Source organism: Trichoplax adhaerens, genomic scaffold (assembly GCF_000150275.1).
Source record: "Trichoplax adhaerens TRIADscaffold_31 genomic scaffold, whole genome shotgun sequence".
NCBI classification, from domain to species: Eukaryota; Metazoa; Placozoa; class Uniplacotomia; order Trichoplacea; family Trichoplacidae; genus Trichoplax; species Trichoplax adhaerens.
The window spans coordinates 188,157-248,235 of NW_002060971.1; the positions used below are offsets into that span (position 1 = coordinate 188,157).

General features: G+C 32.4%; 6 protein-coding genes across 6 annotated transcripts in view; 3 read left to right on the forward strand and 3 right to left on the reverse strand.

Moving 5' to 3' along the window:
* The window catches only part of TRIADDRAFT_36767 (signal recognition particle 54), a gene marked incomplete at both ends in the record, with an annotated part of 4,036 nt that extends 1,731 nt beyond the window's left edge, over positions 1 to 2,305 (forward strand). Inside the window, 13 exons of the mRNA XM_002117827.1 lie at positions 1 to 61; positions 134 to 191; positions 385 to 474; positions 590 to 650; positions 735 to 794; positions 877 to 965; positions 1,046 to 1,146; positions 1,223 to 1,309; positions 1,447 to 1,520; positions 1,605 to 1,713; positions 1,797 to 1,967; positions 2,049 to 2,144; positions 2,214 to 2,305. The exon at positions 1 to 61 is cut by the window's left edge and continues 6 nt beyond it. Coding sequence (XP_002117863.1) covers positions 1 to 61; positions 134 to 191; positions 385 to 474; positions 590 to 650; positions 735 to 794; positions 877 to 965; positions 1,046 to 1,146; positions 1,223 to 1,309; positions 1,447 to 1,520; positions 1,605 to 1,713; positions 1,797 to 1,967; positions 2,049 to 2,144; positions 2,214 to 2,305 — 1,149 coding nt within the window. The remainder of the gene's footprint in view (positions 62 to 133; positions 192 to 384; positions 475 to 589; positions 651 to 734; positions 795 to 876; positions 966 to 1,045; positions 1,147 to 1,222; positions 1,310 to 1,446; positions 1,521 to 1,604; positions 1,714 to 1,796; positions 1,968 to 2,048; positions 2,145 to 2,213) is intronic.
* Positions 2,306 to 11,464: 9,159 nt separating this feature from the next.
* On the forward strand, positions 11,465 to 17,823 carry TRIADDRAFT_51134 (uncharacterized protein; the record flags this gene model as incomplete). Its single annotated transcript, XM_002117828.1, has 16 exons — positions 11,465 to 11,501; positions 14,590 to 14,712; positions 14,918 to 14,969; positions 15,129 to 15,188; positions 15,346 to 15,454; positions 15,498 to 15,540; positions 15,594 to 15,679; positions 15,786 to 15,863; positions 15,998 to 16,063; positions 16,139 to 16,207; positions 16,327 to 16,449; positions 16,544 to 16,672; positions 16,828 to 16,959; positions 17,068 to 17,238; positions 17,535 to 17,637; positions 17,735 to 17,823. The coding sequence occupies 16 exons, from the start codon at positions 11,465 to 11,467 to the stop codon at positions 17,821 to 17,823; spliced, it is 1,470 nt and encodes a 489-aa protein (XP_002117864.1).
* A 1,797-nt stretch (positions 17,824 to 19,620) lies between these two features.
* TRIADDRAFT_64391 (uncharacterized protein) lies at positions 19,621 to 29,748 on the reverse strand (the record flags this gene model as incomplete). The annotated part of the gene is made up of 24 exons (XM_002117846.1): positions 19,621 to 19,734; positions 20,201 to 20,364; positions 20,523 to 20,724; positions 20,886 to 20,957; positions 21,935 to 21,961; positions 22,220 to 22,411; positions 22,504 to 22,638; positions 22,772 to 22,907; positions 22,991 to 23,017; positions 23,163 to 23,312; positions 23,398 to 23,733; positions 23,924 to 24,108; positions 24,230 to 24,479; positions 24,605 to 24,685; positions 24,862 to 25,206; positions 25,462 to 25,601; positions 25,751 to 25,796; positions 26,172 to 26,228; positions 26,442 to 26,587; positions 26,676 to 27,010; positions 27,189 to 27,326; positions 27,773 to 28,302; positions 28,512 to 28,705; positions 29,662 to 29,748. 24 exons carry the CDS (start codon positions 29,746 to 29,748, stop codon positions 19,621 to 19,623), a joined length of 4,089 nt encoding a protein of 1,362 aa, XP_002117882.1.
* Positions 29,749 to 34,311: 4,563 nt separating this feature from the next.
* Positions 34,312 to 35,672, reverse strand: TRIADDRAFT_61901 (uncharacterized protein; the record flags this gene model as incomplete). The annotated part of the gene is made up of 4 exons (XM_002117847.1): positions 34,312 to 34,410; positions 34,803 to 34,912; positions 35,497 to 35,569; positions 35,646 to 35,672. 4 exons carry the CDS (start codon positions 35,670 to 35,672, stop codon positions 34,312 to 34,314), a joined length of 309 nt encoding a protein of 102 aa, XP_002117883.1.
* A 1,748-nt stretch (positions 35,673 to 37,420) lies between these two features.
* TRIADDRAFT_61902 (uncharacterized protein) lies at positions 37,421 to 43,850 on the forward strand (the record flags this gene model as incomplete). Its single annotated transcript, XM_002117829.1, has 27 exons — positions 37,421 to 37,502; positions 37,792 to 37,857; positions 38,056 to 38,123; positions 38,310 to 38,352; positions 38,494 to 38,588; positions 38,705 to 38,720; positions 38,874 to 38,917; positions 39,022 to 39,153; positions 39,271 to 39,451; positions 39,552 to 39,588; positions 39,668 to 39,751; positions 39,853 to 39,967; positions 40,066 to 40,195; positions 40,288 to 40,488; positions 40,594 to 40,655; positions 40,745 to 40,886; positions 41,050 to 41,136; positions 41,257 to 41,330; positions 41,475 to 41,576; positions 41,717 to 41,822; positions 42,092 to 42,194; positions 42,300 to 42,345; positions 42,431 to 42,577; positions 42,643 to 42,777; positions 42,868 to 42,959; positions 43,072 to 43,132; positions 43,746 to 43,850. The coding sequence occupies 27 exons, from the start codon at positions 37,421 to 37,423 to the stop codon at positions 43,848 to 43,850; spliced, it is 2,556 nt and encodes an 851-aa protein (XP_002117865.1).
* Positions 43,851 to 44,991: 1,141 nt separating this feature from the next.
* Positions 44,992 to 49,340, reverse strand: TRIADDRAFT_33189 (uncharacterized protein; the record flags this gene model as incomplete). Its single annotated transcript, XM_002117848.1, has 6 exons — positions 44,992 to 45,310; positions 45,639 to 45,814; positions 46,446 to 46,602; positions 47,479 to 47,654; positions 47,885 to 48,291; positions 48,593 to 49,340. 6 exons carry the CDS (start codon positions 49,338 to 49,340, stop codon positions 44,992 to 44,994), a joined length of 1,983 nt encoding a protein of 660 aa, XP_002117884.1.
* Between the last annotated feature and the right edge of the window lie 10,739 nt (positions 49,341 to 60,079).

Sequence of the window (60,079 nt, forward strand, 5' to 3'; positions counted from 1 at the left end):
CATTATTATCAAAGGAAAGGGTGGAAAACTTGCCTTATATGCGCTGATACATTTCGAGCAGGTAATCGCCTTATGAAAACCCTGTAATTTTAACTCCAATCCAGATTAATCATTGTACTGATTGTCCATTTAGGTGCATTTGATCAGTTAAAACAAAATTCCACCAAAGCAAGGATTCCGTTTTATGGAAGGTACTCGCATATCCTAAGATCCTGAATTGCATAAGAATTGATGATCATTAAAGTGAATTTTCCTGTTATAATATCGATATCTTCCTTATAAATAATAATAATACCGTAATACAATGCAGTGCCAATACATATCTATGAATGAGTATAGTGCTTTATAACTGTGTAATAAGTTACGTCTTGTATATTTTAATAGCTATACCGAAATGGACCCAGTGGTAATTGCGCATGATGGTGTCGAAAAATTTAAGAAGGAAAATTTCGAAATAATCATCGTCGATACGAGGTATTGCACACATTTTATTTGTTAGCCTAAAGTCCTAGTATTCCTAATACAATAATTACATGTTCATCATGTGAAAAGTGACCTATTAAATATATCCTGATTAATTTCTTAACAGCGGCCGACATAAACAAGAAGATTCCCTATTTGAAGAAATGTTACAGCTTTCCAATACTATTGTAAATAACGTTCCTTGCATACTACAGTTGTTTTGTTTTAGCTACGCAAAGGTGTAGTTTCTAATTATTTTATGAAACCGATAGACACCTGATAACATTATATTCGTAATGGACGCTACTATTGGACAAGCTTGTGAAGCACAAGTTAGTATATCTTTACGTTGTCAGGTTATTATAACACAACGTGTAGTGTGTCATCAAATAACCATAGACTTATTCCTAATAGGCAAGAGCATTTAAGGAGAAAGTCGATGTTGCTTCTGTTATCATTACTAAGCTAGATGGACATGCTAAAGGTGGTGGATCTCTTAGCGCGTAAGTTGGCATCAACAAGTTATTGAAATTAAGAACAAATTTTAAGGATTCAAGCTTATACCACCATTAAACTTTTTCAGTGTAGCTGCAACGAGAAGTCCCATCATTTTTATTGGTACCGGAGAACATATTGAAGACTTTGAGCAGTTTAAAACAAGGCCATTTATCAGTAAACTCTTAGGTATACATCTCTTTATGTGATTTCTAAACTTAAAATAAATGATTTACTAAGTAAAATTTGAATTTATTACTTAAAGGTATGGGCGACATTGAAGGACTGATAGACAAAGTCACTGAATTGAAGCTAGATGAAAATGAAGAATTAATTGAAAAATTAAAACATGGTTAGTATTTATCTATCCTTATTTTCGAAAGAGTCATCTTTTTCTACTTATTGTAAATATATCACGGATGTAAAGCCTTAATTTAGCCACAAGTCCTAACTTAATAGCCATACCTTTATTATCATAATATTCTCCAGGTCAATTCACTCTTCGTGACATGTACGAACAATTTCAAAATATTATGAAAATGGGTCCATTTAATCAAATTATTGTAAGTGAACATGTGCTCTTATCACAAGGGTTGATCAATGATCCAATAATTAAGTTAAACTTAATTAACTGCACTCCCTTTTAGGGTATGATTCCTGGATTTGGTCCTGAATTCATGAGTAAAGGAAATGAACAAGATTCCATGAAGAGACTAAAACGACTGATGACAATTATGGATAGCATGAACGATGAAGGTATAAGATTCTTAAACAGCCAACTTATGCAACTTTCTACTATTGCTAGCATTTTTAATATATTGAATATTTCGTCTCTATAGAGCTGGATAATCGCGACGGCGCAAAATTTTTCTCTCGCACACCTGGAAGAACTCAGCGGGTAGCACGAGGTGCTGGTGTATCCATTCGAGAAGTACATGAATTGCTGTCACAACATACTAAATTCGCTCAGGTAGTGAAAAAAATGGGCGGCATCAAAGGCTTGTTTAAAGGTATTCATTGCATACATATAACAAGTGGCTACTGTATGACCATACATTTGATTTATAACACTTATTATTGCGTTTGCTTAGGTGGTGATATGAATAAAAACGTTAACCCATCCCAAATGGCTAAACTTAATCAGCAAATGTCCCGAATGATTGATCCACGAGTTCTACAACAAATGGGTATGTAATTAACTTAAGCTATTTTTTATGTGCCAAATCAAAGCTTACGATGTTATTAAAAATCCCTAGGTGGAATGCCAGGTATACAAAATATGATGAGACAATTTCAAAGCAGTGGAGGCATGGGTGGACTTGGCGGTAATTTAGCTAATCTAATGGGAGGAAAACGTTAGTATTGTTATCGGACGTTGTGAAGGCAATTAACTACTTTTGACCGTAACATAGAAAGCAACATCTTAAGAATGTAAATCGCTATTAAGCATTCGAATGAAGAAATACCACATGATGAAATTATTCAACCTTACGAAGGTTAAAGTAAATGACTAATCTTTTTGAAGTATTCTCTGGTATAATAAGCAGACGTTACGTTTACGTTATACATGTTGACAATATACTGTATCATATATTCGGTAACGATCACAACTGATATCAAGTCGTGTTATCGTTAAAAATATTAATTTGAGGTGGATAATCTGTAATGAAATTAAAAAGAGTTGTAACTATTTTCTATGTTCACACGAAATACTTTATGTATTGCTTGTGCAGTATATGGTATTTATATAGTGTTGTGCATAATGACAAACATTTGATGGTACTGTCTCACTTTACTACTATTGATACGTCACTATGCTTTGTAACATTTGCTATTCTTGCATTTATAACAACACAAATTTTAAAGGTATTGGATGATAATGCATATAATTTTAGGTCAAGTGCATACAAATTATTAAACTCATTCCCTCAATTTGAGTTGGGCTTGATCTATTTAATTACTACTGATAATCTCAGACATTCAATATTGTAACACAGACGCAGAAGATTGTTAAATAATATAGAGCATGACATGTTCGGCCTTATTGTACTGAAAAAAGAACGTACCATAATAATTAGTTTTTTATCTATAAATGTATTCGTTATATATTATAATCCTGTTAAGTGGCTATAGTATATTAGACTGCAAGTTTTTACATCATGACAAGGGTACCTTCAATAATATCTACGTATATCAGCATTCCATTCTTTCGACAGGCTTATTTCTTTTTAAAGACTACCCCATTCAAGGTAACTTTCATAACTCTCCAATGCAATAGATATACTCTACGGAGAAAAGACTGCTAAAATACTGCCAAAAGAAGTTATTCTTCGCTGCCAAACTTTTAGGAATTACCGTAAGAGAGTTGATTTGATGAAATAAGAAGAGTTGTCGCATGAAATGTCAACTATGTTTGTATTCACCTACTATTAAAATACTACTGGTACGCTACATTTGCATAAAAGAGTGCAGAGCTCTTTGGAGTGTACAGTACTGTAGATGCAGGTGTAGTCCTTATGCCCTTATATCTTGCTAGGGAACTGCGCTTCCTGTCAATCGTATAAGGGTCCTTGTAACAATTTTTTTTTTGCAGTTTAGAAATGCAGTTCAGTAATTTAAAGCATTGAGAGCATTAAAGATCAGAGTAATAAATATAAAACACGATAAGTGCGCCACCACTAATAGCTGTAACGTTATAGCCAAATGCTTTTCGTACAGTATAACAGACCTTCTCTTCGAGGAACTTAATTAATACTCAAATAGCATCAGAAAATCATTCTGGTACAATACAATAAAAGTATGCCATATTACACCCTAGCCAGCCCAAAATCTTGCTCGTGAGTGTCCGATATTAGGCGTTAAATCAAACTATATCTATCAACATGTATAATTTCCATACTCAATATTTTCGATGAAGGTACGCAATCAATCATCTAAAAAACGATTCAAATAATATTGATGTAGATGGTATAGTAGCTTTAATGAATGGATATGCAAACCGAAAAGTAAGGCAATTATTACATATCTACTTAAAAGTTAAAGCTACTTATTAGTTATTGTACCATATGAGTGATTTTATAACTCTGAACTTTGTCGCCGATGCACATTCAAGTAGTATTATAATATCATTTGTATCTTCATAGCTATAAAATTTTTGCATAATAAAAGATTCAAATATATATTCGTATCAGTCCCGCATTCGAATCTTGCATATATACTACTACACAGTATTATGATTAAAAAACGTAAATTGATATTGGATGATTAGTTATAGCTGAAGACACAATATTAAATCATCGATATTTACGAATTAAGAAAATAAAGTAATCAATAAAATCGTCTCTTTCATTCGAATTGAAATCTTAATAAATTATGAATTTGTTTATAGCAAAGTTACTGTAATACATATTCTTTAGATGGTTGATTCCAATGCAGTATTGTAGTTTTAGAAGCTGATGTTGCATTCGAAATCATGTATACCTAGTATGGTGTTATGTCAATAAAATAGATTAGAAATTTGATGATAAAATCTCGGAATATCTCGATCTGATTCGTCTACATTGTAATATGTTCACTACTATAAGATAACTAAGACATACTGATACTCTACACGAATGATTACATTTCCTGGCGCTTCATGTATATCTAGTAATGTCAATACACATAATTTATGCTAATGGCAGAAATATTGCTAGAAATTACGCTCTATTCAACCACAGTTTCCTAATTTTTGCTGTCTACGGATGAATACGGTTATTTACAATATACGACAATTAATAAAATCAGTAGTATGAATACATAGCAAGAATAAAATCTTGCTAAAATACAACTCTTAATAGTTAGTTATTTCAGAACTATAATTAGGGATGCCTATGAAAGCTATCCAAAATTATCCCATTAAATCATAATCAGATTGATGGCATCGGTAAAATCGAATCTTATTCTATATTTAATTTCCTTCATTTTAGCTATCACAACTTCACTAGAAGGTGTCTATTATAATTATTTATTACGGCAGACAATATCCAATTATAAGCTGATATGCTAATGATAACTTTATCTTGAAGGCCCTTGTTACGTTATATCATTTATATTAAGTACAATAAACCTATTACGAAGTTTCTATTTCGTAGGACTAATCAAAAATCCCTAGTTCACGTATATCGTACAAAGATCAATAAACAGAATTAGTAGATGACAGTTTTCACATTCAGTGAAGCACAAATTATATGCTAATTCACGGTTAATAACCCCATTCAAAGGATTTTCATTTATATTATGTTCTTGTATCACTTTACTAATCTTATCGCCTTTACTAGAATTAGTTTTTATCGCTTTAAAGAATGATAGCGTACATGCTTTTGTTACTGTAAGATAATTTTTCTTGTTACTGACATTAATTTTGTTCCGATAGATATGATTACTTACATATACGCAGTAGATACAAGATATCACATCATAATTTAGCGAACTATAATATCTTTTACTGTCTAGGAATATCTTCTGAAGTTAATGATATAATTTCAATTTAAATACCTATGATAATAATAATCATCATCATATGTATTTAAGCGGAACTTGAAATGCGTTTGGGTCAAAGCCCTTTTAAATATATGACGCCAGTCGCCCGACGTCTAAAATATAAAATAAAATTTTATATTTTGGGCGACCAGTATCGAGTTTAGGAAAGGATTTAGCCAAATATGTCTAGTTCTTGATTCGACGCAATGTAAATGTAGCTCTACTGTAAGCCAGTAAAAAGCGAAGTATCACGAGCGAGGAAATGCACTACGGTAATGCAAGTTTTATGCTCAAATTAAGCCATAGGTCAAAGGCTCACGGTTACAACTTCGTGTGATCTATAAAATTAGGTACAGCTAGATGCAAAGCTGGTAGCTAGCTTTTTATGTTTTTTTTATTAATATGAAACTTGAATAGGCGTTGCTGGCTTTACAATTTCCGGTTGCACAATTAGATACAACTTCGTATGATTTATAAGTTGCGTATAGCTGATACTGTAGTTAGGTTCTATAATTTAATTCTGGCACGGAAGTTAAAACAGATAATGCAGGCTTAATCATACTACTTACTAGTTGTATCATTAGATATCAGTATAGAATAAGCTTAAACCACATTGATAGAAATTTTTAATTTAAATATACGAATGGGTGCGTATAGTGCATTTCTTCAAAAATGTTATCCTTGGGCCTCTATGCATAAAATGTCTTATAGCGTACAATCCATTATGAAACCCTTAATTCTATTAAAGCGACATGATATTTGCTATCCATACGCGTAAAATATGACATATATTTGTCTTCTATAACAGTCCTCTACGTTAGTTTAAATCTTTGGAGAGAATCAGGTATATGCTTTGTTGTTATGCAGAAAAGAACCATTCTTTATTGAGATGCTGAGATCTTTTACAGCCCTAAGGCTAAGATAGTATTTACTTGTTGGAACGAATTATAAACAAAGCAATTCTTTGTTTAGATACATGGCTTACTCATTGAATTCTATCATGTTACGAATTCATTTTATTGATCTACGTGCACATGCAAATTTGCTTTAATTAGCCTCCTTAGAAGATATACCCAGTAAATTGATAAAAAGCGGAGACGCATAATAAAATCATTCATGCCAGTACGCTAATATACAGTGCTCGTTTAGATTAATCACGCTAGAAATTTTGGGCAACTTTTAAGACTTGATTGATAAGTTATAATTATTATCCATGAAAAAAAGCATTCAAAAAAATCTCAACTAATGACTTCTAAAACCCCTCAGGCAGGATTCTAAATTGTTACTAATTATTTTCCGTGGTGATTGTCAAGGATTGATCTTGACTATTGAAGGCAGAAAAGTAATGCCAATGTTGTATAATTCAGTTTTGTGTAAATTATACAGTGGACAATGCTGACCACTTGATATAATTGATATGTTCCTATTTCATCAAAATGTCTGTAAACGTTTAATTTCATATATGGAAATAATTAACTGATAATTGCCGCAAATAAAACGTGGGCACCGAATCAGATATAGATTGTATGAAAGTTTATGCTATAGTCTATACTGCCTATTTATGAACAATTTATTCGTTATGACAGTAGTTCCAACTTGTTCTCTCGGAAGTAGCTATCACATCAGGATAGTAAAGTGGAAGTATTACACAGATGGAGCATTTCGTAAGGACCGTCTCTTCATGTGTAGCAGTATAGTAGTATATGATTGATTTATAAGACGGATATTTTACGAGACAGAAGTTTACTTTGGCCAATGAGACAAAGCAAATCAGGTTGCTGGCGTTTGTCTATCCATGATGGTATTGGTGTCTTGAATAATATTGATAACGAAACAGCTATTAACATTAAGCGATTTCATTGATTACTAAGTGAAAAGTATCGCCAAGACAGATCATTTAGCTAAAACTAGCAGTCATTATTTTCGTCCTCAACATTAAACAGCATTGAACAGCATAAAAAGATTGCTTACTCCTATGAATACTAGTGAAAATGGCATCGATTTATTAGTCCAGACCACACTAACAATAGACCTAGAAAAAGTTTACAGTTCATAATTGCGCAATTTAATAGCCATAATGTTGTTGTCTTGTATTACATTGATACCTTACAGACAGAATCAGAAGTCAATTGACTTTTATTTGTGATATCTTTGGAAGAAATAATGCCAGTTCTGTAATTATATCGACTATAATAACAAATCCATTGACGTTGCATAGTCACTATGACAACCTTGATTCGACTACTTCTAGTATTGCTACTCCCAAGCAATTGGAATATGAGACGATGATGGAGTTATATGGAAATAGGGAAATTGCTATAACTGTATCAAGTCTTTTCAATGGTACAATAGCTACGTAAACAACGAGCAGTAACGCTAGATTTTATTCTATAGCGAATTAATTACTGAATGAGTGTACATACGAAGATGAATGGTAATTTTGCAAATTTAGACTTATTAGCCTACAATAAAAGATTATTTCTCCATGGCTAGTTACCTATTCGATTTTCTATTTGGCGATAAGTTATTAGGAAATCATGTTGAAACGATGACGACCAATTGCTTTCTAATCGAAGTGTATAAGATCTTAATAGGGGAATTAATCTTGATTTCTCAAAATATCGACGCATGTTTTAACATTACAGTAATCTAATTCCATAGAACACTAATTTGCTCTAGAAAGTGCATTCATGTCCAATTTTTGTTGGCGCGCCGCAATCATCAAATGATTGGAGATCGAAATCAATAAACTGATTTGAGTGGTTACATTGAATTGTCCTCAATGAACTATTATCGTTTTATTGATCAATAATTATAATTTTATCATCGCTTATGTTGTATATTGTACTATACTGTACGTCTGTACCCATCTTAGTGAATATGGACGCATAAAATAGACAAATTCGTCGATAAGTTATGCATTGCTAACCAATTCATTAGCTCATAGTCAAAGATCTAAAGCATCTAGTCTAACCTAATGGTCATGCCGTTCAATCGTTCTTCCACTCAGGTTATTCAATTCAATAACCTGATGTTGTCGATACTCGATAAGTCACTACCATTAAATTAAATTCTCCTCGATCTACTTTGATTTACTGATAGCCTCTACACATTTACGTCCTTGGGATAACGTTCTTCATCAGAATGACAGTTTTCCCTTTCGGCTATTTATTCTCTCCATCTTAATAAGAAAAATAACAATCATAATTATGACTTATTATTATGACTTAATGAAGAATTGTTGAATTGTATTTGGTTCAAATGATTGACGATCTCATTTGTGCGTGGACTATCGTTCGACCTTGGATTGCTGTGCTATAAATTGTATAGCAGTTTTTACATAACCTTCATTAAAATCAATTATAGAAAGCATCACTGTGGTCTCCATTTGTATGGAAAGTCAATGAATAATTTTTCTACAATCGTCATCACTCTTGAAAATTAGCTTATGTAACCTTTGTAATAATATATCGATCTTGTTCTAGACTGTACACTGTACAGTAGACCGTAGACGAGAGAGAGAGAGCTAGCTGTTTTGGAGAAGAGAACTTTATATATTCTCGTGAATCAGTCAGGTACAAGGTAGAGAGATGGCTATACCGCTACACATTGAATATCACGGTCCATTCGATCGTGTTGGTAGGATTTATGAAAAGGTGGGATGGGATAAATTAGTGAGACTATTGTTAATGCTCCTGTCTTTCTTTGTAAAACGCTTCGTCTACTACAGTTAGTCTCTACTCCTTCCGTAGCTATGGTAGTACACAACTGCAATTTCTGGAATTGAAAGCGGTGATATAACAGCAATGCGGATGCTTTATTAAGTTAATTAGTTATACTAACCGACAGTGAAATAGGACAAACTACTGTCGTCCTTTATTGTACAGTACGATGATTGAAAGTTTTTCAAATTGACTGTATGAGCAAAGTTGATGATTTCCCTATGCTAGGTGTTGTTTAATGGCTTTGCAAACTTTCAAAATTGATGTTCGGGTTAGCACAGAAAATATCATTCAACAATGACACACTGAGAATGCGAGCAGTGTTGTTGGTATTTTCTCAATTGACTGCCGCAACTGGCTATTAATCTATTACACCGTCGAGTCCATTTGTTCAAAGTCTTTACAAATTTTCAAACTTGATATTAGGGTTAGCACAGAAAGTATCATTCAACAATAATACACTGAGAATGCGAGCAATGTTGTCAGTATTTTCAATTTACTGTCGCAACTGGCTATTAGTCTATTACACCATCGAGGACGTTTGTTCAATGACTTTAGCAATTTTCACAGAAAGTATCATTCAACAAGGACACACTGAGAATGCGAGCAGTGTTGTTGGTATTTTCTCAATTGACTGCCGCAATTGGCTATTAATCTATTACACCGTCGAGTCCATTTGTTCAAAGTCTTTACAAATTTTCAAACTTGATATTAGGGTTAGCACAGAAAGTATCATTCAATAATGACACACTAAGAATGCGAGCAATGTTGTCAGTATTTTCAATTTACTGTCGCAACTGGCTATTAGTCTATTACACCATCGAGGACATTTGTTCAATGGCTTTAGCAATTTTCACAGAAAGTATCATTCAACAAGGACACACTGAGAATGCGAGCAGTGTTGTTGGTATTTTCAATTGACTGTCGCAACTTGCTACTAGTCTATTACACCGTTGAGTCCATTTGCTCAATGTGTTTACAAATTTTTAAACTTGATATTAGGATTAGCACAGAAAGTATCATTTCACAATAATAGACTGAGAATGCCAGCAGTGTTGTTGGCATTTTCAATGGACTGCCGCAACTGGCCGGTAGTCTATTTACACCGTCGAGGACATTTTAACATTTGCCTTCTAATTTGGCACTATCAATCGTGAAACTTCCATCTAGCAAATGAGTCCCATTGCAGACAGACTATCACCATGACTATCATACTCAGTCGTCAGTACTCGATGAAGACACGCCATTGGACTTTTCCGCTCTATTTTGTAGTCATTTTAATTCATTTTTAGAAGGGGACGAAATTTTTAAATTTTTCTGTCTGTCGTCCATGACTGATTGGATAGTAGCTGGTAGTTCAACTTCCGATTCATTTTGCCTATACAAACTGTGTAGACTGGAGAACGACACCGTCGAGTAGACTACAGTCGATATCAAGGCAGCAACCGGCGAGAGTGGTAAAAGTTCATCCTCTCACTCGAGCCTTTTACAGTACTACAGTCCAGCAGAGTACAGTACTAAGGTTTTTCTACAGTACTGTACTGTAGGAAAACATATGCACAATCTCTTGGATACGGCTTCCTTTCACGATCACTTTGGCATACGGCGCTTGTTGAATAACACGGCGTACGGAACACAACCCTAGCGGTTGTCCTAAGCCAATCTGCTGAGACCCGGTATGACATGCAAAAAAAAAAAGCAATGATTGACCCTCCCAAACGATCGTTTGTACCGTGACATACACACGAGTCACACGCTACGTGAACAACGGTGAAGCGATGAGGTCGGACGCTAATAAAGTCAACTCGTAGCGCTCGTCCATCCCTATTCTACTGTACGCTCACCACTGGTGTACTGCTGTCATTTTCCTCTAGGATTTTATTCAACTGGTGCAGTCGTTGAGGCCAAATCGACGCACAAATTGAAGTCTATTTGGATCAATTTTATTCTATATTACATCCTTTGACAACCCTTTTGCACCAATTTTGTATCCAAGTACCGGTAAGATTGCTTAACTATGGCTATTTGTTTTTTCAATGGATTGGTAATTTGGGTATTCCTTTTTGGAAGGTTTTTTTTTTTTCATCTTAGTGGTTTTGCTGTACTGTAGGTGTAGGACAACTTTCTTTGAGGTAGACGCTTTTGCCACTGTCAACCAATTGAAAGCTTCTTTTTTTTTTTGTCTCTTTTCCTTCTTTTACTAGCGCTTGTACCTCGTTGAAACCATTTTCAATTGAATTGCTGCCAAATTACAACTGCCAAAAATGCCATTAGTCAAGGAAGGATTACTCCTCAAAAGAGGTGAGGTAGCTACAATTAAAAATATCGATCCCTATGTGTCGTGAGTACAGGTGGACGAATGGAGGGGCCCGCCTTAGACAACGTTACTACTACTGTAAAATGACACAAAGTAATCATCTTGATCATCGACTGTACTCGTCTATCGGCTTAATGTAGAATGACCACTGCCTACCTACTCATCACAGATGTAGTCGATTGCGTTGACCTTGTTTGGCTGACAAGTTGTTTCAACCTACCTTCAATGGCCATCATGATTCAAGGCTTAGTGACATGTTGGTGATGATTGAATAGTGTCTAAAATGGTTGTGTATTGGAAACTATTCCGTGGCTATCATCATTCATGACTTAGTGACATGTTGGCGATGATTGAATAGTGTCTAATGGTTGTGTATTGGAAACTATTTTATGCATCATGTTTGGCTGCTTTAAGCGATCTCCAGCTATCTTCTCCCTACAGTATTACTGCATATTGCACTGCTGAGTGTGTGTGCTATCCTACTGCGCTATGCCAGTCAAAGCGCTGTACTGCGGTGACTATTACTCATACAGGATACGAGGAGTCAAAGATGATTTTCAGTGATCAAATACTATCAAGGTCAGCAGTACATTTCCTTGCTTGATTGATGGTCGTAGTCTTAGCAAATGATCATTCTAGCGCATACTACATGATATGGAACTATAAACTTTATACAGTAGTAAGAACAATATCGAGCTTAAATTGTCTGCTGTCATCAATTTCCAGCAGTTTGTTGACCACTTGTGCAGTACCAACTGTACCATTGGCGAAAGTCAATTAATTCAGTTTTGTTGTCTTTGCACTGTTCATAGCGCACTACTCTCGATCCGCCTAGTCAAATCCATTCCAGTATCAGACGTTATAGTAGGCCACAGTATATACCGTACGCATTGACTGTGCCAATGTTATTATTATTATTATTGTTCCAATGGAAGACAAAAACACATCCGATAACACTATCAAATAAAAAAAACGTATAGTATCCCAAAAATGGCCCCTCCAATTTTTCCATATTATAGCATCTAGGATGAAAAGAAATTTTTTCCCTAGCCAAGGAATAAATGATACTTGCATTCTTTGGCCATTGGCATGATATCCAAAATAATTGCGTAAACAGGCAAGATGGTCATAAAGATATCATGTATCCTTGAATCATACCATCACACTATGACGTATGGAAGCCTTGTTTTCTCTGCTATCTTAGACGGTGTTGTATTGTTATCCTTTATGGCCAGGTTGAAGGATTAATCAAGAATCAGTATTAAAAAATGATGACAACAGTTTTCATCTTGGGATAGCAACATCGTCTCAATACAGTGTATGTCCGTCAAATGAAGATTTGCCTAGACCATCCCATTTCACTTCCAATTTATTTTTTATCCATTTTTTCTTTCTCACCATTGTATAAAATTGAATTCAACAATTATGAATATTGTGCTGGCCCTTCGATATCATCAATGACACTGCTCTACATCTATTATAATACTAGTAGCGTAGCTATAAAAATAATAATGACTGTAGACGTAGTTTTTACTATAGAACATACTAACTACACAAATACACTACCTGCTTACTACTGTACTATGTACTATCGCTCGATGGAGTGGAATCGGTAGACGATTGCGACCCATGCAAGAAAAAAAAATGACAAAAAAAAAGAAAGAGTCGAAGAGATATCATGATAACAGATCAGTCGATCCATTCGCTTGCTATTGGATGATGTACAATAGTTATCATTATGATTCATCGAGAATGTATTGACATGATCAAATTCTTCAAGATTGTCTTGCAACATCGATCCATGTCATTACTAGTGGCTGATTATTAAGATTGAATTCACTGAATGAATAATTTTGTAACATTTCCAATCTTTCATCCAGTACGGAAGTCATGATAGGAACATGTGAAAATCTACAGTAATGATAACACTACTTACAGTCACCTACGTTGACTATTTTTGATGAGCATTTTGCTGCTTTGAAAAACAAATGATATTGATCAACACTTTGATGGTTCATTTTATCGACTAAATTGCAATATAATAATCACCTACAACGACACAATATCCGCTGTAGAAAATATTGGCTAAGTAACGTCGATAAAAATTCATCTTGAATTGAGATAAAACTATATTAGCGAAAACTTTCTATTAGTGATCAAGCATAGCGCCTATGTTGATCAGCTTCCCCCCCCCCCCAAAAAGAACTCAGCCTGCCGTACAGTATGGGCCATAAAGGGTCACTTTATATCCATATAATTAACTAATAATAATCATTACCGACTGTAGTAGGTGGCGGAGCTTTTATATTCGTACCATAAGGTAGACTAATAATTCAGTTGTCTATGCTGTAGTGCAGACGTCGGGCTTGATCAACTTACAAATTAAATTACGTTTACTGTAGTTAAGGCTACATCTACCATCAAAATTGGATTATTGCAGATGCTTGAAAAAAGGTTTTAGAGTCTAGAATGAAGTACCTTTATTGATACGCTGGTATCAAATGGTATTAAATCGGTCTGACTAGTTCAAGTTGACATGACAGCTATCGTTACTGAGTGATCACTGAACGGCGAACAAGTTACTTGACCATTCAATATTCTTGTTATATTGCTAAATTCAATTTAGCGTATTCTCATTATCAATTAAATTGAATGAACGATTCATAAAGTTTATCGCTGGGATAGGGTCATTTTAGTATTTGAATGAGATAATTAATCAGTAATAATCGTTTTCCGTAGCTATTACTAGGATAATAAACGATGAACTCAGAGTCAATGCGTATTTTGACATTGTGATACAGTACATCATAATTGCCTATAATAAGTGTCGAATCATGTTATACTATGATAGCATGTATAAACTGTAAAGCGTAGTTTTTTAATTGATAGATAATTGATACTGCAATTCTGCTGATTTGCACACCCGTTCACTTTAATAGAAATTTTTTTTCTTTAAATTGATCAAAAAAGATTTGCCACAGTGTTTCCGTGGTCAATCTTTTCATGTCATCATCGGTTTATACCATTTTGACCTTATTCTCATTAAAATGATTACCGTGTCTACTCATTAAGGCGAATACATCAAGAACTGGCGTCCTCGATGGTTCCAGTTATATAGCGATGGAAGTTTCATTGGTTATAAAGAAAAACCTAAAAGTTCCAATGTTGATCCATTGAACAACTTTAGTGTAGCAAGTATGCCATCATTATTAAGAAGAGAATAGTTTATAAAATAAGAGCTAACCTATTTCTTTGTTGATAGTGAATTATAATGTGACATTTTTTTTGTTCAATTTTATTCACATGTACGAATGCAAGTAATTATATTTTTAATTGATCATACCTACAGCCAGTGTTAATGTATATGATTAAATCCGTCATGAATCTCTTTTCGTATTAGAGTGCCAACTGATGAAATCCGATAAACCTAAACCTAACTGCTTTATAATAAGGTAAAGAATTAATTGTTGTGATCTTTCTCTATCGTAGCGATCTATGGATTATTAAAATAAGCTATCAAAAGATGATAGTTGTTTACGGCCTCAGTTAAATATATAAGGGACTACAGATAATAATTAATTTGTGAACGTTAAAATATTTGTTTACACCAGGTGCTTCCAATGGACAACATTAGTTGAAAGAACTTTCCATGTAGAAACCCCAGCCGAGAGGTAACCCAACTAGATTCTAAATTATATAATTATTTGTTTCAATATGAAATCATAAAAGTTTCAATGAGGCGATTTTAAAGATTAAAATGGAAAACTATCGGAAATCAAGTTGATGAAATTAATTAAACTATTACAATTATGTAACGCAATCATCTAGAGAGTCTTGGATTGTTGCCATCCAAAATGTTGCCGATAAGTTGCGCGAAGAAGAAGAAAATAAAAGCAAAGGTGAACAAGCCAGTGAATACGTATCAAGATCTGGCAAGGTAATCATTCCTAATTGAATCTGATCAAACATGAAAATTGTAGCTGGTGTATATATATATATATACAGCGCATTTCTTCTCTACATGTATAGTAATTTGATTAAACATGAAATTTTCAACTTTAATAATAATTGTTAAGTAAATAGAACCACTATTTTTCAAATTTTACAGCGCTTGGAAGATTTTGACATGTTACAAGTACTTGGCAAGGGTACATTTGGAAAGGTATATTGACTTTCTATAATTGAATATACCTGTTACGACAAGTACGCCGTATTATTTACTCGTATTTTTCCTTTACTAAGTTGAATATGTATTGCTAACTGTACAGGTAATGTTAGCGAGAGAAAAAGCTTCAGGTGAAATATTTGCTGTTAAAATATTAAAGAAGGAAGTAATTGTTGCCAAGGTATAGTAATCATGTTGTTTTTCATTTTTTTTTTAACTTTCAATGAATTATTTATTATAATTATTGTTACCTTTCAAAGAAGTATGATATTTTAATTGACATATGTTATCCGTTGGATGATGTTTTTATTATAGGATGAGGTAGCACATACTCTAACTGAAAACCGTGTTCTGCAAAATTGTCGTCACCCATTCTTAACAGTACGTATTAATACGGTGCCTCATTTGCTGTGATCGTGTGAAACCTTATCGCAACAACTTACTGTATTAAACTAGGAACTCAAGTACTCATTCCAAACCAAAGATCGTCTTTGTTTCGTTATGGAGTACGTAAATGGAGGAGAGGTAATTGGGTTTATTGACGATTGACTAATATAAAATTATAAATGGCATTCGTATGTATGTACAATCAATTTTTAGCACTTTCTAATCCTTGCTTATTGTTTGCCTCTTCTTTTTGAAAGCTTTTCTTCCATTTGTCTCGAGAACGTATATTTACCGAAGATCGAACACGTTTCTATGGAGCAGAAATTACTTTAGCGCTTAAATATTTGCACGAAAGAAATATCGTTTATCGAGATTTGAAGGTAAACTGATTTGTTTAATTGTTGATATTACTTTGACGATACAAATAATTAATATAATTAACGAAGTTACTGATGTACTTTTAAAATTTTATAGCTAGAGAATCTACTGTTAGACAAAGAAGGCCATATCAAAATAGCGGATTTCGGTTTATGTAAGGAACAAATCTCGTTCGGTGCTACTACTACAACGTTCTGTGGTACACCAGAGTACTTAGCTCCGGAGGTAATGATTTATTATTGTTAATTGACTCGCTGTAGATTTTTAAAAAGTAATTACTGCATTCTACTTCATCATTTAGCTAAAACGATATGGTTATAGTGAGTGTATTATCCCCTAGCATATAATTGTATATCCTTTGTAATGCGATGATAATATAGGTCTTAGATGACAATGATTACGGGCGAAGCGTAGATTGGTGGGGCTTAGGAGTTGTCATGTATGAAATGATGTGCGGTCGATTGCCATTTTACAACAAAGATCATGAAGTTTTATTTGAACTTATTCTTATGGTAATGAATTGAAAAAATATAGCGCTAATCAACTCTAAGAGTGCTATATGTCGTTATTTATCCTCGGTGAATAAATTATTAATACTAGATTTAATACGAATAATATAGGAGGACATAAAATTCCCTTCAAGGATTAGCGAAAGAGCGCGTTCGCTTTTAGGTGGATTACTTACAAAAGATCCTAAGAAAAGGTTAGGTGGTGGCGTTCGTGATGCTGAAGAAGTAACAGAACATGAATTCTTTGAAGAGATCAATTGGCAAGATCTTTACGATCGAAAGGTACAACTATATACTAACTCTCTAGATCAATTTCAGGTTACGTAATAATAATATTTATGAGGCGTATAAATGATTCATGAAACTAGCTTATAAATTGTATGCTTTTACAATTACCAAACTAACTACACTAGATCAACTCCACGTGATATAATAATAATATGTATCGCATCTATAAAATGATACACATGATATTGGCTACAGTCTTAAATTGTACATTTTTTTACAACTGCGAAACTAATCGTCCGTTTTATAACCAAACGTAATTATTAAAATTATCGTGTACATTTATTTCATAGATATCACCACCATTCAAGCCTCATATTAAATCTACTACCGATACTTCAAATTTTGACTCCGATTTTACCAGTGAAACTCCTAGGTTGACTCCTCCAGATCACCGTTAGTATCCGTTACTTATCTTGTAATATTAATATCCATTATTATTGAAAGTGTTGAAATTTTGTAACTATACAATTATAATTATTAATATCTATAGATGGTGGCCCAGTTGATGTGAAAGAGGGAGCCCCACATTTTGAAGAATTTTCATATGTAGCTCCAAAAGGTGGCGAATTGTCCAAGTAGACCTAAAGTTAAATATCATCTCATATTAACTTACCACGCCAGAGAAACCTCACGGAAGCTTTATCAGTAATGATATATTATTCATTATTTCGTCCTTACCATTAGTACAGTATCAGTGCATTACCTCTGTCTTTCTAACCGCCTCATCGGTAGATATAATGCGGCTACGTGAATATCATTTAGCTCGTTACTGCTTTGCGTAAAAGTTGCAGTGTTTGGATATATTTGCTCTCAAATCAAACTAAGTTCAAGCCAGAAAAATATGTAATCAGTTACGGTCACTATGTCTGCATTTACTAGGGGATTCTGTAAAATTTTTGTGTTACTGAGGTAATGGGCTCTAGAACGCTAACTCTTGTTTATAACTATAAAATGATTGTAAACATCAGTGCAGTTAATATGTATGTACTGTAGTACGTAATAACTGTTATAATACGACAACTATCATTGTATGTCATCATACTTTAGCTTTTTTTATTGTAGTCCAACCAAAAACAAAAACTATCGGAAAAAAATGGTTAGTTTCTCTTTAAAATTGTTACCGTCATTGATTGTGGCAGTCCGTATTGAATTGTTGATACGGTATAACTGTTATTTCTTGTGCTGCATTTAATACAATATAAATATGAACAGTACCATGAAGCTTTCTACTCGCTATGGTTCACTAGTCAATGTATCGTATTTAACTCAAGGTGATGGTGGAGTTAATTGGTTACTTTCCGTAGACTAGACATATTTTGCAGTTTTAGTTACAATCTATTATGAATAGGATTTAACTTTTTGCTTTGGGACAAATTATTTTAGTTTTTAATTTGTCTATTAATTAATTTTACTCTTTCTCCTTCGAAAATTTGCCATAAATTAGCTACCACTGTACAATTTTAGGCTTTTTATGTTAGGTTCAAGATATTAACTGCGTTGAGATCCAATCATTGTCAACAGGATGATTAAGAGTCTGAATAATACGATATCTTTACAGGGATTATAGAACTGTGCTATCATTGGCATAATAAATACCGATAGAGTCAACAATAATTTTACTCTAATTTTTATGAGTTAAAGGAGGTGTTCGCATTTGTCATTTATTTCTGATAGATCGTACAAACAGTATGGTTATAAATTTGGCAAGCTGATATATTAACATCAAAAATAACTTGGACATACATCGATCATTTATAATATACTAGTAAAAATAGTCAAATTTCCAGATAGAGCGGCTAATCTTATCAACATTAACCGACATGGACGAGAGTTTTAGTTAGTGAAGAGCATTTGCACTACCTTAAATGTAGAAATGACTTTGAGAAACCCTCTAATTGTCCAATACCGATAATATAATACATGATACTAGGGCAAAATAGATCTCTGATATTTGTGTCGACGATGAAGAATACTTATTGTAGTGTTGTGCTAACTAACCACAAAGGGGGTAGTCAAAAATTTCAATGCCGCAACTTATACCATAACTAAAGAATAAAATGTGATCGACTACAGTATGATTCAAAAACATTTTCTTAGTAGGATAGGATAGAAAATTCAGTAATATAACCGTACAATCATTCTGAATATTTACAATAAATGCAAGCATATTAAAGATGAGAAATAGAAAAGTACGAATTTTTATCTAGATAAGAAATAAGTATTTGGAAACCCTCAAGCATGAAAATATCCTATATTTTGATCTTACAAATCATCGGTTCATTTTATAGGTATGCTCGTGCATACATTGTATATTATATAAATCATATATACAGTACATGCAAATATTGCGTATTGATGCATTAGTACGTCTTTAATTTAAAGACTAAAGTCGGTATCTAAAGATGATGGAGTAGAAGAAGTAAGATGAGCTGCAGGACGATTCTTGAAATTGTTACCTTGAGTCTGAGAAGATTCTTCATCTTGCAATTCCTGTAATGCAAATAACAATAATTGATTTATCCACTGATGGGTTCAAAATTAATCGATATTTATTTTTTATTAAATGCATAATCGGTATTCAAAAAATAATTAACATTATAACAAAATATTCTCTAAATGTGCAACATATTGTAGAAGAGAAGATATGTCAATGAGGTTATTCCAATCTCGTTTTACTGCATCAATTATTCAATATATACTATATTGTAAATTTTATAAGCTACTAGTACAGTATATTAAAACAACAACTAGGTAACTGTAGTACGTTGCGATTTATCTATATAACAAAGGACAATTAGCTCAAAACTGGCCAACTAATTGCTTTTCGTTTATTATTATTATCAACTAAGTAATTAATTGATTTAATAACATAAATTTTCTAAAAGGTATTTCAAATACACAGTGCTCGATAGAGGGGAAAGTCTGATAACGTTTAGAAATGAAATACTAGAAATACCTTATCCGTTCTCCATCTGACACCCCTCGACAATGTAAATGACAAGTGCAAATTCTCCCAGCTATCTAGAATATCAGGTATAAGTGGTTCGACAGGTAGCGGAATGGGTATATGACGTTGAAAGTCTTTATAACGCTGTATCATCATTTTTTGCTGCTTTGAATCTACGAAAAATCCAATCATTTATTGCCATCAATTCGTCTTAGGTACAATATTTGTTTCTTCAGATAAGTTTTGAATGTAATAAATAAGTAAGATAGCTACCGACACTGAAATATCCTACAATGGTATAAACTAATCAACGCTTAATGAATAAACTTACACCACGGCATCCTGAACTGTTTTTCACCAGGTTGTGGAGGTATATATTGTTGCTGAAATCCAGCCCAGTACATTAATAATTCGCGAAAAACGCAAGCTTGCGCATCATCAAAGATTGCCCCATCTCGCATATCTTTGCTAAAGTTTCTACTGTAACGGAAACTCTGTACAATTCTATAAGCAATTTCGGGTGTAACGTCGACCTAAAATGAATTTAAAATAATATTAAGCAAAGCATTAAATTAATTACTATTACCTCTCAACTATTATTTACTTCTGACTTATCATCGTCATTGAATTTATTTAAAAGAAAATATTCTACAGTTGTATCTAATCACTGGTAGATTATATATATTCTTTTAACCTGCACAGGAGGAGGCGATTGGGATAAAAGGTAACATTCAACGATAACATTTGCTTTGCCTCTAAGAATGTGCTGTAAATAATAAAATATCATTATTCATTACATAATTCATTTACAACCGATATCGCTATTAAATCTAGATATCGTCGCTAAATCAAACTAAAGTGTAGCCTAATTTGGTAGCCAACCAATATCTAAACTAGGATTGCTAGCTGTGGCTTATGATAGAATTTTATTACTAATAAACAGAGATTTTAGTTTCCATTTATTCAGTAGTAAGTCATATTTAGCATATACATTCAATATGGATAGGCTTAATAATTGACTTTAGATAGAATAACTAGTTTAGTATCCTTTGCTATATCGAATTTGAACAGACTCATTCTTTAAAGAACGGAATATATCTTAATTACAGCTATTAGGCATCGCTTATATTTCGGTGATAATTATAATTTATTTCTAGTAAATATATTTCGGAATTTTCTTGCTCTACCATTATAAGTATAATAATTTTTAGAGTGTGTGTTGATAATAGTATAAATTTACTGATTTACTGCAGATATAGTAACTACACGAATATTAAAGTAGACTTGTTTTAAAAACCGGAATGCAGCTAAATTGTACCCTATCAATTCCGAATAACCATAATGATTATTTCATTATTCGATAATATGTAGGAGTCGTCCTATAATTTATTCGTTAGCAGTATTCAGAGCAAGGATTTCATTATTGTGCTAGTTTATATTACTTTACTGCATGGTGCTAGATACTTCTAGCAATGGATGTGACTTCTCTAATATCAGATAAAATTTCAACTAATTTTGTAACGCAGTTTTAGATATTAATCATACACTGATCAACCTCTTGTAACTATTTTCTAACAGAAAAGGTGGAAAAATTTTACTCAGTAATCATTGAATGGAAGGAGAATTAAATAAAATAAATCACTCAGTTTGACATCTTTAAATTAAGTGGATGCAAAAATTTTGATGTCAGCTATATCATTGATATCCGTAAGACAACCATTTAAACATAAATCAACATTTTACCTCATCGGAATAATCAATAGCCATTTCCTATTGAAATAAAATGAGATTAAATGCTATATTAGAAAAGTTTCACTCGTAGATTAGATTTACAAAAGCAATTTTAATCGTAAAACCAGTTTAAAAGAGAAATACTATGCTAAAAGCTCTGCCTTTTAAGTTAAATTTTAATAAATAATTTTTGTCTTGTGTTAACTTCTGGAATAGTTTGACTTTGTTAATTAGATCATGTAAGATATCTTAAAGTTATAAATTATGGCAAAAATTATTACCATAAGATAATCTAACCTTGTATTTTTGTATTTCCAACCAAAAGCATAAATCATTGACAAGAAATGGGAAGCCATCTTCTTCTCCACATTGCGATAAAAACCGTTTAAAGTATTCCATTTCTATCGTTAATTTACCAGCTGCACATTCTTGTAAAGCTTGTAGGAAAGATTCCTTTTCGACTTTAATTGGTTGAATTCTTCCTGGTGTCTAAATAGACCGAGGAAAATAAATATTCAGTTTAAAAGAAATAAGAGAATAGGAGAACTGTCTTGAAACTTTAAGTTAATAGCAGAACTTACTTTTCCTCTGCCTTTCCTTCTATTTTTCCAGGCTACCACAATGCTACGCGTAGTACTGCCAGGCCGTTTCTCGGGCTCCTTACCGTCTTCATCGGGTTCAACTCGAATACTTTTATATTGATCGGCAAGATGGACCTTATGAAATTTAATTTAGGATTTAAATGTAATGATCATCGCCATACTAATGCAGGCTGATGAAATAGAAAGGAGTCGTTGGGGGATTGTATCACTTAATAATAAATTACGGTCCATAAATTTATCACTGTACCTTCATAAATTTCTTGAAACTATTATCCAATTGTGGACGGATAAAATCCTGGATTGCTATTAGAATTTCTTCTTTGGGAGGATTAGATGGATTCTTCTTAATGCTATTATATAGCTTATCCGGTATGAGCACATTTCTTGATAGATGGTGGTAGCAAAGACAACTTTTAGTTAGGTATGACAAAATTTATAAATCTTACCAATCTATGATCAAGCTTACCTTCTTGCATCTTGCTTGATGTACACCCTAATAAGAATAAGAATGGACGGCATAAGGTAAGGAGAAAATAGATTAAATGATCTCAAAATTGTGCCAGTAGTACAATCAAGATTAGAAGGATAAGGTATCATTTGAGCCAAGTGTTATCGTTTAGGTTCAATTTTAATCTTACTTTAAGATATGATATGACTGAACTTTTCGCTGTGATTTCTTGACGGTTGGAATTTTTTTAAATACTTCAATATCCAAATAGAGCAGTAATTTATTAAAATGTTTTTCTTCGGCATTTTTTTGGATGAAATTTTTAAAGGAGTCCATAGTTCTAATCCAAAATAACGAATTCAATAGCGTTAGCCATCACTATGCAAAGATGAGTAGGGGTATAATAGTTTATAGCAGCAACTTACAATTTATCATCCGTAAAGGAAATAAATGACAATGGCCGAGTAATACTACGATGGCTTTCAATCGAGACTTGATCATCATCTTTTTCTTGCATAAGTGTTTGTGCTTTAACTCCTTCCTTAATCATATTTAGAGTACGCTGTTGAGCACTTTTGCTGATCCTCTTTTCAGTGGCGGATGAACCTGTGCGTTCGCTTGGCGATCCTAACTTTCGCTTATTTATATTCATTCGATATTTTGCATTTTTCAGAGCCATGTAAACGTAATTATTATCATCGGCTAGCGTTAATGCTCGATGTAGCCGAACACCACGTTCTGAAGCTGTTGAATCAGGACGTCTATCAAGAAAAAAATTTGCAGCAAGAAAATCGTTAAGATTGCAAATGGACTGGAAAGGTTCATTAATTAAATCTATAGGTAAGCAATCTGTCCTTATTTCTGACATCGCTATTATCATCTACTAGGGATATTCTTAAATCAGTAGGCTCAAAGTAGCAAATAGCCATGCTCCAATATACTCGTATTTACCTCTTCCAAGATGATGGATAGACTGTAACCATGTCGCGAAAACTAATACGACTTCTATTTCTCGGTGTATGCGATGGTGTAGTTGCGAATTCATTAAAGGTGCCATATTCGACTTCCAAAAAGCCGCGAATATCGGTTTCATAAAAATCTTTCCAATGGTTACGTAAAATTTCTTCAACTCGAGCCTATGAAAAAGATAGATCAATTTTAATTTAGCTTGTAAGTGAATGGATGAGCAAAATTTGAGATGTAGCAGAGGATAAGAACGAAAGACGATCACGCTATCTTGACTATCTTGAATGCTACCTTAATAGCATAAAATCCAGCACTGTACAATGATTGCTGATCTTCTCGTTGTAAGAATTGGCGAATATTTTCTTCTTCTTCTGTGGTTGCCCCAATGTAACATTCTCCTTCTTTGTTAATAAATCGCTTCCATAAGCTCCAAGCTACTGATAACTGATAGCGTCGATTTGAACTTAATTCTTCAACAGATTCCATACTGCTAATTTCTTTCCAAAATGAACAAATAGAGATCGCTTGCGATAGTTTTTGCCTAGTCATCAGTCCAGTTAATTCAATGAAATTGTTAAAATTATAAAAAAAATTCAATTGATGGAGGAAATAATGGACCTCCAATGAACACTAGCATCTTTGCTCGTCTACAATTATGCCATTTACCTTTCTAAATAAGCGATAAATGGATCACCAGCTAAAGTATCATGGCTCAAACCAGCAATAAATATCTCCGTTGTAAATGGACTAGACGGTTGAAAATTTGAAAGAGCATAGTAGAGGGATAAGCATATAATTAATTCAATCAATTGATTAACTGCGCTAAGTATAGTCCAATAAAGATGGATGCAGCACCTGGACTATCCTTATAATTATAGGTAGAATAAAAATGAAACGAGATATACTCATCTGTACAGACTTACATCTTAGATCTTATACCGGCGGATCGAGTCTTTTTCCTGCTACTACCCCTTGTACCGGTTGGATTTAAAAATTCAACCTTATCTTCCACTTCTGGTGCCTTACTAGCAAATGGATCTAATGGAGCCGATGTATTTCGTCGAGGACTCAATGTAGGTAAAAAAGTTAAACTCTGATAAGCTCTTTGCTTTAAAATATTATCGACATCTTCAATTTGATGAGTAGCAAGTTCCTCTTTCAATTTCGCTCTATAGTGATAAAAAGTAGCACCGTAAGTAGATATACTTGTATAAGTATAAAGAATTAAATTTACTGGAATATCTGTACTGGTAATACTAGGTAAGAATCTACAATTATAATAATTTCGACCAATAAAATTAGATATAAAGAATTGAATTTAGTAGAATATCTATGCACGTATTACGCGTTACGCATCTAAAGCTATATTAATTTCTACCATTGAAATGAACAGATTTACTTTTAAAGATTTAGGGCTACAATAGCTCGTTTACACGATATAGGGCAATATCAATAAACTTTAGAGCGAAGTAAAGAAACGAGAAATTAAGATGATTTAAAAACCGTTATAAAATAACGCTTACCTCAATGATGGAACTTTCTCGACATGGAGGAGAAATCGATTACACCAATACGATCTCAATCTTCGCAAGATATCATATTGCGCTTTTGCGAACAACGTATGGCTAATGCCCTCATCTTTCTTGGCTTTACGAATCTGAGCCTAGGAGGAAGATTTTATGAAAAAATTTTCTATTAAAATAGAGCTAACCTTAACTGCTTAAGAATGAACTAGATATCACAAATAGAGCAGGCATCTTTATTTATGCGCAATATAATCCTATAGCAATGCAAGGATCAGTAGAATCATACCTTAGCATCATCGGTCAATTTGGACTTATATTTGTCTTCGATTTCTCTAAATATACGTAAGTTTAAAATAGTTTGATATTAGATTAGACGTCAGTGAATGCTTTGCATATGTTACGTATGCTTAACGCTTACTGAAATAGTTTGACACTTTTTTAATTAAACAGCAATTCTAATCCAAGCTGTTTATTAATTTAGAACGGCTTTACAAATGGGATACTATAGATGTGCTAGCCAATGTAATTGAGAAAAATTTTGCTCTTTATCTCTATCATTAATCAAATTTAACTATAGCTCTATATTGGATCAGATATAAATGAGTGGTATAAGGTAAATTTTATCTAATTCTATACCCTCAAGTGTTATTGAATCTCGTTTATATCATTCCTTAGATTGAAATTTCTGTATTAAATCAAATGTTTACCTTGATGTACAAGCTACATATATCATGTTAATATAATTAAGAGTTCCAGTTACTGCTCTATTTAATGATAGATAAGCTATTTCATGATAATATACTTAAAAATATTCATTTCTGCTTTATTTAAACTACTCATGAAGGTAGAGTATAATTTACTATCAGCAGAGCCCATATAGGTATGCCAGATCGAATAGCTTTTATTAATCAGATAATGTAAGTAACAAACGTAATTAAGTTTTGTATTCCACAGGAATTCAATGCCTTTTCCTTTACCTAACTAGCTTCAAGCGCCATTCCTTAGTATCATGGAGATACTTTGAACATTTCTCTTTATAATATTCAACATCCAGCCAAAATTGAAATAAACTTTCACCGGTAGTACCACTTAAATAATTTTTAAATACGCTCATTCCGGACAACTAAATTACCATGATGACAATAAATTAGTGTCTAATAGAGGTGACTGTATGGCTAATCAATATGTTAATAATATGAATTTAAACATACCGAGCCCAAAATCTGAACTTTAAGATCATGTAGGCTCATTTTCCATTTGTCGGCTAAACTTTTAATATCGGCTTCAGTCCTTTGTGTATCCTGTAAACTTTCACTATCTCCTCTAGAGAAATCAATAACACTCCCTTTACTAAATGCTTGATCTCCATCAAGACTATCGTTTTCTTCGTCGGTAGTTTCAATGTCATCGAAAATTTGATCAAGTTCATCAGTCATATCGATAATGGTATCTCCTTCATCTTGGCCATAAACTTGTTCAAAATCACCATGGCCGAGTTGTTCATCTTCCTCAGCAATGTGGCCCACACTATCATAGGCTGTAGTTACTATATAAGACAGTACCGGTAATGATATTTTTAAATAGAATTTATGATCAAATTCAGTATGGCATTCGTCATAAACTACAAGACTAATATTGCTTATAATTTTGTGAATGCATAAATGCGGTTTAATTGGTACACAATAGTTTAACGGTATTCCTTTACATTTATTTTCCCAACTTACATCCTCCTCTAGTTTGACCTTGGCTTCTCCTAGTTTTTGATGGACTATTTGTTAACATTGTACCTAAACCAGTATCGGCTGATGTGAATCCGGAAGCTTTAGCATCTGCCGATAGTGGCATACTTTTTTGATATGAACCTGTAATAGAGATGAATCATACAGTATCTCGAATTACTGGCAATAAAATGCTGAATTTTAGAGGATGAATATTGTTATAGATAGGAAACGGAGAAAGAATAAAGATATAAGTATAGATACTACAAACTGAAATCTAACTGTAGAGTACTACAGGGTATCATCAAAATCAAATTATATAAGACTCCAATGGTATAGCGAGCAAAACCTATTTTACAGTGTCATCGATCATAAAATTCCATGCATTCCTTACACAATTTTATATGCAGGTATAGGCATTGAGAAAATAGAAAAGCTAACTGTAGTCAATGCGAAGATATTATTAAAATCAAACTGTGTATGAATACAATGAAAAAGCATCCAGTAAAATCTATATAAAAGTATCGTACTAGAGATGAAATAGAATATTGTCAGAAATAGCAAAAGCAAGTCTGCATGTTATGTCTTACTATTTCGATTTCCATCTTGCGATTTTCCATTGCCGCTTCCATCATAAGATTGGTCATCTTGAGTTGGATAATTCTGATTTTCATCGTAGGTATCACTACTCTTAGTCGAATGCTGGCTATGTTTGGAGTAGGATTTACTTAACATTGGTGGTAAACTAAATGCGCCACTTTTTGGTCTTTTATAAACGGGTGGCTGACGGATATCGGATAAGTTAACATCTTGATATTCAGGATCATGTTTTTGACGCGCTTCGATGCTACTCTGGGGCCTTCGTCTTATTGATGCCGATGGATGTGCTCTTGCAAATTGCTTATGGACAACTGTAGCAATATCATCGGATCGGCCAGGCGCTGATCCTAAGCGCCTTCGCGTTGTCGAACTATATGTTTTGGAAGTAACATTAGATTGACTGCAACTATAACCTCCAAGTCGTCTAGAATTTGCTGAATGTCGTGCTGAAGATCCACGTTTCATATCAATTCGTTTAATCAATAATTTACATAGTTTATATTCTTGATAGATGCGCGTTCTGTAAAATGAATTGAAATCATTTTATAATTATAATGAATTATGTTTCCATAAGATTATAACTAATATTATCGTGCATAGAATATTTATAAATTTAGTAGTCGCAATCCTTATTATGTATAACTAAATGACTAGGGTGCTCTATTTAGTGATCTATTTCAAGTAAATCAGAAAAAGTTTCACTAGAGAGATTCTCTCGTATTCTAATACCTTAAAAAATAAGGCAATCGTTCAACAATGTTCCAGTTAAAAACAGCTTCGCGTCGAGTAACTTTTTTATATGCTGTTGGAATTTCTTGCTGCGAGCCTTTTGTAGCATTACCAATATTTAGAGTAGATTGATTTGGATCTGGCTTACAAAGTGTTCCGCTCTGATGCTCAAATTGAAGCTTTTGCCCAAATACCTATATAAATTAATTAATTACAAAATAGACATTATAATATCAAGGTGAGAAGTTGTCATGAAATAGAACTAAAATGAAATAACCGTTACGAGTCGTAAAGTGTATAATTCCATAGTTATTTATTAGATTAAGCTCAGTTTTAAATTTTTATTATAGAAGATGAGCAAGAAGATCACCCAACAACAATTTGGGATTTTTAGTACTCAATCAGTGACAGGCTTCAAAGCATCCAATTATATAGATTAGTAAAGCTATTTAGCTTTCTTAAACTGGGTATACTAGGTATTCAACACTGAAAATGAATTTGCTAATTAGTTGAACTCGAAGTAAAATATTGAAAATTTAAAATTATAAACGATAGTTCAGCCATCATATTTGCAAGTAATCCTACACCAATTTATATCAGTTTGAAATAGCATATGATAGTTTAACTGAAGCAGTCAATAGGAAAGATTTTATTACATTATACAGTTTATGGCTTTTTCTAGGTTAGCTTTTAAACTGTAGGAAAAACCATGTTACTGTTGCACATTTACAATCGTTACTTTTAGGTGTTATAGATGAATGAATATCATGATCATACAAGCAGCTGGCCGATGCATTGCATCGCTGTTCCAATATAGATACACACCCACATACAGTAATTTTACGAAAACTTCTTGTTTTAATAATTTTAAGTAGAATGCTATAAAGTAGAAAACAGGATCTTGCTAGGAAAATTGTTTAGTTTTCATAATAAATCGAAATGTGATACTGTAATAGTGTATTAAACTTAAGCTAGAAATATACGCAAGTAGGAAGCTATTCAGATGTTTAACATCTTACTCATGCTGAGCATAATTCTGACCGAATAAAAGAGCCATAATAGATTGCGATAGCGAAATATTAGACTAGAGTAAAGTGGTGATTTAAATAACACCATGAAACTTAATTAAAAATTAGATTTAAATAATTACCGGTAGTCGCAAGAAAGCATTGTAATAGTCTGCCAGTAATGGATCATCAAGTAACATTTGATGAAAGTTATAAGCAGTAATATCCATGTCTTCCAGGATCCAAGGAGATTTAGTTAGAAACAGTTATTAAAGAAGAAAAATTAAATGAAATAATTCGATGAGATAAATTGCTATTTCTATCAACCTATATTTTATTCTAAATATTACTGCGTTATATATCAAGGCGAAAATTAGGATTAATCTCTTATTCTATTGTATAAATATTTTATGATTATAGAACTAGCTATATTATTCTTCATTACTATTTTATGTTTATTAAAGCCTATAATTCTATACAATGCTTAAATATATTTTGGCCTTATTTAATAATATTACGACTTGATGTTATGACATTAAAATAATTTTAGAATTATATTATATAATTTAAAGTAAGGTTAGATCTTGAGAATTTCTTCGAAATAATACTTTACTCAACTATTAAGGGTATAATAGAATGTGGAAAGAATGTTAATTTGAATGATGATATCATCTAATCAAAATCTTATTATTTAGCTCAATGGCTAACAACGGCCATGATTATAATTAATGCTATAGTGAGTTTTCTTAAAATAGTAAATGTAGTATCGTGGCAGTTGAGCATTCTTTCGAAATTAGAAGAATAGATTAGTAAAGACAGTATATTTGAATGAATATCAAGTGCGGTAAAGTATTGTCTTCGATTTTATGTCAATTAATATATTTAGATCAGTGTTTTCTGAAGAAAGTATGAAGTTAAGCAGCGATTGAATTTTAGAGGATGCTGGTATGTCAGTTGACTATAAATGCTAAAATTAGCCTTGTGGCTCTTCTTGCTTTTAAGTAAGCAATCGGCAATAAAATATATTAAAAATATTAAACTTTGTGATATATAGATACGTAGCATCATAGAATATTTCCTGGAGAAGAGTTCTAATGTGCATATAGGAAGTGAGCAAGGAAATTACTGATCGGATAGAACAAAATCTTGAATGCTAGGGTAAAGAAATAAATGATGGCGTTACCTTTGACCATCCTCATCATTAAGTTATACTGTATAACGATTTGCTTATTATATACGTAATTAGATATTTAAATGAAGAAATTATAGGCTAGCGGGATGTACTGGCTAGATATACAATTATACATGTAGTTATAATTGATCACGATTGATTGAAAAAGCTATTATCATGGCCGTTAAAACCACATTGACCGAGCAGAAAGTATTAAAAAATGGAAAATTTCATCAACTGAGGATAATTTAATCTATAGTTGTAGCGTTATTTAGCGATATGGAACATAAATATCAAAAACAAGAAGAAAGGATTAAGGTGTTGGCACTATATCCTATTATTTGATTTATAGCAACGCTAGTATCCACAAGACTGATCGATAATCTTACCATTATATTTCCCCATTTTGGAAATTTAATCGTTTGGATGTAGCTGGGTTAGTTATTAGTTATAGGCAAAGTTTAACTCCCATGATAATTTTTAACCTGTAGTGAAATGGATGATTAAAAACTCCCATTTTCGACTAAATTAAATAACTAATAATCTATAATAATACCTATATTTTGATAGGAGGATATTATTTAATTATTTATGATTCAGTCTTCATTCTGATTAATCTATTTAAAAATATAGAAGGGATTCAATCTCTTCGTCGTCTTCTTTTTTTTCTTATTGACTAATATGTCTTTAATGATATCTGACTTCGATGATCTAACAGCAACATCTACTTTATCATCATTAGGCAAGGTAAGCTTTATTGGTTACTATGGTAACCTTCAACACTGAGATTTATTGCTATGGTAGTTAAAATGAAAGGCTTTATTATTAAATTGATGATTTTAGAATTACAATTATTAAAGCATGTATAAAGAATTAATTCTGTTTGTACAATGCAGTAGTGCAAATAATCATTTTAACAATAATCGCTCAATCACTACATTATGATGGCATAGTAAAGTATAGAATTGCGGTATTACTATTTATTATTGCAGTAGTTAAATTATAGGAAGGATACTGGTATTATTAGTAAGTCGTTGCTAGAATTCTATAAATTATGCGATAGTCTATTTAATGATATATAAGCATACGAAATTTGATATAGAAATTCACATTTAATAAAAATTTGAAAGTTGTGACTAGTTCACTACATTTTATCATTTACTTCTCACATAAACAAAGTGTATCAAGTAAGGATAACTTTCATTATCATAAGAACTTCTGCATCACTAGAATTGGCACTTTGCTATCATTACCTGAGGGCTTCATTATATAAAATAATGATGTGACAGTATGTAGTAATAGTCTACTAGTTATATATTCAAAAGAAGAGAGTTTAAGACAGTCTAGAGGAACTAGAGTGTTCTGTTAATACGGAGAAAAGAATAAGCTTTACTAAGTGACTGATATTACTTACTTCGATTTATTAGACAATCACCAATTGTTTTAATTTTAAAAACTCTTTTAGTCCGCATAGCTGAAGTTAAAATATTACTATAACTTAGGTAAATTTGACTTGAATGCCACTACTACAGCTACGAAAAGCCTGCAAACATGATCTACTGTATAATATAACAAAGTATTGTTTTCAGAAGGGTAAAATATCATGGGTACATACTGTAGTGATTAAACGTCATCAAACTCAAATATATTTCAATCACGTAAGGCCAAAATTGACATAGAGATAATTGTTTCCATTATCAAAGCTAACTTTGTTAAGGATAAAATAAGATAAAAACAGTAAATAAGATTGATTTAGATATTGGGAGCCATCATTACATGATACGGCAGAACAGTAAAACCTAGGCTAAATTGGAAGTTATTCAATCATGCTGCTTTTAATGAATGAGTGAATTTTAAAGACTAAGGAGACTTAAAAAGTTTCTAATTGAAGAAAGATATTTATGAGATATTTTTTAGGCAATCAATCTCTATTCATATAAATTACGACAGTATGATATGAATCATGAAATTTAGTTTTTAAAGTTTCTTACTTATAGCGTTTTAGCAAGAAAAAGAAATTGTTACTCAATTCAAGCTGCAATTAAGCATATTAATGCATAAATAATAACATTGATTTCATGGTCAGCCTTACAGTATTGTAAGCTGTATAAATAGATACAGCGTAAGATTAATTCGCGTTGCAATTTCATGAATAGATTGATATAAGTCATTTAAAAGATTTTATTTAACAATGATTAACATCGTAATAGTTAAAGTAATTAGTATTAGATAGTAAACGACAAATAGTTGAAGTTGATATATAAACATGTGAATATTCTCTAGCGTACAATTATTTTTCAGAGATGACTTTGTTTAACAAATAGAATAACGTTTTGTTTGAAAGTTGCATCTACGCTCTATTATATATAGTGACTGTATATTCTAAATTTAAATGTTAATTTTACTATTAAACTTAAAAAAGTATCAATAAGTAGGTCTGATGAATTTATTCACTTAGGAATACAAGATACAGCAGCAGCTAGAAATGAATTGAGAATTAGAGGTATTTACTGCTATAAGTAGCACGTAAGCTTTTGTAACATTCTCCAATAGGACAACAAATCAATGAATTGTCATATACTGTAAATATACCAATGATATGAAAGCATGTTGACAAGCCAGAGTAGTGATCACTGTGATAAAGAAAAATATTTTTGGAGATTATTAAATAATCAAAAAATTAAATGCTGATTATTCTTATCAATGGAGAATGACAGTTGACTAATTTATCGTTATTTTTGATCGAGAGACAAACAAAATTGTTGTACAAAGTTGACATCTGATAAAGGTCATGCAAATTAATTATTATGTTGATATAGCTATTGATCGATTCGCGTCTACAACCCGCAGTAATTTTCCCTGCAAGAGTTCTCAGTTACCCTAGGTGTAGATGATTGTAGACTTTTGCGAAGTAGTGAAGTAAGACATTTAAATAATTATGGAGCAAAATCATTGCAATGTATTCAGATTTTCTATCTAGACCATGATTGCTATTCTATTTCAGCATCACGCAGTGACAAGGAGTAAATAATTATAGTGATTGAATACTTTTAGTTATAAATCTGATTTTGTGCTGTAGCGATCTTAGAACCTCAGATCAATGATCAGTTACGATATGACACATTAAACTTATATCACCCTAGATCAGGCATCAATATAGAATACCCATATTACGATAATCTTTAACTTTTTTCTGCAATATCTGTGTGTATTTGAATGACTGCAGGTAGCGAAGTATATCTGTATCTTGAAAGGTTTGATCCTATACTCTACTATTATTACATAAGCAAGGCAATATGTAAATTTATTCCATCCCTGAACTAACGTTTGACAACATTTTCGATCAAGTAGCTCAATAAGTCGGTATATGGGATCTAAATTAACTTTGTATGCGATTAATGGTAAAAGGGGTATCTGATACGCCTACTTTGAGCTCTTAATCAATTGCTGACTGTTGATTCTTTGAGTTCTAAATAAAGTGTTGGATGTAAAAGGAAGTAGATACGAGCAATGGGGATTTATTCTTTTATTGATCGATGATTGGAAATTATCGTGTATACTGTACAAGACTATACTGTAAGAAATTGAGGTAAGATATTTATAATTTATTATATAAGATTCTTTATTGTGTAGCCATAGTCTTCTTTCCTTTCGTTCGCCCAATGCGTTTATCTTTTTTCTTCAATCCGACGATGTTTCCTTTTATAACACTAGCATAGGCCTATTAAAATAAGATTGAATTTGTCGAATAACTACCGCTTGCTCATTGAACAATAATCAAGACTATTCTAATTGTAATTTCTGAGCTTATCCTTACGAGTTGGAATTTGTTTAATTCTTTAGAAACAATCTGTAAAAATGAATTTATTGCCTTGTAAGTTATTGTTTTATACTCGATGTATCAACTAACAAATGTAGGTATTATTTTGCAGTACAGGTATAAAGCTATTCAAGATAGATAGGCAGTTATCGTATTTACGCAATACTACTACGAAGACTATGAAGATAGTCATCCGTTGAATGGATAAGAAGATATTACTAATTTATTTAAGTTTAGTATGATGGTCAAGACTCAAGTTTAAGTCGGGGTCTACTTATTTTACATGGACTTACCACATAACTGACTTTCCTTTTCCCATTGGTGGCTCTGATCAGACATTTATTATCACCAGTCGATTCATTTTTATCTCCTTTACAACTTTTTGGTTTAGTACGACCATCATCTATGCAAGGATTGATAGAATAAGAATGGATTATGCTTGTAATCTCCTATCGGCTAAGAATGATTGCTAGGATTGATGGTTGATATTGATTTCTACTTTCAAAGATTATCTTGAAATTTCCGTCAGCTATCATCGTTTATACTACTAATCAGCTATTTTGGTCAATGGCGTCATCAACAACTTCATAGATTGCTTTTCAACTAGTCACTACAATTATTATGTAGAGTAGAACAATTGCATGATATCCTGTCCAGTAGTTAATTACAATATAGTTGTCTGAATACTGTAGGGTTGTATACTACTCGTCTATTGAATGATATGGTGTCCATGACTGAAGTCAATATAAACTTTTGCTACAACACGTTGTAGCGATTTCGATTGTGCGTGATTCTGCTGAACTAAAGTGATGATGATTGTATCATAAGCAGGAAAAATACTGGAACACCTGTATTAGGGCTAAGTGATCATCGTACTTGAACTAGATGATGCTGATGTATAAGTTAAATGGAAGCAAGGATAGCCTTGCACTGCTGTTGTCCTACTAGCTGTTGACTGCATTTTGACATATCCAAATGAATACTTACATCGTTTAATAGTGACAAATAGTGAATTCTTATTTCGTGTCTCTTCGAAAAGTTTGGTTAATTCACTCAAGAACTAAAGCAATAAAAATAGAGACAAGTGTTATGATCGCTGTCAATGGATTGATTATCAAATGGATTTTTCATCTTACGCTATCGTAGCTCTTGAGCAGCACCATGTTGGAATCGAGGCTGGTCGTAATAGTAACGGAGATGCTTGTCGCTTGAATAACTGGAGTGAGTTTTGCGGTCAAGCCAAGCTAATTGTTGATTGCTTCCCTTCTAACCAGTTGCATGGGCTCATGTACGATACACTATCGAGTCGGTGAGTTAGTGATGTCCAGCAGTAGACGCCACTAGAGTGCATGCGCACTACATACGCTACAAATGGTCTACAGTACACTGTACGTCGTTTACAATACAGTATGTACTGTACTGTACACTTGGCTGAAACAGCCCTACTAAAGCAGTTATAGAAGTTCATGGCGAAGACAGTGAAATACTATTTCGGTAGGATTATTTCAGCGAAGTGTATGATGAATTGAGAGCAAAATAAATAAGGCTACTTTACACTTACTACAGTGCAGTATTTGCCAATGGTGTACATTGTATCTTTCCTATCATTGACTGTTACTAGTCAAGTCAATTTACAGTAGACATACAGTACTGTACTGTATGCTTTTGGCTTGAACTGGGTACGGTACGGTATGGTTGAGTACTGTACTGTACGTCTACTGTACTGTACACTGTACATTGTGGACAGGACTCTGGTCAAATTGTGTATTTCTGTCCTGCTACGTCTTGCCTCCAATGGTCAAGTAAATGTACTACAGTGTACAGGACAGCTAGCAGGACTCTGGTCAAATTTTGAATAAATAAATGTATTGTATTTTTGTCCTGCAACGTCTTGCTTGCAATGGTCAAGGACACTGTGTGCAGGACAACTAGCACGACTCTGGTCAAATTATGTATATTTGTCCTGCTACTTCTTGGTTCAAATGGTCAACTACTGTATTCCCAACATTGACCGTACTGTCGTCGGAGAGTACAGTGTACAGTACTGTACACTGTACACTGTACAGTATGCTTTTGGCTTGAACTGGGTACGGTACGGTATGGCTGAGTACTGTACGTCTACTGTACTGTACACTGTACAGTACATTGTGGATAGGACAGCTAGCAGGACTCTGGTCAAATTCTGTATTTTGGTCCTGCTACGTCTTGCCTCCAATGGTCAAGTAAATGTACTACAGTGTACAGGACAGCTAGCAGGACTCTGGTCAAATTTTGAATAAATAAATGTATTGTATTTTTGTCCTGCAACGTCTTGCTTGCAATGGTCAAGGACACTGTGTACAGGACAGCTAGCACGACTCTGATCAAATTATGTATATTTGTCCTGCTACTTCTTGGTTCAAATGGTCAACTACTGTGTACAGTTGTCGGAGAGTACAGTGTACAGTACTGTGCACTGTACACTGTACACTGTGTACAGGACAGTGAGCACGACGACTCTGGTCAAATTGTGTGTACAGCAAAGCAGTACGGGTAGTGGACGTACTGTACCGTACCGTACCGTACCGTACCAGACCCACATCAAGCCAAAAGCATTTACTCTACTGTACCTGTATGGTCGTTGGGCATACAGGTGACTTGCTTGTGACTTCTACGCACGCGCATGACACTGCCGACTCCATCATAGTGTTTTGTAATCGAGTGAGAAAAGAACACAGACAGTACTACCCTTCACAACGGTTGGAAACCCTACCCTGCCTGATCGCAGCTCTCCCTAGTCTAGTCATACTGTCATTGCAATCGGTGCTAGTTCATAACAGTCGACTTGCCACATCAATAAGGCAATTTTCGCCATTTTCCTTGCATTGATCCTTGAAATTGGTGAGCAATTGAAGCACTCTTGCCATGAAAAATGCCTCATACAGCGTTTGAAAAGGTGTCTGTAGTGGAGAAACTACCATCCAAGCTAATTATCGAATCTATTTGCACCTACGGTAAGCATAGAATGCTAGTATCAGCAATAAAAATAATAATATGCATTCCTGTAAGAAAAGCAAGACAGCAAAGCGTAGTGGCAATGGGCTTATGCTTGTCCAGTACGTTAACCAATAGCAAGACGATAGTACAGTATAGTAGTCATCAAGTGAAAGATGTACAACTTACGATAGCTGTTGTTGATCAAAAATTCAACTTAGCTCCATGTAGCTCTAAAAGAGAAAAATGGATCTATTTCACTTAGCATTGATTGTAAGCCATTTTTGATTCAATCAACTTGACTTTTAGGGGATTACTTACTGGTAGGAACAAGAGATGGTGTCTTAATATCCTACAATATTACCATGGGCCCAGGTAAAAATAGTGCAATAGACAATTGATAATAGGAAAGAACAATTTTCCATGTCTACTAGTTGACACTCCATTGCAACATTAAATCAAGCAAAAGTGTCATGACTTTCAAGGGTGATAAGTTACCTGCACTGTGCAGTGTGCACCCACTACAATGTACGTTTACGTAGGTAATTTGATTTTCATTTACTATCGGTAAAGATCAATCTAGCCCGGATATCAAACTTGTACGAACATTAAAGAATTTCTCTAAGAAACCAATCGTACAGGTAACTAAATTAGCAGTCTATACTATCGTCACTGGATAGAGCAAACTATCTTTGTTACAGTATCAATAGCATGATAAAATGTCAATATTTTCCTAACTTATCGAATCCAAAAAAATAATAATGCAATACGCGTACTATGATAACTACTTGATCGTATTATCATCATCTATCTTATGATAATCTTAGATGGCAGCTATTGAAAGTATAAACCTACTCATTAGTTTATCAGGTAAGCTTAACAGCCTTAGGATGCCGACCCTCTCAAAGGCTACATGCTATTGATATGTTTTAAACCAGCGTAAATTGATATCAAAGGTAGCGTCAATAGAGCATCTCTCTCTTGATATCATCTCTATTCTTATAAAATTAGATTCCACCATTTGCTTGTATGAATTAAAATCCTTGACGTTAATTAATCAAATGGCCAAAACAAGAGGAGCAACTCTGTTTGCTGTTGATGTTTCAGTAAGTACACCAATGGCAATACATAATTGACAAAAACATTCTTATTAATCAATGACCAATCGATCAACTTAATTATTCTTCAATCCACTACTGATCAATATTGTGACGTCGTATAGAAAAACCGAGAGGATGGTAGGTCATCGTTGATTGCGATTGTATCTATACGTCAGATTATATTGAATTACAGTCCTGTTCAATTAAAATAATTGAATGAATGATAATCATTTCATCAAAAGTTCAATCTTTCACCATCATGTTGACGTTCTAATTCAATATTACTTCTAGGAGATCAAATTCGTCTATGTGTTGCCGTCAAGAAAAAATTACAGGTATCAACCTTGATTCGATAATGAATATAGATCCATCAACCATGTTATCTTGCAATAATCACTACCTGCTGTATATTAATGATGTAATGCTCTCACTATGATAGATTTACGTTTGGGAAGATGTCAATTTTGTCGAGTTAGGCCCTGATTTATCTGTGCCAGATACACCTAGGGCTGTCATGTGGTCTAAAAATTACCTTTGGTTAGGTTTTAAAAGGTCTTATTACGTTATCAAGGTATACATCAATGGAGAATAAATACTACTCTTATGACTGCTTTACAGTGGTATCAATTTACATATCCAACATGGATAAACCTCTTTCACAATATTTATTGATTTATTAATATTTCAGTTGGATAATAACGACATGTTTGAATTATTCGAAATTGGAAAATCTCCAGAGCCTATGATAACTGCGTTGAGAAACGGTATAGTAGCTGTCCAAAAAGATGATATGACTGTATTTTTAAATTCTGATGGCAAACCGGCAAGAAGTTTCACGATAACATGGAGTGATACACCAGCCAATATAAGTAAGTTAAGGCCGAAATTAAGATTGCTTGAATTGAAAATTACCAACTGAAATGATGATCATCATCGATTACAAACTTGTACCATTTGCTGTTGCTTTAGCTTACACTGCGCCCTATATTATGGGAATATTATCAAGGTGTGTACTGATTTTTGACACATTTTTTTCCCCCATGGTATTGCTGTTTTATTGAAAGCTTTCACTGTCATCCTTGTAGGTATTTAGAAATTCGACTTGTTGATCCTCCAACATTGGTGCAAAGTATCGAATTCGACAAAGCCAAATTGATAACTTGCGACAAGTAAGATATCCAAAAATAGTAATCTAAGATTGTTTATGCTGTACACAGTTGTTGTTGAGAATATATTAAATTATACTCGTACTACATCATTTTCTTGTTAGATACTGCTATTTAGCTTCACAAAGTTGTGTATGGCGTGTACAACCAGTACGACTAGTTGATCAATTGGAAACTTTAATCAATGTAAAAGAATTCGAACTGGCATTAAATCTATTGGTAATGCTCTATTCATACTTTATAAAAAATGTCTGTTGATAATTCCGACTGATGTTTAATACAGTATGTACTTTTTTTAATTGTCAATTTCATTGTAGAATGTCAATTCCATAGATGGAGCGCAAAAAGAGCAACAAACACGTCGTATAAAAATCTTATTGGCTTTTGATTTGTTTGCAAAGCATTATTTCCAACGGGCCTTTAAATATTTTACTGAACTTAATTTAGGTATTGTTAAACACCCTTTCTGGATGAAAGAACAAGCTGAATATCTTTATATAAATTTCTTTCCTCACTTTGTGATCATTCTTTATGATTAGATGTTCGTATCATTATTGGATTATTTCCTGGTTTAATGGGGGAAGAACCGTTGACAAATTTCAAATATCCTATAGAAATTACACGTCTACCATCAACTGCTGAACAGAATGGATTAACATTCTTAGCAGAGTATCTTACTGATGCTAGAAATAACTATATCAAAGAAAAGAAAAATAGTAACCCAAACGATATCGAAGAAGGTTATAATGCTATCTTTTGACGTTTTATTCCATATCTTATTACAAATGTGTAATAACGTCATGCTGATATCAATTAATTATTATCATCACTTAATTTATATACAGGGAAGAAACGAGATAGTTTATTGCAAGTTATTGATACAACTTTGTTAAAATGCTATATAAAGGTATCGTAAATTATTTTATAGACGTATGCCTTTGCCGTATTATCGTGGAAATTACTGACATAATTTAACTTGCATGTTTCCCTTCTTAGACTGGCAATGGTGTAGTAAAATCTCTCTTACGCCTTAAAGATAACAATTGTCATATAGATACAAGTGTTAAAGTCCTAAAAGAAACGAACAGTTTGGAAGAACTTGTTATACTTTATGAAAGTAAAGGGCTACATGAACGAGGTATGGATTCCTTTCGTTTTAGCTTTGTTCTTATGCTACCTAATTTAATTGCAACTTTTAATAAACAACAAGATGGCATGCTTCTAAATTTTAAATTAAGCAACGTTCTTTACTAATTGTGGTTAAATTGATAGTCGAATTTGTTGATATATTTTCATTTCAGCTCTAGAGTTACTAAAAAGTGAAGCCAAGAGAAGTGATTCTCCATTATCTGGATATGATAAAATTATTAGTTATTTGCAGAAGCTGGGTACTATAAATTGACTCATTTGCATTACACTCTAGATCCTGAAATTTATATTGTTCTGCATTGCAATAGGCTGTTATCATGCTTGAAATGTTTGTAATATTTTAATACATGTGATTATAGGTGAGCAAAATTTAAAGTTAATATTTAAGTTTTCTGCATGGGTATTAAAAACAAGTCCCGATAGTGGTCTAATGGTTCGTATTTGTTTCTCTCACTGGCAACGTATTGAATATGTTATGTTTAACTTATCACAGCAACTATATAATGTTGTTTATTTACTGTATGCTAAAATTTTGCAACACTCGCATCAATAATTCTAATTTCATGTTATAATACAGATATTTATTGATGAAAATACACCAGAAGTTGAAAGCCTCCCTCGTGGAAAAGTTTATAAGCACTTGCAAAATTATTGTCCGGAATTGTGTATTCCATATTTGGTACGTACAAGACATTACTATTTTCTACTAAATCGCCCATTATTTGTAATAATATCTAATAACCAGATCCATGTGGAGGTAATGTATCTTTTGTTGGTTTACTATAATGTTATCAAAAATTTCCAATATTCGTTATATAGGAACATATTATACATACATGGAAAGAAGAAGAAAGTGAATTCCATAACGATCTCATTAAGTTGTATCTTCAAGAAGTAGAAAACGAAACTGTAAAAAATTCCAATGGTATTGTATATAGTATTTCATCAATATCACATCGACAGACATCTTAACATTACAGAACTCAATTTGCTATTTCTGTCATAAAGAGTCAGAAAATGCTTCTGTTAGAGCAAGTAGACAGCGTCTGGTAATGTTTCTTAAGCAGTCCAACCATTATACGCCTCAAAGCTTAGTTACATTTTTTCCAACATCAAGTAAGGACTGCATAGTAATGTTTACAAATGTCGTTGAAAAATGTCAGAGATCAATAACATGTACGTTGTTGCTGCTAGGGTTATTTGAAGAGAGAGCATTATTGTTGGGACGTCTTGGTCGTCATGATCAAGCCTTAGCAATTTACGTTCATGTAGTAAAAGATGATAAAATGGCTGAAGAGTAAGCTTAATGATTAATTATATTTAATGTTTATTTTATTGTCGGTAGTAAACAATTCAGACAATGATACTTTTGCTTTAATGTTTTTGCTGTCCAATCACATAGGTACTGTTGGAGACATTATAATAGTGAAGGTAGTGGACATAATGAGGTAAGTGTAATTAGACGCAGTGAATTAAACTATGAAATTTTTGCCTGTAAACTGAGTTATTGGCTGATGCTAAAACTATTCTTAGGTCTACCACCACTTCCTTAGAATGTACCTCTCTCCGCCTGATCCGAAAGGATTAGGCATCAAAGTGGATATACCTAAACTTGAACCAAATGTTAAAAGAGCTTTAGAAATACTAGAAAAATATTACGATCGTATTAACACAGCGGAGGTATCAAACATTAAGGAGTGCGAATTGTCATCTAGGTAATAACTGTACAATTTTCTATAACGCAGGCATTAGTCCTTCTGCCTCCTACTATGAAAGTGAACGAGATTGCCTCCTTCCTTATGAATGTGGTTGAAGATCGAACCTCACGACGTCGTAATGGTCTCATATTAAAGAGTCTGCTGTATTCGCAACGTCTGCAAGTATGTCATATGACAGTACAGCACTCGTCGTTGCATGCTGATAAATCATAATCTAGTAATTTGAAACGTTTACATCTGTCTGTCACGTAGGTTCAAGAGTTACGAATGCAGTACAGGAAAAACTCTTCAAACATATCGGAAGATAAGTCATGTCGTGTTTGTGGTCAAAGGATCGGTGTCAGGTAGAGCGCTTTACTGAACTCGTATTGTAGTCTATAATTATTTCTCGACGTCTACCCTTTTTTTATGCTTTCCTATCTGATTATCGTTTGTCCTGTACGTTTTATTTATTAGTGCATTTGCCCGTTACCCTAATGGAGTTGTTGTTCATTATGGATGTTGTACGGATCTTAAAGTATGTCCTTGAACTTAACAAGCCTCATCAATCAACGCTATGTTATATTTTCTGAGATGAAATATTTTTTATATTTTGGAAGATAAAAATTTTATAACTATTGTATAATATATGATTTCACTCAATATAATACATTGTGCTACGCACTATACTATACAAGTAGTGATATTCCAAATATCGATTATTGTACGACACTGTCTTAAAGTTTATCTGAAATGTGCAACTGATTTATTTTATTAGCGAACTTAGTGTAATTAATTTGTAGAGAAGAAATTATTAGACAATTGCGTATATTTTAACGTTTAATATAAACCTTGTCATTTTGGCTTGGATAGACTAATTAATCTGTCACTCCAACCTGAAATAAGAATGTAGGCCTGTATAGCATACCAAAAATGTAATCACTTTGGTATTTTCTCGACGTACCTAATATTTTTGATTGAGAAGCGTGAATATGGTAGCTTTTCTCTGTAATGTTATAAAAGCCAATGTACAGCAGAGAATTAATAATCAAACTGCAATTGATCAGGGAATGGTTTTAATTTTATTTAATATCAATCTCACGGAATGATTATTCCAATTCTGGTTATACGATATCACTCGTGTTTTGTAGAGCATGCAATTCTATCGTGCATGGTGTAAAATAAAATACAAGGTGTTCAGTTTCGACCCGGAATTGCTAGAAACATTGAAAGTTTTTTCGTTTACTATTAATTGAACGTGATATTACTTGTTAGGCTTAGAATAAAATTTTAAGTATGGTATTTATTTTAATCAATTAAACTATTCATTATTATTAAATTTATAGTTAAATATCATGGTGTATTTAGAAGTACTTGTACCAAGGATAGTGATGCATTACTAAAATTTCCTGTAGCTAACTAATATAAGAGTACTTAGGTATCGTATTCTATATGAATAATGAAATGGATATAAGAATTTTTTAATAATTACGTCCGCAACAGTGACACTAGTATATATATATATTATCACTATTTTCTCATGCCGTACAAAGAGTATTACAATACACTCGTAGAAGAGATGGTTGCTGTTTCTTGCAGTTAAAGTCGGAAAATAAATAGATTACGAATAGAAAATTGTAACAGCTAAAGGTAAGCGCTAGCAATCTCTGTTGTCACGTTATTTTGTTACGCTAAGATAAAGGTAGCTTTGAATTACTTACTATCTATGATCCTATATAATTGTAGTTTAATGCTACACACGTACTACCGAATAAGAAGCGACTCAAAATCATAAGGAGAGCTTACCTAAATCTTGATGCATACTTAAAAAATATTATGTTCTATAATCTTTCTTCATCTACCCATTGATGTATTTTAACATAGATAATGCAAAAGAATACTAAATTTAATGTAAAGTTATAGTTTTGACGGCCAATGATTTTCTGTAAAGAAATAATGAAATGGTGTTCTTAACCGTAAATTTAGAGAAGCAGATTCTGTATAAAATTTGCTAATATTAGCCTTCTTATACAGAAATACTGATATAAATGTTTCCGAAATATTTTCGGTATATTTATCGCTTTATTTCATTCCAACACCAAACCAATTACGCATGGCGATGAAACTATTAGTAGATACGTACGACAATATAACTGCTTAATTTATTGAGAAATTCGCAGGATACAAGCATAGCAGAGTGAATTATTTAAAAGAAACAAGTAAAATTATACCTAGCACCTCTAGCGGTGACAATCGTTAACTACTATTATGCTTTGTAGTTTAAGCTTTAGATCATTTTGTTGTTAATGATATTACGCTTTCGGTTCAGCTACCCTAAAGATCTCAATCAAGCTGTAGCATTTTGCGTAACACATAACATCTATGTCTAATTAATAGCTACAGCATTCTATTCTCTTTTTCTTCTTCCTCTGTAGAATTCCTTTTTGTATCATCATGTTTATAATATCGCCAACTAATAAAGAAACAAATAGCGCCTAAAAACTTGATAACCGCAATTGTTCCCACAACATGGTAAGAGATAGACCTGCTATCATATACCCAACAAGTTGATGACCCATCACAATCCTTTGTCCACAAAGTACATGAGCGATCAATAAATGCACCAACAATAATTGGACCAGGTATACTAGCTATTAATCTTAAAAACACCCAATTAAAACCCATTGCATATGCTCGCTGACTTTCTGGTACACTCCTGTATTGCATGGTTGAAAATGAATCTGAGTGAGTTATTAGTGATGATAGAAAAAATTATAACGATTCCCTTCGTTTTATTGCTAAAAGTTCTAGATTGATTTCCAAAAAATGTTAATAAATATGTAATATTGCTAGTTGTTATTCTAAAATTGTATACAAATTAATAATGTATTACATTAAGAGGGTAGGGTACTAAGTGCAGCTTCGATTCTGTATCTTTGGTTATTAGACTCAATTATGTTATTTTTAAACGCGATAAACATCTATATTTTTTTAGGTATATAGTTGTAAATACTTATAGTAAGTATTTAAGATAATTGTATTACCTTAGCATTGCCTCTGTTGATGGTACGATTTTACTGGCAGCAGCTGCGATTGATATAGTCAAACCAATGGCGAATGGTGTTAAATATGGACACGGTTCAGTGCATGCTCCACTTACAGCATCGAATCGTACCGTTGTTTGATTGACATTTTTAATACAGCTACAATTTGCATAGCTCTATATTATTATAATCAATAATAACGTTTTAGTCCTTGACAATAGCTGTATATGGTTTTACATTGCTCTATATCACTTATAAGCAAGTAATACTAATCATACAACTATATTTCTTTTAGGCGCATGTTAATACTTTTTACTCCTTGCGTTATACAAATTTAATTTAAGTTATTCAATGCTATCAATTTACCTAACTGAGCATGTAGTTACTTAATTTAATCTACATAGCTCTATAAATTATAATTAAGGATAATGTTTTATCTCTTAATAATAATTTTATACAGTTTTACATTGCTCTATGCCACTTACATGCATGTAACGCTAATTACACAACTGTATTTCTTTTCGGTGCATGCATGTTTATATTTTTTATTCCTCGTATTATACAAATTTAGTTTAAATTATTAAATGCTATAGATCTAGCTAATTGAGCTTATAGGTACTTTATCTACTATTCAAATTAACAGCTGATTGCTGCAACACTACTTAGGATGCTGAGTTTTAATTAAAATGTAGCAAGATTTTAAATCAACGAATGTGTTAATTACCGGATGTTTTCTATCAACTTTTATTAAAAAATGTACCAACAAAAAATAGAAATATTTCCTAGTAGTAGATGTATAGAACTTACGGTGGTTAAATATGTGGGATTATAGATGCCACTAGTACAACCGGCATGGCATGGCGAAAAGTAGGTTACTCTATCCACACCACATATAGGATTGAATTTGACGCCTTTACACATGCAATCATTATTACATGTAGCAGCTAGTATGGGTTTACCGAATCTAATTACATATATTGTGCATTAAAATCAAATGTTATGATCAAATATGAACAAATGAAAATAACAGTAATTCCACACAGTAAATGCATTAAAGTATATTGTATTTATTTCAGACACAGTAGACTATGAAAACCTAATGTACGCGATCTTACATTAAGTGTACTCTCAATACTTGATTGTAGCAAATGTTAAAAGTAGGTGCGCTGATATCATTTTAACTGGCGAATTGGCTAGATTATCAATATATTCCATTATTGGATAGTAGCACTTGACAGCAGGTTGTATATTTTTAGCTATATTGTATTTACTTCAGACATGGTAGACTTATAAAAACCTGCTGTATGCAATCTTAAGTAAAGTCTCAATAGTTTGTTATAGTAAATACTAAAAGCAGGTGCGCTGATGTCATTTAACTGCGGAATTAGTTGTATCACCAAGACCTTCAGATAGTGTATTGGATGATAGCACTCAACTTAGTTGGCTATAGACCATTTTTTGTTAGCTATATTATATTTATTTCAGATACGTGATTATAGCAAATACTGGGCATTAAAAGCGGGTGCGCTGATGTCATTTTTAACTAAAGAATTGTCAAAATATCAAGATATTCCAGTATTGGATGGCAGCATTTGATTATAGACTGTAATATAAACAAAGCCTTACATGTAACTGATATTCATAAATTATCAGGTAAACGCCTAGGAAAGCAAGTAGATTTATCTAGTTTAAATATAAATTTCTTATTGCTACTACGAGCTGGATCTTACTAATATCTTAACACGATACGCTTGCAAAACTTTAATAATTCATAAATTTTGGTATGTAGCATGATTCATTTTTATACTAATTTATCACACCGAATAATAAAAAATCTTACTCTGGTATAGATGATGTCGGTGTTAAAGGATAAGCACTGTTAACACCAGCAAATGGAAGATTTTCACAGCTAAACAATAACCAAAATGCCGCAAGAACATCAATGATACTTAAAATCATGGTTAAGAAAGTAGCTTTCGATCCGTTCATATTAAATACTCTCATGAGAATACCGCCCTAGAATTTCAAATCAACAGATGGAATCATACGGATTGCATTCATATTATGATATATAATAGAACATAAATTCAAAATTGAATCCAGTAACATTCATTATCCTATTAAGTACGTATCTAGAAATTTTTAAAAATAGCCACTACCCGATCTTAAACAATATGATGGATTTCTATTCACTGCTTATTCTATTGATTTATAACTTCAGTACTCTGCATTTTAATATCCCTTACCAATAACATTCCTGTTGCACCACCACCTAACCCAATATAGCCTAGAATCGAACTAGCCTCATATGCTGGCAAACGAAATTGTGCCTCAAGAATTTTAACGAAAAATAATCCAATTCCGGAAACTACTATATATTCAAATATTAAACCAGCTACCAGCAACATATACGGCACATTAGTGATTAATTCTTTCGTTGCTTTAGGGATCTCCTTAATGCTGTGACCATATTCGTTATCAACTTTAGCTGTTTCTGCAGCTTCTTCTAGACGTAGCCTTTTAAATTTCTTATATCCAGGTAAAAATCGTGGAAATCCAAATAGCGGTATTGAAATAAGAATAAGGCCACCACCAGCGATCAGAAATAATATCCACCAGGCTCCAATCCACCGTGCATCGAATATAGTAATACCTTAGATGTGTATACCAAAAATTGAATGGCATCATGTTACTAAACTATGTTGGAAATATGTTTATGCTTATGATGTCTATGATGTAATGCCTATGTTGGCAATATATTAATTATTAGTAAAGAATAGCCAATCGTTCAAGACAGTTCAAGATCAGCTATGAATTAAATGATACACTATTGCTCTTCTGCTGTATTAAGTCTAGTCTATGCTATTACAAATATTTTTATGTGATATTTAATCATTCTAAAATTTGAACTGCCTATAAATTTTCGACATTGCTAAGTTTATAATTGATTTTACCTTCTGGTGGAGATTTTGGTGTGTTTATATAGATTGTTAAAATATTTCCTCCAGCGATATAACCGATTGATGGACCAAGTGTTGATACCGTCATCATCGCTGCGATATACATGGCAGATGATTTTGGGTGGACATTTTCGCTGACATAGGCGCATCCAATGTTCCACAATAAGTTATTACCGGCTCCCATAATTAATTGACCCAGTATAAATACGAAAAAGAAATTTCGAACATAGGCATTACTACCTACTGATTCTGCTGCGCATACTTCAGCTGCAAAAGATGCCGATTTAGCTACACATAAGTCAGTATAATTTGAAGCTGTACTGATAGGCTGATATTCGCCAGCAAAGAAATGAGGTAAGGAATAGACGATAGCGCCAATTCCGGTAGCTAATGCACCAGCACTTAAAAATCGACCCTTATGTCTTTGACCAGCATAATAACTTGCAATGAAACCAGTTACAGCGGCAGAAATTTCTTCACCTGCTGGTAAGCCGCCGACTTCTGCACTTCTTAGATGAAATCGCTTTTCGATAGAACTAACAGTAACACCTACAAATGCTGATATCATCATTCCGGAAACAAATACTTGCAAACAGACGATAAGAATTAGGCACCACCGATGATTTAAGAATTGTAAGCATTTAGGACGGAATGGGCCATAGCCAAAGTAAGATTCTTCTGGCTCGTTATCATCCGCAGTTTGCACATTGCTTATGGGTTTCTCTTTATCTTCGATACTCATTTTGAAAATTTGCAATATCGAAATAGGCCTTTACATGAATAAGAATTGAATCGTAAACATCATTTAATTTGTAGATATTTATTCCCCTATTTTCCAATTCCATGTAAAGTTAGCTCAGTGGCTGAAGTTGATGTCAACATGTAATGTCCAGATATTGTATGTGAAATTGAATTTAGTTACTCTTAATAATTGTTGATCAATCAATACATTCGGAGAGATACATTTAATAGCGATTGTGATTTCCATACATAAGTATTTATGATATTATTTAACTACAATTTTTATACTAATGTGGGTATCTTGATTGACTGGAAGATATATCTAGTGGTTATTAGCGATTGAGACCTCTATACAAAAATATTTACAATCTTGTTTAACTGAAATTTTTATGTTAATGTGGACATTTCGATCGACTCGAAGAGTGTGGACTAGAAAATATCCTTAAGCGATAAATAGCCGTTGATATGTCGGCAATGTATGTATTTGGATCAATCATCTTTAAAGTCTATCATGTCGAGAACTAGTAAACTAAGGTATATGGTCACTTTTCACCTTGACTCTTGCTCAGTTGTACGTCGATGGTAAATCAACAAACCGTGAAGATAATTTCTGCGATGATTTTTAAATCTTCCAGGACTAGAGCTGTAGGTTAGTAAAAATTACTCAGCGCATTAATTTCAGTCGCTACAATAAATCAAGCATTGATCGTAATACGCTGGCATTGCTTTTAAATTTGCCATCATAGCATAGTTTATATTATTTAAATGATTTAGAAATAAACTATTTCATTTTAAGATATAATATAATGTCAAAATTGATCATGGCAAGATAACAAGCAGTTAAAAGACTAATTGTCAACTCCAGATTTACGATGACCCTTGCAAACTATCGCTAAACAGCTAAGCCTTCAAATATGTACAGCTATTCTATTTGGAAACGTATTAAAATTCTCGTCGAATTGGTTAGTTTTTCAAGCTGGCAATATAGCTAACTATTTTCTAAGATAAATTCAATATCAAAATTGATCATGAACACGCAAGACAACACGCAGCTAAAAGGCTATTTATTTATCAGCTCCAGAACTACGAAGGTCCTTGTAAACTACGGCGAGATAGTCAAACCTTAAAATATATACGGCTATTCTATTTTGAGTACGTATTAAATTCAAACCAAATTTGCCTGATTTGTCGAGTTAGCAATATTGCATATTATTTAAGAAAATTACCTAGATGGTTACAAGAGACGGTAATCTTGATATTGACCAAACTAACTTGATAACCCAAAATATTCTTTTAGGCTTCCGATCTCAACGATGTAACAACCAAACAATATTCTAATTTAGAAAAAGGCAATGATTTATATTAAAATTTTTTAAAGCTTTCTCAGATTAATCACGTGGCATTTTCGACAACTCATAAAAAAATAAGCTATTCAGTAATCAATAATTGAAAATTTACACGAAGAGATCACGATGTAAGCATAGCTACCCAATAACAATTAATATTTACCGTACCTGCAGGTGATTTTTTATGTAAATCAGAATTTTTATCTACGCTCTAGCCTATCCATTTGTAAATAATCAATTACATTTATGAGATAATACTTTATAGCTATGTTAGAATGTAATTAACTGAATAAAACTTCATTTAATTAATTAGCTTTCTCTCACGTAGTTCCATTTATTATTACTAAAATACAGAATAGTAATGCGGGAGGAGTCTAAAGTGGGTAGAAAACTTTCCGATCTGACGATAAAAGTGAAAAGATTTTTACCTGTTAAAGCTCGAAAAAATGATTACAAACTTAATTGGCTTATTATAATACTAATCAGGTGAAAAATAAACTAATTAGAAAATAGCTAAATTAAATTCTTTACTGCTGATCTATTAACTTTAATCTATTCCCTACAACACAATACGGTAACTTATAGTAGCGTAGTAGGAATCTTAAGCGCGTAGATGGCTTTCTGATCTGATGATAAAGTGAAAAATTAGTACGAACTTCATTGGCTTACTATAATGCCAATCAGGCTAAAAATAAATCATTAAAAAAAGATTAAATTGAATTCTCTACTGCTGATCAATTAACTTTAATCTTATTTTCTACAATACAATAACTCTAATTATACCTGTTGATAGAGTTGAGAAGTTTAATAAATGATATTCAAGTTTAGCTCTTTGCAAAGTGAAATTTAAGCAAATATTTCAGACATGCGTGTTTATCCTAATAACATGATCGTCTAATATATCTTGTCAGCATTTTTATTTAATATTACATAGTATAAAGTAATCTATCATATACTATGGTAATTTCTTCAAGGGTAATATTAACCTCGCTCCTAGCTCTATATACTGCACAATCGTATAGTGGCTATCAAGACAGACTATCAAATATAGTAATTGTACTAAATGATATTGATTTGCTCAAGATTAATATTAATTTTATTTCCAGTTCTAAATACAGTCTATTAATAGCTATCAAGACAGACTATTAAATAAAGTAATTGTACTAAATTACATTATTTATCCTGACAAATAACTTTAAAGTTGAGTTATGGCGTGATCAAATAATGATAACTGCACTCTAATTTTTTACTCATAAGGAATACATCTTGTAGTTGACATGTAATTTAATATCGTATAAAGTAAAAGATGGTTTACTCTAAGACGCTTAAATACTATTTTCCTATTCTCTGTATTTCAATATTATGGACTCTTGCAGATCCATTTGAAATCCTTTGGCAACCACCAAGATAAACTGCTGGTGCAGATATGCTGTCAAAAATATTTATCTTTGTAAAGTTATATTGCAAACAATGCTGCTTTAATAAACACTACCTTGATACATTTTTTAAATCATTTACTATATTATATTTAACAATATCATATTCCTTATAAAATGTCATTTTTGTCAATTTGATCTTATTTGACCGATGAAACATAAAATTATAAATACAGGATTAATATAAATATAAAAAAATTGTAGACTTGTTTACTCAACAGATGCTGAGAATCGTTACGAATAGCCTAGCAGGCGATGCACCCATTCTGTTTGCTACTCTGTAGGATAACTACATCAATAAGATTGTTGATTTGATTTCTTGTTCCGATTATGTACTCTTACAAGCATGATGGAGTTATTCCTAAGGAACTCATATTACAGAAGCATATTTGGTAATTTTTATTAATCGAAATAAACGAAATAACTTTTATTTTCTAAGTATGTAGATATATATAGAGAGAAGCATATACTTCTATCGCTAAATATATTTACATATATACAAGCACGGTACTATCTACTCTATTTCTACAGTAAGCCGGTATATTAAGGCATAAATTAATTCAGCGATTTTCAAGACAATGCTTATTTTCTCTCATTTTTATCAGCAAAATATTTTGCATGGTATGGAGATAATTACAGTAGCTTGTACAATATGTAAATATTGTAAATACTGCTTGATTAATCATGTATGGTCAGGAATGAAATAAATTATGCCATTGATACTAAAAATTAGATTATATTTAATATTGCTGCGCCTAGAATTAAATCTATCGGTTAGAATAGGGATATGCAATCCGTGGATAGTAATCATGTTAGTAACATATTAATTAATAGGGTTGAATACTTTTACTCCGGTCCTAAACTGCTATGTAATACATATGTCAGTACATTGAAACTATAGTGTTAGGGATTAAATGAAAATATTATTAGATATTTACAGAACAACACTCTGGTACAATTGGTATAAGAACGGTACTATGGAACTATAACTCAAGCAAATTAAAGATTTGGATATCCAGCCGGGATAGTAGAAGCTATTAAAATGTCCTTAATGTCAACGATAATCGATAGAAATGCTCATGAAGTATAATTAGCAATATTTATTATATATATAGTTTTATAGCTACACCATCTTAATATATAATGGCCTCATTCAGTACTAAAGTATATATATCAAAATGAATATTCTTATTCTCTCTATTGATTAAGATTAGGAAATTGCATAAAGAAATGATTGAAGTAAATAATATGGTAGGATATTAAAATGACTAAAATATTTATAATACTCTGTAACTGATGTATCAAAACCGATCTTAATTCACCGTCAACATTCTTGCTGTACTAACACCTACTACTATCTAGCTTAAGATTGGACGTAATTGATATGCTGGTTATAGAAATGGAGATTCAACTACTTTTACTTGACGAATTTTCTAATATTTCTTCATCGCCTGCTACTTTCTTATACTCGTTTTATAAATGATGAAGAAGCCTATCAAGCGGTGTTGGTACTGGAATAAGACTTACAACATCGATAGGAATAAATGATTATCTTCCGATCTGTTATTAAGGTGAAGAAAGGACTTCAAAATATCTAAAGACACTTTGCACTATGGATTGATGGATAAATATGCCAACATCATTATTTCTGCCTGCAACAGTTCCTATACTTATTGTTCAACTTTAAAAAATCTCAACCGATTCCTGAGCTCCTAAGTAAATAATTTTATATTGTCAAGATTGGAGCATAAAGGCTAGTAAAGTAATAAATTTCCACTAGCTATCGTATGAAGGTAAGGTTAATTTTGATGCATTCTATTTCTATTACAGTAATTTACTCGCTTCCTATTAGAAATACAGTATTAAGACTAACATAATTATACGATAGCAATATCATTTATCGCAACATATAATTATTTGTATAAAATTCGATAGAAGCTACGATATTTTGCCTTCGGTGAAAATTTTCCACCGCGGAAGGATGGAAAACACTGTGAATGTTTGTTTTTGTTATAAATTTTATTCCATGATTGATAAATTCATGCTTATTATGTGATTAATATAGAAAAGTTTCGGTCAACTATAACATAGAAAGCTACTGAATTGGTTGAAGATACGGATAAAGCTAGCTATGGTAATGGGTACAGATTGACTGCTATCCTTAATGGATATAAAGTTTCTATCTGATCAACTGTGGATAAATTGGCATTAGTACGTTACTTTATTTCAATATAGGATTGAACTCATTACTAGTAATAATTACCATTCCAGCTACAGACTAGAATATTAACTTTAGTAACTATCGATCTTATTAGATACAGCATTTGTTTCTCGCTTTCGTTAAAAGACGTTCCTTTGATATTATCCTATTATAGGATTATCAATTGTCCAGCTGTATAAGAAGGTAAGCGGATAAAGCTAAGTTTGAAGATAAAGTGTCAAGCAGTAAAGTTCTACTCATGGAAGATGAATAAGTGAAAGAGCTTCATGTGCTTCAAACTGTACCTGCAGCATTATGTGGATTAATCATTAACAGTTCACGTTCTTCCAGTAAATAATATCTTGAATGTGATCAATCTAACCTAAATCAAAACATCTACAAAGTCTAATTTTTTATTAATTAAGCACTTTAGTATTATTCATCAAGATCGTTCTTGACGAAACATATTTTGGTTAAGTTATCGTACTAATAATTATTTAGGTAATAAATGAAGTTGAAATGATTGCAATGCCAGTAATAGCTATAGATATTATCAATGCATGCCAATGTCTATACAAATAGGCTTGAAAAGATAAACTTGCCATAAGTAAATTTAAGCTGAATTATCTAACAAAGTATATGTTACCATTACTATACGCAAAAGCAGCCTCCTATAAACGATCAAGGCTGTTATGCTTGGAATAAATAGTTTACACCTATTAATCCTAGTTTCAGTTGCAGACATAATTGAATTAATTTAGAAGAATTAAGTAATATTAATAATTTATTGAGATAGCCTTAGATAGTATACATTAACTCCACCCCAATGTCATGACATTAACTAATGATACTTTTAGATTAAAATCTCCTTATCAGGCAAGATCTACAGGCTATACAGTACTGTCGCACGTTATAATTATCAAGTTTATCGCTATTTCCAAAGGTCATTATTGATAATACATGGATAGGATAATAAATTGGGTGCTACCTTTGATTATAATATCGCTTTGTTAGAGTAATTTACTGGAAATTGGCGAAGTATATTGTTTTCGAAATGGTGGGTGTCTCTGCATAACAATATATGATAGCACTTGACAGAAGAGCAAATAAATCAGTCTATTGATATGTATCAAGAAACTCGTAGCAGTCATGAAATTAGTGCTTTATAGCTTAATATTGATTCAAAAAAATCTTCATTAGCTTTGTCACATTCATATAAAACTAACTTCCTCATGTTCAATTGGTGATAGGTATAGGTGTAGGATTCTTTTTATGCTAGCGTATAGAATGCCTGGTCCGTATTTTATATAGGGCTATTTCATAACTTTTAGATAGGTTCGACTCGATCTGTTTTAATCAATTTGATTGTTTATGCTGTAAAAATTGCCATGTACCCAATTCAATAGATTTCCAAATAAAATAAACTCAGCATGATCAGTTTGTAATCATTAGTAAAGATATATTAAATAATCTTGTTCTTGAGTTATTTTCTATTAGTCGCTAAACTAGGTCTTAGTATCATGAAAAGTATCATCAAGAAATGTATACGATTGAAGATAGTTAGAATCCTAATTTTATATCATTGCTTGTTCTTTTATATCATTCTAGTGTGGAATGGTAAAAGCAAGTATGCAGCACTCGACTCTTTCCTGTATAATGCATGATTCCTGTATCTTATTATGCAGAGCTAAATAGTAAACAATGACTAATCATATACAACTTCAAAAGATACTTAAAGAATATGTTAACAGGTTCGAATCGATATTGTCTCATAGCTTAAATCTATCTCGACTAAAATCAATATAATATAAATCATAAGGAATATTCTATCGCCCCAATTAGTATCCAAGGTAGTATTTTCTTCAATATAACGTAGTATGGCTGAACGTGTCTTAATTCAGTTAACCTTTGTCCATGGATACTGTTCATAGCTAAGTATGGATATAACTATATGGAACTGTAAAATAAACCTTTGATATAATAAGATACGATACATATTGTCTTCTATTACCCTCTATAGTAAATAATATTAGTATCGGCAAAAGCATTAATTAGCATTTATTCAGGTACATAAATGGGCTATTCTTCCTTTTAAAATCTTCTATCGCAGATTCAAAAGCTTATACAAAAATTAGGCAGTGCCATCGTGCTAGATTTGTGATATAATGCTATCCATATAAGAATAAATTATACGACGTTTGATTATTTTTAAGATTGTAAAAAGTTAAATGATATTATCACAGAAACAATACAACGATAAAATGAATATGGGCAATGACTAGGGAATAAAATATCAAAATCGACTTTAATCGTTGAACCTATCTCAAAAATTTGGAAATCATTTACTAAGAAGCAGTTTATATAAACTGTTAGAGCAAACTGTTTTAGATCTAGACTGCTCTTCGGATACATCATAAAGAAATTAATTTATTGGGTTAGGGAGTAAAAGCATTATTTAAAATTTAATCGCTTGATACTAATATGAAGAGCTTTAGCGTTATGCATGTATTTAGGTATTTTAATTATACGACATGGTAAGGTGAGACCAATGAAGAATATGAACATGTTGCAAGAATTTACTTTATAGCATTAATTGAACGTAGAGCCAAGGCCATTTCACTGCGTTTCTATTTTGGGTTCTTCCTTACCATTGTAAAAGAAGAAAACTTTTCCGATGAGAATGAAGCCACTATATTACTTATCATTATATAATTCTCTTTAGCATTCTAAATGAAATCGACGTTGCATACTATTATATTGTATTGCAATATTTTCACCAGGGGGCATTTTTGTAATAGTGCGAAATAAAGTTAAGTCTCTAAATTTACAGGCAAATAAATAGTATTCTTTCGCAATTTTTCCTTGATCGTGATGATACCTACGTATGCCAGTATCTCCTGAGAATGTGATTAACGTTATTGCATACAATCATGAAGTTCTCCTTATTACTGTATTTTGATAGAAAGGGACTTTTTACATATGATATTCCCTAGCTCCTTATTGGTGCTCGTTTTTATTGCAAAGGTGCATATAACGTAAATTCATCCAATTTTCCTGTAAAGCATATTTTCTTATACGTCTGGAATCTTTCTTATAATGATAACAGAATAGCGTGACTTTTAAGAAAGGGACCAGAAATATTGTTTGTAATCGTATATGATTCACTATTTTATATAGAAGAATGACATTTACCTAGATATGAAAGTTCAGCAATTTTTTTTTCATGATGTCAATACAACAAAAACTGGACTAGTATGAAGCTTAATCAGATAGTAGATTATTCTAGGGTTCTAACGTCATCTGAACTACTTTAAAAATTGGTTTATTTAGACTGTAAACAGGAATGTTATTTATAATGACCTATAATTATTAAATTATAATTTACCCTTACCTTTTGTAGAAAGTCATATCCTCTTTATTTTCTAGCTTTATGCTAGTGCTAGTTTGTATTCTAGCGATACAATGCAAAGGGAAGAATCGCTTACATTGCTTTTAGAAAATTTTTGTGTTCTACAACGTTTGTAGATAGCATAAAAATATTTCTATTGAGAACGTGAGCAGAAATTATTTAGGATGATATACAATGCACACTCGTATCTTGAAGATATTCATGTCTTCTATCTTTTTAAGTGTTCTATTGGTCATAATTCATGTTATGATAGCACATCGTAAAGGCAGAAATCTCCTAATAGGCTTAGAGGGTAATATTGTTGTCTATGATCATTGTCGCTATAATAAAAATATACCTATTTGCCAAGAAATTGATGTCCTCCATATAGTATTCTCGCTTGTGCTATACAATCTTTCAAGCTATCATAAAAGTGCACCTTGTTTATATAAATATGACCAGGGATACTATTTGCTAAGAAATTGATGTCCTCTATGTTGTATTCTCACTTATGCTCTGCAGTGTTCTTAAAACTTTTATAACAGCCTTAGTTTTTGTTGTATAGTAGTGGTACAAATAAATAAAGAAAATCGCTTAATTCGCTATTTTTGTCGCATTTAGATCTACATAACGATCTTAATAGCATACCTATTACACTTATGGCTTTGGATACCATTCATAAAGAAAATTAAATTCTTCATAGACTCGAGCTATACACTGATCTTAGTTATAATTTTGTTATGGCAGCACAATAGATAATCGCTTAATTCACTTTCATATGTTCAATATTCTTGTCTTCTACGATCAACAAAATGACCATAATAGCATATCTATTCAGGATACAGCTAGGGATACTATTTGTATAGAAACTTAAATTCTTCATAGACTCAAGCTTTACATCTAGCTATTATGACAGCTTTTCAATATCAAGTAAAAAAGTCGCTAATTTGCTTAATGTTCCAGGTCAATATTCTAGTGCTACGCAGTTTACCAAATTATGATAAAATATGCTTGTTGAGAGCATTGCCAAGGACATCATAGACAATCCTTCAATTCCTTCTTGGTAATTTGATATCAAGCGATACTGTATGCATTTCAAAACTTCTTGTTGGATGTTGGTCTTGATTAGCATGCCATGATATAAAGGGAAATTGCTTATTTTGCCTATAAGGCATTTAAATATTCTTTTTGCACTATGATGTTCTTACCCTGTTGTGAATCAATATTGATAAGATTGTCTTTTGTTGTAGTAATAACCAATGAAAAATAAGATCAATCATCATGTGATTGATGAATTACTAGCCAACAAAGAAAGAACAATTCAACAAAGAATAAACGCTTGATTTCTTATTGTTTTCATGATAGATATCATCTAACCTTATCAGTAGCAGTTTAACTACAATTAATTGACTAGTCGCTAACTTAGTTGCATTTGGATCTTGTTAGTGGTGGCATCCAAGTTGAATCAACGATCGAAAGAAGATTAACTGATCATTCGTGGGATAAGGTAAGAGGAAATGATTTGGTCCAATTTGTCTTGAAATAATTTCTTTTTTCGTCAGTCAATTACACGATGGCTATTGAGTTAATAGCAAATAATTGCCATCAATTACAAAAATTTAGCTTCGAATGGTGATTTATGTTAGCTTTAAATCGATATTCATTACCCAGTTGAAGAGTCGGCACAAACGAGGTGAAATAAATTTAAGGCAGTTTAGGATAGAACATTATGAAAGTATTTTGATGGACTAAGTAGTTGGCATCATTACAGTATCTACTTTTAGTCAACAATGCTAATAGCTACTGATGTTTAGATCGTTTTAAAGTCGTTTAGAAACAGAATTTTTAAAATAAATAATGCAGATAATGTGATCAGGCGCAATTGTTAGCAAGATCGATTTAGAACCATTGAAAAATAGAGTTTTTAAGATAAATAAGAAGTGTAATCTAGTCGGACGCTATTTGTAGTAAGATCGATTTAAAGTCATCGAGAAATTGAGCTTTAAATTAAATAAGATGTGTAATCTGGTCAGATACGATTGGTCAAGACGATCGATTTAAAGTCATTGTGAAATACCGTTGTAAAATAAATAAGAAGTGTAAAATGGTCAGGTGGCATTTGTTAGCACGATCAATTGAAAGTTGTTGAGAAATAGAGCTTTAAGATAAATAAATATATAATACGTGTAATAGAGTCAGGCGTTATTTGCAGGAAGATCGATTTGAAACCAACGAGAAATAGAGTTTTGAAATTAAATAAGACGTGGAATAGGTGCCAATCGTTAGGAAAATTGATTTAAATCATTGAGAAAATAGTTAAAAAAATAACACGTGTAAAATGGTTAGGTGCCAATTGCTTGCAGATCAATC